A 70,469-nucleotide genomic window follows, 5' to 3' on the forward strand; every position below is an offset into this window, starting at 1 on the left:
CAAGAAGAAGGGTTTATTAGAGAATATGAGGCCAACTATGCCTATCTTCATTGAAACTAATTAAAAATTCGTGCATGGAAGATGCCTTTACCTTTACGGTTTCCAATATATCCAATGCTATTATTTGCCTTCATTTTATCTATCACCAAGATAATTCTATATTGTGTAGGAATATGTGATTATGGGTGACTTCAAATTTTGAATCCATAAAGGAAATAAAAGAACTAATAACATAGAAAGAAGGATGTAATAGAACGTGACTGCGCTTCATTTAATTCCATTCTGCAACTTTTAGGTGCAATTAATTATAAATCACTCGGACATTATTATGTATGAATGTGTGAATAAATTGTACAATTTTGAGTAATAGTTTTGTTGGATTATTGCATATGATATTTCTTTTATTTTTAAAGCGCGATCATGAATCAAAATATATTATTTTTCTTTATAATCACATATGGGGGGCGACTATATTTTGGAGTTTAGCATCATCTCCATTACTTTTATGATCACATGGAGAATAAATGACAATTACATATGCATGTCATTAATTATAAGAAAAATAAAGTTGTCGAGAGCATCATATGAAATAATAGAAGACGGCAAACAATTTCCAAACCATACATGTTAAATGTTCATAAATTTGGATATAAATATAAAGAATGCACAGTTTTAGAACTATTGGTAACCTTATATAATCGAGCTTTAACAAGTAGTGGCCAAATCAAGTATAAAAAAACTCGATTCCTTATTCGTATCATATGTGCTGTCATATCATAGGACTCGACTCTTTAACTTGTCTTGATAATGTTTCTGGCAAAAAAAAAAAAAAAAAAAACAAGAAAGAAAAAAAATTCATAATGTTGTGATTTAATCGATAATACTTCTGTGATATTATTTATAAGACATTTTTAATATATTTCTCACAGGCCAAGAAAAATTTTAACTATATTAACTCTTTATTAAAATATAATAACTTTTCAATTTTATCCCGATTTAATATATATACTTTTCAAAGAGAAAATAAATATATCTACATTATAATCAATAAAGAATGAAATAATATATTCATGTCAAAATTTTAATGAAATGATTTATAAATAGGATGAAGAAAAACTTTTCTCTTCTTTTTAAATAGGATTAGAAGAGGACTTAGATAAATATATAAAACATAAAAAATTGTTCTTCCTACATTTAATTTTATGCAAAGAGGATGCATGTGTATTATCCCCTCCCTCAAAAAGTGCCTACCACCACAATATAAGGTCGCCATCAGTTACCACTTGCAGTTGTCTGTTTTCCTTTGTGTCATTATTGTTAGAAATTTCCCAATTCTTGTTGACCCAAGAAGCAAATTAGAATTGAACAAGTCAATGGTCAACTCGCAATTCGAAAACGTGTGGAAATTAAACCTCTATTACATGGAACAGTCAATTTCTTATTTATTTGTTTTCCACAAATTGCTATTGAATCCTTCCAAAAAAAAAAAAAAGGATTAACAGTTCCAGCCCACTGGTTTCCTAATATTCATAAAAATTTGACCCATTACCTCTCTTTGCTTCTTCATTCTCACTCTCTCGACAGAAGATGCTTCAAGGTCGTCCTCATCTCCTTCCTTCGTTCATCTTCATATTCTGTTCATGCTGCTCCATCCTCAACGGCGTCGTTTCGGACCCAAAGACCAATCTTCCTAAGAGCGAGTGTAATCTGTCCTTCGTCTACCTCGCGTCCAGCATCTCCATCTTCGACGGAAACCTAAACGCGACGTTGAGAGATATCAGAGGGCAGATCAGTGAACAGAATAAGCGCTTCGCCCCCGCACAGGAAGGTAATGGAGGAAACCCAGTTTCCACTCTTTTCCAATGCAGAAACTACCTCTCCATCGCCGACTGTCTTGCTTGCTTCGACGTCGCCGCCACTCGAATACTCAGCTGCACCGCCGGAGCCTCTGGTGCCCATGTGGTCTACGACGGCTGCTTCCTCAGGTACTTCTACCCAAAAAATTTCAAATTTAGTCTCTCTCTCTTTACTGCCTACGCACGTATATATGCATATTTATGTTGGATTTTGGATTCGTTGTTGAAGGGTCGACTTATTTAATGAGATTATTTAGTTTCACTAAATAATATTAAATTGATTAGTATTTAATTTAGTATGAGTTAAATTAGTGTTGAAGTTAGAGAGATTGGATGGAAAGAGTATGTATGCCCAATCATATGGGACGATCATGGCAGGGAGATTGTGGGGATGTTGGGCATTTGAGAAAAGCGTTTTTAAAAAGTATTTTTTATGAATCGAGACAAACTCTTTCATATATTTATTTCATATACTATAAAATTACTTTTGAAATTATAGTTTGGGTTTTATCCAAACATTCAATAATTTTATCCCTCAGGTGTACTTCAGCAAACTGCAAACCCAAAATTTTACAAAAATGCTAATTCATTTAATCTCGCTTAAAAGTAGAATTAAGAATTTGACTTTATTGTAATTATAAATATTATCCTCTCGTTCTATTCATAAGGAGAGAGAAAAGAAAATTTTTAGTCATATTTATAGGGCAAAGAAAAAAAAATTTGATCTTATTTATAGGATAAAGAAAGAAATTTTTTATATGAATGTATAATTTTGCTTTTTCATTTATTATTTTGTTAACTTTGTTCTTATAAGGTGTAATATATATTAAATAGGGATAAAGTTGGAATATTATTGAATGTTAAAAGGAAGTTAATAAAGTTTTAGATTTTCATTGATCTATATGAAATATATTAAAAGTAATTTATAAATAGGACTAGAGGAGTACTTCTTCTGGTGTTTTGTAGAAGTCACTTCCTGCACTCGCATCGGAATCAAAGAAAGGCTTCAAAATTATCAACGTGGTCTGAAAACTAACATAATTTTCAGTTAGGCCCTTAATTTTCATAATTATTAATTACTACGTCAACTCCTTAATATAAATTTTAGTTAGGGATTAAATTTGGGTTAAAATATAAGACCTCAAGTTATGTTATCTCTCATCTTTTCTTAAAATATCACTATTGATTGCAAGAAATTTTCACTAACAGATAATTTTAATCATCCAATACATATAGATGAAAATGATAGTTTAGGTAGATCAACACATATTTGTACAAATAACTAATTTAATTAATTTTTTTAAACATATCCTTTGAAAAGTCAAAAGGCTAAGTTCGAAAAACTGACTTTGAATAAGGAGGAGTTTGGCATCTCATATAAGCACTTAAAAAAAGGAAAAAAAAAAAGACATTAAGATACCCTCAAAAATGCTAAAAGATAAATTAGAGTTGGTAAATTTCAAAATCCTAAATCAGATCCCTTGTACTACTTTGAAATTTTAAAATATTGTTAAATGACAACATAGCCTTTACTTTCAGTTACTACTTTCATATAACTATTGACTACTCTAATTTCACTATTGATTATTTTTGTCTTCAAATTTTTTATGACTACTTTTGTATAACTATTGACTACACAAAGGCAGTAAATGACTGAATTAAAAGTAGTTACCAGATTTCCAACAACATTTAATATATTTTTGAATTTTTAAAATAAAAGTAGTCAATAGGTAAACAAAAGTAGTCACCAAATTTTATTAAAATGAAAATAGTTAATCACAGTAGTAGAGCAGTCAGTAGCGAAATAAAAGTGTCATCGGCGTTTTAAAAACAAATATAATCTATGGCTAAAAAAGTAATCAATACATAAGAAAAAGTAGGCACTGGAGCTCCGGCAGCTAGCCCCTAGGGGGTTGTTGGTGGTCAGAAACCGGCTAAAAGTGCTAAGGTGACAATATTAAAAAAAAGAAATAAATAGTGAAGGGCATTTGCATAATTTTGGCAGACTTGAAAATTCTAAAATAATACAAGGGGTTTGAATTGGAATTATGAAATTCAACCATACTAATTTGTCATTTAACAATTTTCAAGGTATTTTATTATCTTTTTTTTAAAAAAAAAATACTTTGACGTAAGTCGAGATAAGTTTTCTAACATATTTACCTTGAACTCCACAAAATTAAAAAAGTTAATCCAATATTGCAATGTTGTAAAGATGCAATAAATGTTCCATATATTGCCTTATAAAAAGACCAAAAAAAAAAAAAAACTTATCCGAATACTTTGTAAAATGGACAGGAGGGATTATATCATAATAATATGTGAATGTTAATGACATAAAGAAGAAAGACATTATTCTTCATAAGTATAAAGGTTAAAGACTATAAGTTTATGTCATGTACTAAACACTCCATCAGGTAAATGAGAAGCATTTCTCAATTTCCCTATAAAACTCTCCTTTTCACTAGCTTTCTGATCTGTACATATTATAAACTTGAAAAAAAAAAAAAAGATGATATGGTAGACTCTGGCGTGTTCAGGTTCGACATTAGCAGTGCTTTCCTTGATGAGACAACACAAACTTTCAACACAGCAGATTGTGGTAATCAGACTGAAGATGACGATGGAGCCACAACATTCACATCAGTTGCACAACAATTGCTGATGAATCTTCAAACAGTAACACCAAATATCAGAGGATCTTTTGCAGCCATGAAGATGAGAGTGTCTAACGTCGGTCCAACTATTTATGCCTTTGCCCAATGTATTGAAACCATAACACAAAATGAGTGCCTCAGTTGCTTGAATGCTGGATACAACAATATAAAGACTTGTCTTTCCTACTCAGATGGTAGGGCTTTTGCCGATGGGTGTTTCATGAGATACTCCACAACTTCCTTTTTTCCTGATAACCAGACTACTGATATCATACCTGCCTTCAAACAAGGTAAGGCTTCATTTATATTCTTTGTCACCAGTTTATAAGTCCGATAAATTAGTTTGGAAAAAATTAAGCATGATAAATATGATATGTAAAATGGATTAAAGCATTATATTTATGATCAAAATCCACTCTCCAACTAATTCCTACATTTAGGATATGCAGGAGGAGTAAATTTTCAATTTGAAAATTTATATGAATCCTTAGTTTGAATGTTTATTTAGGTTATATAGAATGATTTGATTAAGTATTATTATTGACATTTTAATTTTATACTTTAGAGCATGATACGTTTCAAAATAACTTCGTATTATTTGAAATTACATGTATCACTCATTTATGTGTATATTTATTTGTACAAATCTTTGTTCGTAGGTTCAAGTAACAAGGGGGCCATTCCTGCTGGAGTTGTTTCAGGTGCTGCTCTTGCTTTGGTCCTCGTTGCATTATTTGCTTGGATGAGACGAACTAAAAGCCCAAAGAGGGTTCCTAGAGGTAAACAAATTAAAAATTGTGAGGCTACTATTTTATCAATTTGGAAAATGAACAAAATCTTCAACTGCTAGTTATTTTAATTTATGAACAAAAGGTTTGATTTTTGTTTTCCATGGCAGGAGAGATGCCTGGAGCGAGTAAGTTGAAAGGCTCAATAACTTTTAGTTATAAGGATTTAAAGTCTGCAACTAAGAATTTTAGTGACGAAAATAAAATGGGAGAAGGTGGATTTGGTGTTGTATACAAGGTACAACTTTATTATGAGTTTCAATGTAAGGATATCTTTAAGCGTGGTTTATATATTATTTTTGAAAGATAGTCTGATAACAATCTCATGTTTAAAATTCTCAATTATGATTAGGGCATTTTGGGGAATGGGAAAGTAGTTGCAGTAAAGAAATTAGCTTTACGAGCCTCCAATAGGATCGATGAAGATTTTGAGAGTGAAGTGATGCTGATAAGTAATGTTCATCATCGGAATCTTGTAGCAAAGGTCACAATAGAATCCTTGTTTACGAATACATGGAAAACAACAGTCTTGACAGATTCTTATTTGGTATGTTATTTCAATTAACAAAGCTTATGCACAATCTCTTAAGCATTATGAGATGTGGACATATTTTCAACATGACAACATTTCATTCACTCGTTACGAAAAATGTGCTCATATGTCATAGTTTTATTAGATAATTTGATTGGCACATAGATATTGAAAGGACATTGTTATGTTTCGCCCTTCGTTCTTTTTCCTCACCTTTCAAATTTTGCAAACCTGGGAAATAGGTGAAAGGAAAGGTTCTCTCAATTAGAAGCAATCATATGAAGTAATTTTAGGAATAGCAAGAGGCTTGACTTATCTTCATGAAGAATTTCATATTCGCATTATTCATAGAGATATAAAGACAAATAACATTCTGTTAGATGATGATCTACAACCAAGAATTGCTGATTTTGGGTTGGCAAGGCTTATACCTGAGGATAGAACTCATCTTAGTACAAAATTTGCAGGAACATTGTAAGTTGATTGAAATAACTTCTTAGCTCAAGTTAATTTTCAATTCTATTAATTTTTATCATACTAAATGGATTGTTGAAGGTGTTAATGAAATCTATACATTAGTCTAGCAAACAATCCTATTACATGGACTATACATGATTATGCAAGAAGGAATTCATACTTATGTCGAAGATGATGAGACAATACTTTTATTGCATGTCTAATTTTGGATTTTGTAGCATCTTGATACGTATGTGTTTTAGTTTGAGCTATTATTCTAATTAATTGCATCATAAATAATATATGATTGATAGAGGATACACAGCACCAGAATATGCAATTCATGGACAACTATCAGAAAAGGCTGATATTTATAGTTATGGTGTTGTTGTCTTAGAAATCATTAGAGGTCAAAAAAGCAATGAAGTGAAAGTTGATGGTGATGCTGAAGGCGAATTCCTCCTCCAAAAAGTGAGAAAATTCACATAACTATTTGAAAAAGCTTTTCTTTATTTTGGGGGGAAAAAAGACTTAGATGTTGAATTTTTTAACAGGACATATAAAATTCTTTCGAAAAAGCTCTTACTTTATGAGAGAAAATAATCTTATGATAAATACTTATATTTCGTTTCACTTTCATCCTACTTGATAGGCTTGGAAACTATATGAGAGGCATGCATCTAGAGTTGGTGGACAATGCCTTAGACACTCATGATTAGGATGCAGAAGAAGTGAAGAAAATTACAAAAATCGGTTTGCTATGCACTCAAGCATCTGCAGAAACAAGACCGGCAATATCTGAAATAGTGGTTTTGCTTCAGAAGAAGGGTTTATTAGAGAATATGAGGCCGACTATGCCTATCTTGATTGAACCTAATTAGAGCTTCATGGAAGACACCTCCATCCCTACTGCTTCCATCCAATGATGTTGCTTTTACTTTTTAATACCATCAACAAGATAATTGTATTTTACAAGAATGTTTTTTCTAAATGGCTGATGAGAGTAGTCTTAGTCGCATCGGCTACCAATTACTTCTAGATCCAACTATAAATACAATATAGTGGCAACCTAAATCATTCTCCTAGGGAGCAATTTTGGAATTCTAATTGCAAAATGGACCTAGTTATTTATATGCAAATACAGTACCGCTACTCTAGAATGATGCAAGCATACTCTAAATGCAAATTTGTTATGATTATGCACCTAAGTAAACTAATGCAGACTACAGCTATATGTTTAATGCAGATAGGGATGTGATCCCAAATATAGGACCTGGCTTAGGTTCCCGGCAATGGATGGGCATAAAAAATAATTGGGACCAAGTTATGGAAGGTACTGAGAGGGTGGTTCTTTCTGGGGGGCAGGTACTGTTAAGTGGAAGATGGAAAAGTATGACATGCTGTCTCTTAAGTTTGCCTACAGTATGTGAAGAAAGCTTATGAAGCCTTGTTTAGCAGATAATTTTTTTCTCCACAAATCTCTGGGAATGGTGAACAATGGGAAGGCTGGCTGTGGAGGCACACTGAGATTACATGGGATAGTATTTAGATGCTTTTATGCTGATCAGTTTGTTTAATGAGACTGAGGCCTGCATGGGATGGACTCGATAAATGATTCTGCATATTCCAATTTTGTTGATCCAACAAAAGGGGACAATAGAGACATACTCAAAAGAGATATAATTCAAATGATTAATTAAATTACTATCTCCAGTCCTAAATATAAGAACTAATTTGTAATGTAAATTAGCTTTTATATTTAGAACCAGAGATAATATTTAAAGCTTAAATTATATGATATTATGTTAGTTCTTAATAGCAGTAAAATTGAAATTTTTATTTTAAAAGTAACATCAAGAATTAAATTTTTATGTTTAAATTTCTTAAACAAATTTTTGCTGCTTTAAGAGGCTGTGGTTACCCAAGATGAGACGTACTCTCATGAAAAAGAATGTTAAAAAAATGGCTTGGGCAAGCGACATAAATTTGATCCATGTAGCTCTTAACCTCCTGCAGTTATATTAATTAACCTGAAACGATCTCTCAATCAGCTACTGCTAGTTCAACTAAGTGAGTGCATGGTCCCTTTATAGCAATAGTAGAATATAAGTAAAACTTAGTGCCATTTGAAAAACCCAAATGATCAATTAAGTTGGTATACCATCTCTGCCTGAAGATCTTTGCAGAAACTACTTTCCCGTAATCAAGCACCTATAATAGGGTTATTCTTTTGAATGTTTTCTATAACTCTGAAATTATCTTCCTCATTTATTCTGTGTTTCCATATTTCAGGGGAACCCTTTTTTGGGTGGGTTTGATCACCATCTCTTGTGTGCAGTTCTGTGTATGAAATTCTTCCATCGATGTCTCAGACAAGATATGACATTTTCCTTCTCTGCTTTTATGCTATGTTCTGGTGATAATGTATATTTGTTTGACCTGATTATGGGTAACCATTTTAATTCACATTTATACAGCAAAAGATGAAGACACCCAACTAGACTTGCTGAACAAGGATAGCTATGTTACAACAACATAGTCGTGGCAATGACAAACTACCCAAATTATATTGCACAATTCATGTTTCAATGTTTCATTGTACTCAAATCTTCAGTAATGTAATCAAGGCGAATGCTTACTCCAGTTTTTTCCTTCTTCAATATTATTATTATTATTATTATTATTTTCTGGGGGTTCAAACTCGTATCGCCTTCCTGATGGAATAGAAGTGGAGACAGTAGCATTTGATCGAGATGAACTATTACTAACCATCTCTTCTAATCCCCACATTAGAATCAACATAAACAGGCATAGTGGGTCGCTTGTGATCTATTAAGCCACCTTTGCTTTCGATCATATCAACAACTTCAAACATTGTTGGCCTTGCTGCAGGAGATGCTTGCGTGCAAAGCAATCCAATCTCTATGATTTTCTTTACTTCTTCTGCATCATACTCATTTGGATCTAAGGTTTCATCCACAAACTCCATGTGCATTCCTCTCTCGTACAGTTTCCAAGCCTGCCGAGGGGCATCAAAGTCATACAAGATAGAGGAAAAAAGATTGTGTGGTGTTGAGCAGTCAAAAATCATCGTTTGTCACGCTATATTGAAAATAATTTGATTAGTTAAATCTGCATTTGTAACTTCTCCAAATAAAACCCTCTCCTTTGGTATATCAGTTTTGAGAATTCGCTTACTCTTTGAAGAAGGAATTCGCCTTGATCATCATTCTTTAATTCACCACTCTTTTGCCCACTTATAATTTCTAACACTACAACACCATAGCAATAGGTGTCAACCTTCTCAGATAATTGTCCATGCATTACATACTCAGGTGCGGTGTATCCCCTATATAACAAAAGCAAAAGATCAAAAACTCACCATATGTAAGACACGAGACGCAACAAGACACGGAAACTTACACGGCCAATGATAAAAACAAATTTCAAATATTCATGTGCAACTTAAAAGTGTTGTATCATATTTCTAGTGAGTCATAAACATACACAAGTCTTCATGCTTTGTAGAAACAACTAAACATTTGAGAAAAGATCTAGTTGCTAAAGTATGTTGCGTTTCAACAAATGAGTTGTTACAATCATTTGTGTCAATATGATATACAGAGTGCAGAAAATATGAATAATTACAAATGTTATTACTTACATTGTTCCTGCAAATTTTGTATTGAGATGAGATTGGTCCCTTGGCAAAAGCCTTGCCAATCCAAAATCTGCAATTTTAGGCTGGAAATCATCATCCAAGAGGATGTTGCTGGGCTTTATATCCCTATGTACGATGCAAATGTGGAATCCCTCATGAAGATATGCCAAACCCCTTGCAGTGCCTAAAATTATACCATAACGTTGCTTCCAATTGAGAGAACCTCTATCTCCACCTATTTCCAGCACTTTAGATAGTAAGGGAAAGGGGACAAAAAAACATAAAAATAGAGAAAGCAGATGATTTTCAACTACAAAGGAAATTTCTTCAAGTACTAAATTGAATATACCAAATAAGAACTGGCCAACATTGTTGTTCTTCATGTACTCATAGACAAGGAATCTCTCTTGGCCTTTACTGCAACATCCAAGAAGTCGAACAAGATTTCGATGATGAACATTACTTATTAGCTTCACTTCACTTTCAAAATCTTCATCCATCTTTTTGGATTGCTCTAGAGCCAATTTCTTTATGGCAATTACTTCTCCATTTTTCAGAGTACCCTGTTCAATGAAGAGATCATATTTCCAGACTATAGACTGTGCTTGAGGGAAGTGCCATCCTTTTATTAAGAATTAGACACATTTTCCTGTGTATTTCATGGAATCTAAGAAATACATTGTACTTTCTATATATCTGGCAGACAAATATTACATTAACAAGTGTACCTAAATTGAATTTATAAAAAAAAGCCTCTATACAAAAGTGTCTCTTGAAAAAAGATATGGACTGTAATAATACAAATGACTGTTTGTTTGAGTTTTTTTTTGGGGGGGGGGGGGGTTTACCTTGTATACATCACCAAAACCTCCTTCTCCTAATTTATTCTCTTCACTGAAATTTTTTGTTGCAGACTTCAGATCTTTATACCTGTAGTTAACCGGGCCTTTCAACTCAGTTGCTCCCAAAATGTCAACTGCAAGAAAAACCACAATTAGAAGTAGTTAGGGGTTCATCCCTATCAAATTAAAACCCTCACATTCCTTTGGCAGGAAAAAGTTAAAACTAGAGCATCACAATGAATCATTTCAAATTGAATAATAAAGATTTTTCTAGTTATCTTACCTCTATGAACTCTCTTGAACAATGATCGTCTATACAAAGCAAATAATGCAAGAAGAATCAAAATAAAAGATGCACCTCCAACGACCCCACCAATAATGGTCTTCTTGCTTGAATCTCCTACGAGTCACAATTGTTTGAAGTTTAATTGTTTGCTCATGTCAATTGTTTCTTGGCATGCAGTGCACATAGTCATTCAGGAGTTTAAAGTTTAGAACTTTACCTTGTTTCAAGATGCGTTTGATATCAGTGGTCTGATTAGCAGTAAAAAATGCAGAGGTGGAGTATCTCATGAAGCAACCAGCATAAAAAATCTTAGCATTTGAGTTGGGAATACAAATCTGAAAATTTCTTAAGCCAGACTCCAAGCAATCCTGGCAGCCACTTTGAGTGACAGTCTCGAGACATTGAGCAAAGGCATAAATATTTGAACCCTTACTGTCGGGTACTGGCGTTATAGTGGCTGCAAAGAAACCAGGTATTCTTGGTGTTGCTTCTACCAGATTCTTTAGCACTTGTTGCACAGTTGAAGCAAGTTCTGTGGAGTTTTTAGCCACAGGATTCCCACACACAATGTGGTTCCCACCATCTGTGGACTGGTCGAAGAAAATACTGCTCTCATACCTTGAAAAACACACAAAAATGTGCCATCTTTATGATTCTAAAAAATGTCACTTTTATGACCACATTAAGGGACATCGGTTACCTGAGATGTTAGTGATGTGATTGTTTTATCATTTTATGGTGTTGCAAACTGTGCAGTTGTCTCTACTGTGGAACACTTTTCAATCAGTTGAAGGGTTTTATGTGTTTAGAATTAATATACCCGCTTGGAGGGGTTCGAAGAAAATCGACAGAGGTGTCACTGAGGACAGTTGAAAAGATTGTCTTTAGCCCATAAAGAAAAGCAGAGCAACCAAGGATTTTAAGCAAAATGACGACAAAGCACGGCAACAAGAAAGTTGTTAACTCCATGATTCATCAACCCAGAATCATCGGAGCTTAAGGTCTTCTCCCATGGCCATGGGTGAGCAACGGCCAAAAAAGTCCGAACTCTGAAGCTTCTTCGTCATGCTCTTCTTGGTAGCAAATTTCTCTGTCACAAACCCGAACAACAAGAAATGCAGAACCAAAGATCGCATGGAACAATAAAAATACAGCAAGACTTCGTCGTCATCGCTCAGCATGATTTGAGGTAAATTTCAGAAAATTTCTGCAGAGTTTCAGAGCAAAAGCAAGTGCGGAAATTTCAGAGCATAAACACGAACAAAATTCATCAACGAAGAAGCAAAATTCATCGCCGTCGTTGTGCATGCTCTGGGTTATCACTCTGTCATCCTCTTTCAGAGCAAGAACGAGATAGCCGAAAAGGCAGGAGGATAAGCGGCGGTCGCAGAAACGGCGTTGGGCAAGCGACTGTGACGAGTGTGACGGTAAAGTGGAGACATGCGACGGTGACTGGGAAGAGAGATTGAGAGCAGTGGAGAGAACTCCCTGCAATCGGGGCCCATTCGTCTTTGGAAAAGAAAATGATTAATAAAAGGAGTTAACATAATTAAGATTTAATATAGTTTTTATTCTCTTAGATGTACTATTGATTCTAGTTTCTCAAGTTTTAAATAATAAATTTTATTTCTTAAGTTTTATTTTATTTAAAATATTGATATTTATAATCTAATAAAAATTTGGATCATTTTGTTTCTTAAATAGCCAAAATCTATAGTTTAAAATTTAAATGACCAAAATAAAAATAAAAACAAACTTGAGGGATTAAAGATTATGTTAACCCTATAATTTTTATACATCAAGTTTATTTATGTTTTGATTTTAAACCTTTAAGTTTTAAAATTATGAGTTTTGATCTCTCAAAAAATAAATTAATCTAAATTTTTATTAAAATATAGAGATTAATATTAGAAGGATTAAAATTAAAATGAAATGGACATGTCAAATATTGTGTTAAACCCAGTTAAACAAAATTATTTTCACACATCTTTTTGGAGTGAATCTCGCTTTGAATTTTAGTTGCGTTTCCGGTTTGTCTTTCAAGTTTCAAGTTTCAACAATTTTTTGTGCAAACAAAGGCTAAAGCCTCAGAAATTTAATGACTTGTATATCTTAATGGCCAAAAATGTATGTTCATGTTGTAATTTCGTATACTCCTTCTCCCGTAACTTTTTATAAAATCTTTTTGGATTAATACAAACTTTGATCTCTTAAGTTTAATCTCATTTAGGTTTTAATCCTTTAAATTTTAAATCATAGATTTTGGTTCTTCAAGTTTATTCTCATTTAAAACATTGATCTCTATAATCTAATAAAAATTTAGACCATTTTACCCCCAAGGAATCAAAACCTATGGTTTGAAATTTGAAGGACTAAAACTAAAATGAGAGTAAAGTTAAAGGACCAAAGATTATATTAACCCTAATTCTTTTAACTAAATTAATTATTTTAAAAAAGTTAAAATAAATTAGGGCAATAATACATTTTTTTAAGTAAGTTATTATTTAATAAGGAGGAAAATAAATGAGAGAAATACCGGTAATAAAATAAAACACTAAAAAAATAGCATGAGAAAAAGATGATAAGAATTAATTAAAAAAAATTAAAGAGTGAAATTGGTAAAAATACATTTAATGTTTAAATACCTTTTAGTTACATCTTATGAAAAAACCAAGCCAATTCAAATTTGATAATCTTATTAAAAGGAGCGGGAGAGAGTAACATTTTGGCATAAACTCCTGATTTTAATAGTATTTTTTAAAAAAATCATGATTTAAAAATCATTAACTTCAAATCATGATTTTTTTTACCAATTATTGTTATTGAAAAAGGAAAATCATCTTGTAGGTGCCTAAAATTTGCTTTAATTTCTAATTTTGGTGTCTTTGTATTTTATTCTGTTGGTATAATTAGCTTTTGGATAAGGATTAACGGTACTAACAGGAAAAAAAAACATAGATAACAAATTAAAAGTTAAGAGAAACTATAATTATCTTCAAAATAGTTTTTCCTACTTAGAATACTTTGTTAAAATTTAAAATTTCCATGTGAGCATGTTTTTTTAAAGTCGGCATATTTTGTTGACAACGGTTAAAAAACCATTTTATAAAATTAAAAAGGCCCAAACAAAACCTTATCCAACAAAGAAAAGAAGTGCAATTTTGCCTCTCTTGTACATTATACAATTATGGGTCTTATTCTTTAAATTCAGCGAAACTCTTGATTTAATAACGAGAGCTTATAATTAGAACCGGCTAGTACAAAAGAATATTAAAAACAACATGTTTATCTTTTTTAAAAAAAAAAAAAAAGGTCAAAGTTGGTCGGATACCTGAGGAAGCAACCTTCGTATATGACCCGGGCACCAGTGGCGGAGACGGAGCAGTTGTCGTATATATGAACGGCGGCGAAGTCGAAGCAAGCGAGGCAGTCTTTGATGGAAAGGTAGTTTCTGCACTGAAAAACGCCGTACGCCGGATTGTTACCCTTCACTGCCTGCGCCACCGCGGAGTGTTTGCTCTGGTTGCTGACCTGCGCTCTCAGGCTTCGCATCGACGCGTTTAGGTTCTTGTTGAAGATGGCCACGTCACTGACATTATAGCTGCTGCAGCCTGATTTCACATAACTGAGCTGTGGCTCTGAAACGACGCCGTCAAGAGTCCACCATGTCCAGATTGTGAAGCTCAACAAGAAGATGAAGGACAAGGGATTTTGTTGCAGGTTTAGCAGGAGCATGGTGTTTTAGTCTTATTCCTTGCAGAGTGTAGAGAGAGAGAGAGACAGAGAGAATGAAGAATGAAGGCGGAGATCTCTTTGAAAAGTGTAAGCCAGCGTGGTGCTTCAAGGTCACTTCAAATTTCTGATATAGAAGTTCAATTGTCATTGATTTTTACTCCCCTGGCCTCTATTAAATATAACCCTTACTTGGTGATTTTATTTTGATCCTAAAAATCTCGTTTCTCTAATAAAAGCTTTTATCTTCTATGTTTATTCTAGTTGCTGGCATAAGAGTGGGTTCAAAAAGCACAATTAATGATAAAGGGAGTTTTTTTAGCATACTTATCAACTTAGAATTCATCTAGAATCACTTATAATTAATTTTTCAATCGTGATTCACATGATATGAAGTAAATATATGAGAGAAATTTTATTCTGATTTATATAAAACGTGCTTATAAATCATTTTTATCATCATACCAAACAGGACTTTACTTTATATGCTTTTGAACTTACCTACTGGACATCATATAATACTCTTGCTTACTTTAAGTATTATATAAATATTTTTTTTTGCATACGTGGATTAAATACACATTAAATGAAAGAAACAAATGAAATTATACAGACAAATCTACCATATAATGCTCATTTGCAGAGTTTTTAAGCTGCGCTGAACAAATAGCAATTTAATTTCATCGGGGATAAAAAAAAAACAAATAGCAATTTAAACGAGTTTGTATGATGTTAAAACAAATAATAAAAGTACTTTTCAATAAATTAATATTAAAAAGCTGCATGAACCATGCGGAATCTAATCTAAATCCTATATATATCTAGGCTTATTAGGGATGCATAAATTTCTTCGATCTCCCACCCTTTTAATTTGCATCCCCTAACTTTTTTTTGGGTCTTCTTTTTTCTTTTAAAAATTAATCCAAATAATGAGAATTGGGCATATTTTGTGGTCCACATAAATAGCCCTGATTTTTGTATCAAGAAATAAAAGCATAGTTAATAAGCCAGTCTATCCCACAAAAATCTTCGTCACTTTACTCGGTAAGTTTTGTCCCCTTGCCTTTTGAAAAACGGGAAAACTTAGGCAATAGCCAAAGGACCATCATGTGAATTCTCCATTTTTCCTTTTTAAGAGAACAATAATTAGTGTGTGAATTATATAACATATTAAACCTAGTTCTTTTAATAATAAAATACAAATAATCAATTTATAAATATAAAAAAATTAGTTGAAATTAATTAAAAGTAATGAATATGCTTTCTAAAAAGAAGCCCTATTACGGATAGACTAATAAGATGCGATCTGAGAAGTAGAGACTAATCAATAATTAGTGAGGCAAAAATTCAAAAAACAATACTTAAATAGGTTATTATAGTATCTTATAAACAAGAACATGTTCATTCTCAAAAAAAAAAAAAATTAATATAGGATAGAGGGAGGATTGTTCTAAGGGGGTGTTTTGGCATCCTTCAATATCAATTGAAAAAAGTACAAGCCAATAAATTTTTTTTTATATAATTATCTTGTATATCGTAAAATTATTTTTAAAAAACTAATCCAAACCTAATTAACATCTGAAGAGAGTAAAGAGATATGCAATTAGCATGTAAAGCCAGTATCTTTGTAGGCATGTGAGATTCGATGGATGACTGTAGGAAGCGATTAAGTCATAATTAGGAGTCCTTTTCATGTGTGCGAATTCTCATAATTGGTGTCATTTTTCAATCTCTGGCGGGTCATACCATTCATGGAAATTTCTAAGATGCCTTCATCACGCGTCGCCCCAGCAAGAAATGTCCTTATTATCTGTGGCCATGCTAGAGAAAAATGACAAAACATGCGTCATTATCATTGTTCCAAGATGCCTCAATTATTCGTCTCCCCTTGTTTTTCAATCTCATCTTCTTAGCTATCTTTGGAACCAAGATGAGATTTTGAAAGGAAAAAAATTTTAGGTCCATCCCATTTTCAGTCCGGTCGTCTTCAGAATTATCTTTGGAAGACTAGTTGGAAGTAGACTTGGACATTTCTTACAACAAGTCCGCAAGAATAATTATTAGGCGTGCGGTCTTTCGTGTCATAGTTCAAATATGAAGTGCTAATAAATAGTCTTCCATGTCACTAATTGGAAAAATGATGGCATTATTTGATATTGGGCTACAAAAAAAAATTGACTTTCAATAGTAACAAAAGTCACTGCTAAAAATTAAAAAACCGTCACTGAAAATTTTTAGCAGCGAATTTTTGTCACTGTCAAGTTGTTGCCGTAGGCAGTTAGGTAGTTGTATCTCATTCCTGCAAGCTACAACCTATTAGTTATATGCTTCTGGACATTTCATATTTTTCTCCCTTAACTATGCGAACTTGTCTCTTATTATTATAACTAGTATCGTGAGGAGCTAATTTATCATGACATAGCGAATCAAGACTTGAATCTCTACTGAGAAAGATACCTACATTTATGTTCTATTTAGTATGAAGCATTGAAAACGAGAGATAATAATTACGATTAAGATTGAAAAAATATACTAAAAAATTGTTTAGTATAAGGAATTACTTATTACTTGGAATTAGGCAAACATGTATAAGGATTGTGAATATGTAGAGTTTTATTCTACATTATGTAGAAATATATATTGTATAAATTTTTAATAAAAATCATATATCTCAAAACCTTTACTATTATTAGTATTATTTATATATGTATCTGTAGCATTATTTTCCCCAGATAATATCATTAATATATATATAGGAAATTCTATAGAAAGTCATACTGTTCATAAACGCGGTACAAAATTGTTAGCCTACAATCCAATACTTCCCAAGCATTTAAAAACTAAAAACTTTCCTGTATTCTTTCTAATATTTTGTTAAAAAATTTTATGTGGTTAGTATATAAGTATATATTCTCATTGATATATATTGACCAACTTACTCTCCTATATATTACAAAATTGCCTTAAAAAATTATTGGTGATAAATACCATACCTAAAAATTCAAAATTATAATTATAATTATATATATAAGATTATATTTTCATTGTTTTACAAAATATTTTGGGCCCCTCATCTTCTGATCTCATCCTAGTTCCGCCAATGCATTCATCTTTCATTCTTCATCGCTTCCGCAAGGTGAGAAAAAACAGCATGCAGCCTCAACTACTGCAACAAAAGCCTCTGTTCTTCTTCTTATTGAGCTTCATAATCTGGTCATGGGGGGCTCTTGACGGCGTCGTTTCGGACCCTCAGACGAATCTAGTGCGACTATGGGTGTGTTTGGTTGGAGGGGAGGGAAGGGGAAATGAGCTCCTCCCCTCATTTGGTTAAAAATTTTGGAGGGGAGGGGAGCTAAAATGTCCCCTCCCCCCCCTCCCTCCCCCCATTTTGGCTCCCCTCCAAATTGGGGGTTTTTGGAAGGGAGCCAAAATTTTGGACCATTATGCCCTTATAGTTTTTTTAATATTCCACTTCTACCCATAAAATATAGTATTATAATATTTATTTCAAATAAAAAATATATTATCCAAAGTAAAAAAATAAAAAAAATATACATTATTATAATTAAAAATATATTATAAAATAAAAATTATTTAAATAAAAATTATAATATTATAAAATTAATAGTTTTTTATAAATATATTATTTATTAAATATATTTTAAAGCTGGAAAAAAAGATAGCCTAAAGAAAATAAAATTTCATTTTTCTTGGAGCATATAAAATTTGTTAATTTGATTATTTTAAATATATTATTATATTAATTAGAATAAAAAATTACTGTACTAATTTTTTAATACACATATTAACATGATAAGACTGAATTTTTATTAAATTATATGATTTAAATTAAGATGTAAATTAATTTATATAATATATCAATAAAAAACATAAACTAATATGTAAGGGTAAAATGGTAAATTGATTATTACTATCCCTCTCCTTCCCTCCTTGAACCAAACAAGGGATCATTAAATACCCTCCCCTCCTTTTTAATCAAACCAAATAAGATAAGGATGAAACTTCCCCTCTCCTTCCCTACCCCTCCCTCCCCTACCCTCCCCTCAAACCAAACAGGTCCTATGGTGTGACCCCCAAGACGGCGACAACGATGGGTCCATCATGAAGGAGATCCTTAACAAAAAGTTTGGAGATCTGAGAGCTCAGATCCAAAACCAAAACAAACACTTCGCTAGAGCTCAATCAGTGGAGGCTAACATCCCCCTTTTTCAGTGCAGAAACTACCTCTCCGTCGCCGATTGCCTCGCTTGCTTTGACGTCGCCGCCGTAAACATCCACAACTGCTCCGCCAGGGCATACGCTGCCCGTCTTGTCTACGACGGCTGCTTCCTCGGGTACAACTAGCTAGTTCCCCAACCTCGAGTTGTACTTTTTTTCTCTCTCTCTGTTTTTTTTTTTGGGGGGGGGGGGGTTGGGAATAAATATTGTGAGTTGTGACATTACTATGGTGCCGCTGCTTGCGTTAAAAGTTAGAGCAGCAGAGGGTAGAGAGTAGAGACAAAGGGGAAAACAAGAAACTAAGTAATTTCTTTGTGATGCATATATGATGCTGTAATTGCAATATATACAATGATATAAAATGAAAATAATAATAATTTCAAATACTACCTCCAGTCCCAAAAGCTAAATAAATAAAGGTTGAATTTGATTATAAATATAAAATTTAATCTAATTTATTTTTTATATTTATTATTTTTTGCTAAACTAATTTACAGAACTTATAGATTGATATATAATTTAATGCTGTAAAAATATTTTAGGGAAGATTACCTCACATTTGTTATAATCAACTAATTCATTAGACCTTTTTAACCAACTCAAATTAATTAAGTATTTTTTATATTAAAGAGACCGAAGGGAGTGTTATAATTTTAATGATGAAGTAACATTTCTTTTGTGACTAAACTTACGTTGTATGATCATTAAACGTAGAAATCTAAGTCAAATATTTTTTTGTTATAAAATTTCTCTACAATACATGAATATTTTTTAAAAAATTATTTATATTGTTCTTCTCAAAGAAACAAATCCATTTCAATTTATAATAAACTTCAGGAGGCATGAAGCCTTGGCACTTCTCAGAATATAACATGAACTTTCAGATTATTTTTGTCCGTACTTATAGGGAAGGCAATTTTGTAGCTTATGTTTTCAGCTAATCGTAGTCTAACCTGTGATAATGAATTGTACAGGTTTGAGGCGCCACTAGTGAGACTTAGTGGGTGTTTTTTGCCCACGTTTTGTTTTGTTAATGAACATAGGTTTACAGGGTGTTTTGCCCTGTTTCTTGCCCAAAAAAAAAAAAAGTTCTTTAAAAGCCGTAGGGTGCAAGTAAATTTCAAGAAACCACTTTTTACATTTACTTTTAATGAAAAACTGGTAATAATTATTTGACACTTAAAAAGAAAAAGAAAATTGGCGAGGGAATTTTACTCCGTTGCTTATTTACTGTTTTTTTAAGTGTCTAATTTAAAAAATGAATTATATTTTAGACAAACGTATAAATTATAAAAAGCACCCACCCTATCCCAAAACCACAAGTTAAATAGGATCTGAGGGAGTAGAAATGAGATGGTCAAACTAATTTACATCTTTTAGAGACTTACTTATTTGTTACTTTGATGTGTGTTTAAAATGAAGGTATGAGAGCAGTCAAAGCTTCGATTCGGCTAGCGATAGTTGGAACAACGTAGTATGTGGGAATCAGACAATAAAAGATTCTCCGGCTCTTGCTTCAACTGTGCAACAAGTGCTAAGGAATCTAGGCATAGCAACCCCAAGAATCCCTGGTTCATATGTGGCCACCAAGACGCCTGTCCCTAACAGTAATGATCTGAATATTTATGGCTTGGCTCAATGTGTTGACATTGTCCCTCGAAACGGGTGCCAGACTTGTATTAACATTGCTTTAAGCCACTTTCAGAATTCCCTTACCAACACAGATGCCAAGAGTTACGATATTGGCTGTTTCGTGAGATACTCCACCACTGCCTTCTTTGCTCTTAATCAAACCGTTGATATCAACCCCTTCTTGAAACAAGAACAAGGTAAAGTTATAATCTTCAAATGCATAATTGTTGTATATATACATATTTGCTTTTACAGATGAAATTTTAATTAAGTCCCAGGCCAGCATATGAATATATATGTATATATTTATATATATGATTATAGGGAGTTATTTGCATAAACTTCAAATGCATCGTTGTACGTTGGAGCTTGATTAGAAAAGTTTCCTGCCCTGCAGGTTCAAACAATAAGGGGGCCATCATTGGCATTGTTATTGGATGTTTAGTGCTTTTTTTTATCTTCCTTGTTGCATTATTTGCGTGGATTAGATCACGAAAAAGCCAAAAAAGAGTTCCCAGAGGTAAACAAGGTCTCCAATTTGATTTTTCTCAGCATAAAAAGTCATGGGATTTCATCTTTATGAAAGGGGAAATCTCTGGCTTTTTTTTTTAATCAAAAAATAATGATGAGAAGTTGAATTGACTAATGTCGTGTTTAATAGGAGATATCACTGGAATTAGCATGTTGAAAGCCGCGGTTAATTACAATTAGGGGGATTTGAGGTCTGCAACAAAAAATTTCAGCATTGAAAATAAACTTGGAGAAGGAGGATTTGGTGCAGTATATAAGGTAACTATACAGTTTGATTTTCATCAATATTTTGATATAGATCATGTTCCGAAAGCGTACAAGCATGTCTCTTCTAATTGAGTTTTACATAGTGTTGTAAAAGATTACCTTTTTTTAAAATAAAGGACAAAGGTATAGAACCTCTAATTTGACACCTCTTAATCATCATGAATAGGGTACCTTGAAGAATGGAAAAATAGTTGCGCTGAAGAAATTAACTTTACGACAATCCAAGAGGGTAGAAGAAGAATTTGAGAGCGAAGTTAGAACCTCTAATTTGACACCTCTTAATCATCATGAATAGGGTACCTTGAAGAATGGAAAAATAGTTGCGCTGAAGAAATTAACTTTACGACAATCCAAGAGGGTAGAAGAAGAATTTGAGAGCGAAGTGAAACTTATACGTAACGTTCATCATCGGAATCTTGTCCGGCTTCTTGGATGTTGCAGTCAAGGCAATCAGAGAATTCTGGTTTATGAATACATGGAAAAGACCAGTCTTGACAGATTCTTATTTGGTATCTTCTATTAACCAACAAAGCTTGTATGGTTGCTCATGCAATTGCTATTATATTTCTTAATAATATTATGGCATATAGGATATTTTCAAATTAACAACGCAACAAATCAACATTGGCTTCTCTATTAACAAAAATGGATTCCTGTGTCATAACTTTATTCAAGAACTTAATCAATACATTGTGTGTGTAAATTTCCTATTAAAACATTTTGTGAATAGATTGTTTTGATGTTTCACCTTTTCTTTCTTTCTCTGCCAGGAAAAAATAAAGGTTCTCTTGATTGGAAGCAACGATATAATATAATTTTAGGAACAGCAAGAGGTTTGGTTTATTTACACGAGGAATTTCATGTTCGTATTATACATAGAGACATAAAGACTAACAACATCCTCTTGGATAATGATTTACAACCTAAAATTGCTGATTTTGGCTTAGCAAGACTTTTACCTGAGGACAAGACTCATCTTAACACAAGATTTGCAGGAACACTGTAAGTTGAAATAACTTCATTTATGTGATTTTCTTAAGTTTTGTTGAAGTTCTGGACTCTTCAAGGAAATGATAATACATATTATTATATTAATTGCTTATTGAATTATAAAATCAAGGGAAAGGAACCAAATTTTTGAACCCATTTCTAATATCCTAAGTTCTTTTATACATGATTCCCCAACCGCAATGATACATTTACCCACAACCTCAGAAATGTAATATGGTAGAGGAAAACTTACAATTACCCACGATGTTGAAGAAGATTAGTAAACCAGAGGGAGATAGGTGTAGTAGTTATTGCTTCTTCTTTCTTTCTTTTTTTTTTAATTTGTAGTAATGTGCACTGTGTCTGCATTCATGTCTATTTTAGATTTTGCTGGTTCTTTTTTCATACACATTTTCTTTGTTCCAAATAGTTGCGTTTGTATTTTTTGATGAGTCATTGTTATGATCTTTTAGCTGAAAAATATTATGTAATTTTCAGAGGATATACAGCCCCTGAATATGCAATTCATGGACAGCTATCAGAAAAAGTTGATGTATATAGTTATGGTGTTATAATCCTAGAAATTGTTAGTGGTAAAAGAAACAATGAATTAATGCCGATGGTGCTGATGAAGGCGGATTCCTCCTTCAAAAAGTAAGTTCTCATGATTGTTCAAAGCAGCATTTTTTTTTGGAGAAAATTATAAGTAGGACTCTTTTTACAACTCATGTTAACTCTTTTAAGAAAAGCCTTTCCTTTTTTATTAGTTCATTATATTTTGGTAATACATGTTCAAAAGAAATTAATTAGCCTGAGGTTTCTTTTTTCTCAATCTTTTCTCTATTTCTTGATCCTTTTCACTTTTATCTCATTTGGCAGGCTTGGAACTTGTATAAGAGAGGCATACATTTAGAATTGGTGGATGAGACCTTAGACCCTAATGATTATGATGCAGAAGAAGTGAAGAAAATAATAGAGATTGGTTTACTTTGCACACAAGCATCTGTAGAAATAAGGCCAAAGATGTCTGAAGTAGTTGCATTGCTCCAACAAAAGGATTTATCAGAGGATATGAGACCCACTATGCCTATTTTGATTGAAATTGGTTAAAGGTACATGGAAGACACTTGGATTTTAACCTCTGGTACCTTCTCTACATATGAAGGTGTGGCTTCAAGTTTTGAACTCAAAAAAGACAAAAGAAAACAAAAAACTCACAAGCATCTGTAGAAATAAGGCCAAAGATGTCTCGAAATGATTGTCCTTAATTCATTCCATTCTTGTGCGTAACTATATATCAAACTTGTATAAGTGTATGTGGATTGATAATTACATATACAATTTGATAGGCATGCATGTATACTTATAAAACCAATTATATTATATGTCTTGCGTATATGATTTCACTTGACATAAATTAATTGTTGAACAATTGGTTAGCCAACCAGAAATTTTCTCTAATCTTCCCGTGGTAAGATATGAACTCTGATATTTGAGGCTCCTGCTGTGAAGCTCAACATTAACATATAAGAATTCCAACCCAAAAAAAATATATATATATAAGAATGCTTCTATCTTGAAAAGTTGTTGGAGAATTTTGAGATTTTAATGAACTACGATATAACGAAAAGATAATGATAGTAATGTTATTCTAAGACCCAGTATCTGGGCAACATATAAAATACAACATGGTAAAATATATGTGGGATATAATGCTTTTAAGCTATGATATGCTACATCCGTTCCTTAATATATAAAGAAGATAAGTAATTTGCAAATATTAAAAAAAATTAGTTAAGTTATTTATTGACAATAAATTGATGTTATTTTTTCTAAAATATCCTTATTAATCATCAATATTAGAACTAACCTTAGTAGAAATTTCCTAACATGTTGTAATCGTCATAAGAATTACTTGGAGACAGAATGGATAAATATTGGAGACAAAATAAATTAAAGTCTTATACTTAGGACTAAATTGAATATTTAACTAGCTCTTATATTATAAGTCGAAGGTAGGTAGTATATTCATATAAACCTGTTCATATTGACTAGTGAGTGTTAGGTAGAATAATCTTCAGGAATGGCCGGTAGTTAATGAAGATATTATCTGCCTAGCTGCATCATATCAAGAAGTGTTGAAGCAAAAGCTAACATGTAGATATTCAATGTAGATAAGATTACCAATTTGAGTACACATAATTCAAAGGCACTGATTTATCTTACACCATAGGCCAAGTGGCCATCATTGCATACAAACATTGCTAACTGCAAAGTTGACGTTTCATTGTAATCAAATCTTGAGTAATGGAATGAAGAAGAAGAAGAACACTTTATTTACTTTTCCGTTGCTAATTGTATGATCATGCGTGTGAAGCAAATCACCTTCCTGATAAAATGGAAGTAGAGAGAACAGCATTTGATGAAGACGAACTGTGAGTGACAGAAGTGTCTCTTTTGGGCCAAGAAGTAGGATCAACATAGACAGGCATAGTTGGCTGGTTGTGCTCCATTAAGCTCTTTCTTTTCAGCATTCTAACAACTTCAGACATTCTTGGCCTTGCTGCAGGAGATGCTTGCGTGCAAAGTAGCCCAATTTCTATTATTTTCTTTACTTCTTCCGCATCATACTCGTTTGGGTCTAAGGTTTTGTCCACAAATGCTATATGCATTCCTCTCTCATAAAGTTTCCAAGCCTGGGATCAAAGTGATCATATATATAATGAAAAAAGGGTTAATTGTCTGACCACTAAATCCAGCACTTGAAATTTGTTCAATGAAATGCAATCCATTGTCATGTTTTTACTACTAGGAATTTACTTACTCTTTGGAGGAGGTATTCACTTTCATCATCAACCTTCAATGCACTACTTTTTTGTCCACTTATGATTTCTAGGATTACAACACCATAGCTATAAGTATCAACCTTTTCTGATAATTGTCCATGCATTGCATACTCAGGTGCCACATATCCCCTAAAAAAAACATATCACTGATTGCATAATGAAAAGTGTCTAAAGGTGTGATAGCAATGTTCCATTCTATCATCAACGCATGATTTCTTCTAATAATAATAAAAGTAAATAAATAGGATAAATTGTATGTGCATTCACTTACATTGTTCCAACAAAATTTGTATTAAGATGAGATTGGTCTCTTGGAAGAAGCCTTGCTAGTCCAAAATCAGCAATTTTAGGTTGAAAATCATCATCCAATAGGATGTTGCTCGCTTTTATATCTCTATGTATAACACAAACATGGAATTCCTCATGTAAATATGCCAAACCTCTTGCAGTGCCAAAAATTATCGCATAACGTTGCATCCAACTCAGAGAGCCTTTATTCTCACCTATTTTCATCACTTTACAGTGTAAGAAATAAGGATAAAAGAAGAATAGAAGAATTAAAGCTGATTCTCAAAACAATATAAGATATTCATTTAACAGATTGATTTTGTCTGTACCAAATAAGAATTGGCCAACATTGTTGTTTTTCATGTACTCGTAAACAAGAAGCCTCTCTTGGCCTTTATTGCAACATCCCAAAAGTCGAACAATATTTCGATGATGAATATTACTTATCAACTTCACTTCACTCTCAAAATCTTTCTCCATCTGTTCGGATTGGCTTAAATCCAATTTCTTGATAGCAACTACCTTTCCATTTTTCAAAGTACCCTGTTCAACAAAGACATTATACTTAAGACTAAAGAACATGCTTATAGTTCACCAAAAAGAAAAAGGGAACATGCTTATAGAAAGTTTTATTTATCTTCATTCAGAATGTGCAGATGTTTAACAATAAATTAATTTTGAAATGAACTATAACCTTTTAGTGAAAGATCAACCTTCGCTTTTTTTTTTTTTTTTATGAGCCCGATTCACATATGAGAGGACAAAAATATTAAAGAACTAATGAAATCTTGGCAGAGTGTGACAAACAATAGCACGCCTATGTGTGTTCACCCGGGAAAAAAAGAAAAAAAAGAACAACCTCAATGCAACAAGCCCAACAAGTGTCTCCCGATATAATGACATCAACTGTAATAATTAAAAAAGAAAAGTTTTATGAGGTCTACCTTGTACAAATCACCAAAGGCTTGTTCTCCTAGTTTATATTTTTCACTGAAATTTTTTGTCGCTGACTTTAGATCTTTATACCTATAGTTAACAGGGCCTTTTAACTCAGTTGCTCCCAAAATATCACCTGCAAGGAAAATAAAATTAAAGTAAAAAAATCTCGCGCAGCCAATAACAAATCATATGCAAAGCAATTAATGCAAGGATAAATGATCCGCTTGCCCTGAAATGACCTGGCCCAATAGGGAAATCCCAATTTATTGGCCCTTTCGATACAATCAAATAGAAGGGGGTTCTGTTTCTGACGGCAACATGGTATGGGGTGGTGGTCCCGCTTATGGGGTCAAATCAATAATTTCAAATTAAATAATAAAGACCATTTTCGGTTATCTTACCTTTAGGAACCATCTTCGATGACTTTGATCGCATATACAAAGCAAATAATGCTAGTATAATCAAAATAAAACATGTTCCTCCAACGACTCCACCAATAATAACGGCCTTCTTCTTGCTTGAATCTCCTACAAATCACAAGAAAAATGTTGACCCACTAAGTTTTCACCGAAAGCCAATGCAAAATATATATGGAGGCCATTTCAAGTTTACTGTAATAATCCACCTTGTTTCAAGAAGTGATTGATGTTAGTGGTTTGATTGTCAGCAAAGAAGGAAGTGGTGGAATATCTCATGAAGCAGCCGAAATCAAAAGTCTTAGCATTTGAGTTTGGGAGACAAATCTGAAAATTTCTCAAGGCAATGTTCAAGCAATTGTCGCAACCGCTTTGTGTGAGAGTCTCAACACATTGAGCAAAGGCATAAATGTTTGAGCCGTTGCTGTTAGGTACTGTCGTTTTGGTGGCTGCAAAGTAACCTGGGATTCTTGGTGTGGCTATTTCCAGATTCCTCAGAACTTGTTGCACAGTTGAAGCAAGTTCAGTTGAGTTTCTTGTTTCATTCCCGCAATTAATGTTGTTGCCCGCGTCTGTTGACTGGTCAAAGAAGCTACTGCTCTCGTACCTGCGTAAGATGCATGAAAAATCAGGTTTCTAATTAATTTTAGGCAAGGTACTGGAAACTTATTAGCTCAAGAGAGTCGATGGTGTAACCGTAATTAAATTGGAATCAACCCAATTATTAAAATAACATGTACAATTAAAATATAGATAATATGTATAACTCTGTAAATGAGTAATATTTAAATAGACAAGGCATTAACTCTGAAGAGTGGGGTTTCAAGCTTAGCAAAGAAAAAATATGTATAAAAATCAACCCGTCAACCTATTCAAAACTCTTGACCAGATCAGACTAATTCACTGGTCCAACCGGCCAACCCAAGTTGAGTTTTAATACCGTAATTTTAGGTAATTTGGATTCTGAAAAAGGTACAATCCTGCTTGCAATCATTAAAGACTTCATCATAACTAGTCATCCAAAATACGCGTGTTGTGCGTGTCACCCATGTATGTGCTCAACTGATATCCTGAATAACTAATTATGCAATTCAAATTCCAGGTACTATTTGACTCGAGCTGCTCTTCTGCATTTCTTTCCCTACTCGTAAAACCCAAACATAAAAATTACTTAAAGGGATATCAGTCTCTTCTCAACCCAATCACTGTTGAGAGCATTCAAAGTGGGTCATATTTGTCATTTCTCTGATTGGATAGACTTTTTGTGGAGACGAAGGAAGCAAAATAATGTAGTAACTCAACCTCTTAATATAATAGCTAGATATTCCCTTCGGTATAAAATATAAGTTAAAATTTTAAAAAAAAATTTTTTTTATAAAATAAAATTCACTTTTGTCCAAATATTGAATGAGTTTTTTTTTTTAATTTTACCCTCATATATTTTCTTTCTTCTTTAATTCATTTATTATATCTTTTACCTATTTTCTTCATTGATAAGGGTATATTAGAAAAGTCAAATATATACCTTACACATTTATCATTTTAAATTGATTTTAATTAGTTTTTTAATAAACATAATGGATAAAGTTTAGCCTATATTTTGAATCAAAGACAGTATTAATTTAAGGAAATTAAGAGAATTTTTTAAGTTAATTATTTATAATAATGAGGCGTTATTAGTTAGGACTATTGCTTTTTACCCTACCTTGAACAAATAGTGGCAAACTATACTGTCAGATTCAGCGATTCAAGAAAAGTCAAAGTGGCGCCGTACCTGATGAAGCAACCGTCGTATGTGATGTGGGCACCGTTGGAGGCGGCGGAGCAGTTGTGTCGGATCTTATCGGCGGCGAAGTCAAAGCAAGAGAGACAGTCGGCGATGGAGAGGTAGTTTCTGCACTGAAAAAGGCCATAAGTGGGGTTGTTACCCTCCACTGCTTGCTCCGTGGCGAAGCGTTTGCTCTGGTTGCTGATCTGCGTTCTCATGCTTCGAAACGTTGCGTTTAGGTTGTCTTGGAAGATGGACACGTCGCTGACGTTGATTTGGCTGCACCCTATCGTCACCAGAGTCGTCTGAGGGTCTGAAACGACGCCGTCCAGAGTCCACCATGACCAGACTGTGAAGCTCAACAAGAAGAAGAAGGGTTTTTGTCGCAGGTGAGGCAGCATGATGTGTTTCTCACTTTCAGGGAGCGAGAGAGATGAAGGAAGGAATCTAGTTGTCTTCGGTAAGCATGGTGTTTGAAGAACACTGCAACTGAATGTTTTACATATAGCTTCGAATATATCTTGCGTTGGTGAGGGGTGACTGATAACTCATTATTTTAAATATCTTTAAAAAATATTTTGAATAATTTTTAGAGAGTTATTAATACATTTTAAAAGCTTTCTAAAAATTAATTAAAAGATTTGATTTTGAGCATGATTTGGATATCATTTTATAAGTATCCTAGTTTTTTAAAATAAAATAAAAGCAGTTAAAATTTTATTATTTTATTTTTGTCTTCTTCTACTTCAATTTCTGTTAGTTTATTTATTTCTTTTTATTTTATTTGCTTTGCTTTTAAAGTTGTCTTTTGTTGTTTTTATTTTTTCCTCCTCTACAGGGGACGCACCGCTCAGGTGATGGAAAACAGAAAGGAGGACATTTGAAAAGAGTGGAACGTAGCGTTTGGATGAAGGGACTTGGGGGCTTTGCGAGGAGAAGGGAATCAGGAATTGACAGAGGGATTCATCATTGTCTAAGGGATATTCGGCTGGGTCTTGAAGAAAAAAGGCGGCCGAACTGGTTCGAAAGGAGGGGAAGATTTCATCATCGTCTTAGCCAGAGGGATCTTGGTCTCTGCTTTTAGGGAGCTGCGGAGCTGGTTCTGGCTCGACAAAGAGAGGGAGGCGCCGAACTGGTTGTGGCGAAGGAGGAAGGAAGGCCGCCGAACTGATTGGCGCCTTCTTTGCTGCACCCAGACAATAAATTTTAGGCCAAAAAATTGAACTCATCGGCAAGCCAAATGCAGGTTCCAGGATACTTCGTCTAGATTTGAAGTTGGAATATCAATATTGTATATTTTATGCTAATGAAATTAACAATTAGGGTTAAAAAATTGAAAAACAAAACACTTTATAAAATTAAAGAATTAATTGAAATCTTATATAAAATTATAAGGCCAATTAAATATGCAATTTTATCTTTGTTTTATTCTTGTTTTCTTTTAAGTTTTTGCATCTCTTTGATTCAACATTTAGTGGGTGTTTGTGAATGCTTAAAAGTATTTTTTAGAAGCATTTTTTTTTTATAAAATAAGATAAATTTTTTCATATATTTATTTTGTAAACCATAAAAATATTTTTAAAATTATGATTTTATTTGTATCCAAACACCTCCTTCTTGTGAAAACATTTATTAAGTTATGGTGAGATGATGGAGGAAAGATGGAAAAGTAAAGTCAGAAAATGTTCGATTTAATAAAATCTCTTCCGTGATTTAGTGTTGGATCTAAAACATTTCGTTTTATTCTCTTTCTCTATACAATCACACTTCACCTCTTTTTTGAGATATGATTAATTAATTAATCATCTAAATACATACAGGTAGTTTTTTACTTAAGACCTGTTTAAAATGATTTATAAATAGCTTTTTAACAGTGATTTATAAAACACAAGATAAATATATTATAAGAGTTTTGTTTTTATTTACATGAATCATGTTTGTAAATCATTTTGAATGCCATACCAAACACAACCTTAATATACGTTAGAGGCCTATATATCTAAGTGATGATTATTAGTACTTCGAAAGTCATGGGTTGAGCTGATTGAAATCTACATCGTCATGATCACCATGTAGGGGCATGAAAGCGACTGCACAATATGTAACACCCCGAATTTTATGATTTAGGATGAGTAGAAAAGAGAAAAATTTATTAAAATTATTTATTTGCCAAATAAAGGGGGAAAATTATGGAATAATGATTTTTAGGGTTTAGAGACATTTTGGAAAAGGTATTTCCCCAAAAATGGCTTAAATAATTTTAATAGATAATTTTAAGAGAAGAATGGTTTATTTTCTCTGGAAATTATGGAAAAATACTTAGAGATTTATATTTAATCTGAGAATTTTAGGATAACTAGTTGTGATGGATAAGAAAAATCCATTCAGGATATTTTGGTTTAATTTCTGGATATATCTTATATTTCAGAAAAATAGGAGAAGGGATAGGATTGGAAGAATAAATATTTAGAAGGGCAAAATGGTCCAGCAATTATATAATATATGTGCTGCCTCCTCCTCAATACGGCTGAATCGTTTCTCCGTTGCACAGCTGGTCTTCCACGCGTCTAAATTCACTCCTCCATGTAACAGCTGGTTACCATGCGTCTAACTCACTTCATTCGGTGTCCAAAAGAAAAGAGAAGGAGAACGAGAGAGAGAGCACGAGAGAGAGACAGACAGAGCTGAGAGACCGAGAGTAACTTGAGGAAGTTGAAGCCGACAAAGAGGTGATCGGAGGAAGAGATTTTCACAGGCAACCGTGATTCTTGGTCAAGGTAAGTCTCTGAAATCGTTTTCCCACTTTAAGTTCTTCACTGGTCGATGTTTCTGGGGGGATTTAAGTGAGTGAGAGACGGGTAGTGAGAGAAAGTGAGTAAAAGGATACAAGCTTCGGTGAGCTAGTGTTTTATGGCCGATTGAAGTGTATGATACCGGTTTTTGGGCTTGCATGTAAGGTTGATGCTCTGTTTTGAGATTACCGAACAGGGGCTTAATTTTTGGAGCTATGGATGTCGGTTTCTAAGATCTTGGGAAGAAAGAAAACCGAGTTACGTGTTGATTTTCTTATCTGCATGTGATATCTGAAAGGCTGTGTCGATGCTCTGGTTCTTGGTGGCCGAAACTGATAGATATAAGTGTATACATATATATGTTTTGCGTATGTGTATTCGGTCTAAAGGTCCTTCTTTTCGTCTCTGTTTCTTGATTTCCCTGACAGAGCATGTTATTGCTGTGATGGCGTTAGATACTGCTGAAACAGGGAGATATATATGTATATGTGTATATATATATATATAACTCGGGAAAGTTGAAGTCAGATTCATGTATGTATAGTAAAAGCTGATTGCAAGTGATTGGGTGTTTGTGTTGTTCTGGCCGAATTGAGACTGTGTTTTCCTAACCATAAGTGTCGGGTCTTAATGGAAAATTAAAGGGGAGAACCGAAGCTTATGTGAGTATATATATATAGAATGTGTGTGCTTTGTTGCTGTCATGGCACTCGAATTCATGGAGCTAGGGGTAATAGTCGCAGATTTGTCTTAACAAATTTATTATATATGTATATATGTATGTGTGAAGATGCCGTGAGGAGTGAGTTTGGAAGCTAAAATCAGATCGGAAGTGAAAAGTGATACACACACATGGTGCGAGGAAAGAAGGAAACTAGATTAATATATGCATGTGCTGTTTGGTTGCTGTTGTCCGTGAGGTTGATAATTGGGAAAGTTGGAATTTTCGAATTATTGAAGTTAAATAAGGATCTTAAAGGTATATGAGTTGCTAATAATAACTAGAAAGGTTTGTAGATTTATTTTGGAGTGTCAGATTAAATTATTTGGTGGAATAAGGAAAAGTAAAGTAACACTATGGGTCGAGATAAGGAAGGAAGTGTTCCAAAGAGAATAGTTTGAATAAGAAAAATTATCCAAGATGATCAACTATTATGTAAGGGTAGAGATTAAAGAAGATTTGGGACTTAAAGAGAGTTATTTAATTTATGAATTACAGTTGGATCAAATATTGATCTACCCTTACAAACATGATAGGTTTTGATATATGCTCAAGCTCACCAAGAAGCAGAAAGAAAGGAGAACGGTAAGGTTTTATTTGGAGGGAAGCAGACCAGGTAGTAGTTCTTTCCTCCCTTACACTTGTGTATGATTGCTGCATGTCTGTTTGTGCCATATTGCTGTTTAAAGCATGAGAACATGTAATCCTTAATTCCTTGCATGGATTATTTAGCTGTGATCATGTGCAGCTGATAGACATGGGGCAGTGATTGCCAATTATTTGCGCTTTATTTATTCAGCTTGTCTAATAGACATGGGGCAGTGATTGCCAATTATTTGCGCGGCAGTGATTGCCAATTATTTGCGCGGCAGTGATTGCCAATTATTTGCGCATTATTTATTCAGCTTGTCTATCTGTCATTGCGTATAAATGCTTAATTGCATTAGCTTGCAAGGTTATGTTCCACTTTGGCTTGTTTTGCATGCTTTATGTGATCTGCACATTTGTTTGATGGAAATTACTACTACGGGGATTCTTCGGAATCTCACCCCCCAATTTATGATGAACAGTGAAGGCTAGTAGCTAGAAGGACAAGGAGGTTATTTAAGAAGAAGGTGGGCTGGTTGAAGAGCAGAGATACCTGTTATAATTCTGTAAATTTTATAGCAAAATATTTGGGCAAGTAACTTTACTTGCTTTATGGAAATATTATTTTGTATCCTCTAGAAGAAAGAGGTGAGCATTGCCAGGTGCACGTATATGCTGTCAACCAAAAGCGTTGCTTTATTTTTAATATAATATTATAAGATTGTATAGTATGAAATTATTTTAGATGATAATAGATTAAGTTGAAAGCAGGGTTGATATTTGATCACTCATCAGTTATCTGAAGCTTTGAAATATTTGATCAACGGATTCTAATGTTAAAGGAAAAAAAAATCCTTGTCTTTTCCCAGGACGGAAACCTGGCGTTAGTGATTCACAGACGTTAAAATGATCCTATTAGTATATAAAAGTGAAGTGTTGCACAATATATCACGAAATGACTAATTATTAATTTGCTGACTGTTGACTCGACCCTCACAAGTCGCTCCAAGAACCCCAACTTACGTCTTCATCACGTTACCATCATCTTGCATCCTAGCTAGCGGCCTAAAAGGACACAATGGCGATTTCGCTTTGTCATCCAAAAAAAAAAAGTAATTCTTTGCAATAACTACTGGAATCCATTGATTCAAGACAAGTCAAAAGTTAGTTGACCTCTTATGGTCAAGGACTCGCTCTTTATAATAAGACTAATTAATAAAAGGGTAAAACTAGTATGGGAAAACAGTCAATTGCTATAAGTAAATAATCGAGTACTCTTTCAGTTCTAAATATAACACTTTTTTTATTATTATTTTTATAATATAAATTATACTATAAAAAGGGTCTTATATTTAGAACGAGAAAATTATCTAAAAGTGGCAATTATTATGGAGGAAGTAACAGGAGTGCTGATTTCCTAGCCACTCATATATATATATATATATATATATATTATCGCTACCTCTTGTTTGCCCATTTATTATCCAACTTATTTCCCGAAGACTCTGTCCTATTTTGCATGTTGATGTTTTGAGTGTGACTCTATCCCCTCAAGTGGGACTCTCGTTTTGCTTCTTTTCTATTATTGGGTCTCTGAATCATTAATTGATTCTTTAATAGAAATAAAATAATAATATTCACATTTCACCCAAAAAATAATAACGTTCACCATTGCCGTTTACTTTGAAGGCACCATTTGCCCCTATTGTGAAATTGGCACGAGGATGCTACCTATAGATGTTTAATTATTGACCCTTGCTAATTGCTCCCGGCCTCAGAGATATCCACCTTGCGTCTACTCCCGGGTTTTTATCGAGTTTTTCCTGTTTGTACCGGGTTGTTTGGAGAACAATTCATCTGCTAAACCAAAGGCCCGTTTACTAGTTTTCAATTTGAATCAGTCGATCCGGTGTGATTTTTCGAATCTTAAAAATATGTCTAGTTAACTCATTTTTCATAGTTGTTAGCTGCCTTGTATTAGTTCTCTGCCTTAATTTTGCAAGCTATATTAATTAATCTGATTTCCTCTTCTATTTTTTAAAATCTGTTTCAAGTGCATACTAAATTAAACCCACCCAACCCCCAAAAACATACATATAATGAGAGGAAAAGAAGGAGAAAGGACAATTATGTTGAAACAACTACTAAGAGAGTTGTTTTAGTTTAATTAGAGGTAAAGCTTCTGCTCGAAAAGGTTACTTGGCTCAATAAAACCCAAAAAACTGTTTTTGGCAGTGGGGATGCATGCTTAGTGCTTGTTGGAATGATGATTAGGATTCCCAAATATATTTATTGGACAAAATTTCTCTAGTACATTTAGTTTTATACTCACAGAAAAATATTTTTTTTTATAAATTGAGATAAACTTCTCAACATATTTACTTTATATATTGTAAAAAATACTTTCAAAGCTATAATCTTGTTCCTACCCAAACGATCCCAAAATAGATTTTTAATAAAATTAAATAAGGAGATATCTATTTCAGATTCACTTTGAAAAGGTGGTGATCATCAGGGAGAAGTGGAAGAAGACAAAAGACTTGTACAATCCTCAAAAACAACTTTTTAATTATAATTTTTGAAATACAAAATAAATAGGAAAGAGAAATTTTATCTCAACTTAAATTTATAAGTGCTTATACTAAATAGCGCTGAGTACGTTCCACTGTAAGCGAAAGCTGAGATAGAATGGATGAAAAATTTTAATGATTTCAATGTAAAAAAATTCATAAAAATAAATTTAAATTAATACCTTTTATATTATAATATGTACTATAAAATTTCACTATTAATACCTTTTAAATTTAAAATATTATAATATTTAGGAAGAGTATTTTTTTCTTACATATTTTCACTATTAACATTTTACAATTCTATTTTTAAAAATTGTCGTGCTGTGAGGTTTTGTGACTCTTTGAATTATTGCTTCTGTCAATGAATTCATCTCCCAATCGAGGAGGATCGATACATGTTTCGATGCCATATTGAACTAATCGTTCGACTGACTAAGTTTGGAATATCCATTAGGCCAAAGGAATTTCCTACCCTGTGCCAGAACGTGTGATGTTTTGATTCTTCTATAATTCGTTACAATCTTCTTTTTCTCCTTTGCGGATTGGTTCTTTTCAGTACTCGGTGTCCGCGATTTCAACTGTGATTTCTTTGATTAAGTTCAGGTAACAATGATGTAGCACAATGTTGCATACATGCTGTAGTTGTTAATGTTACCTGATCAATAGTAGATCCTGATATTAAATTATTTGCAGCTCAAGACCAGACTTTGATAGTTTTTGGCGTCACTAAATGATATGAAGCTGTGAGACTTTGCTCAAGAATTTATGAACTTTTACTTCATTAGTGGTTTTCCTAGCTAGTTCCACCAATACCAATGCCAGCATATATTTTCTGAACCGTTATGTTGTGCAGCCGGACAAGATCGCTGCTGTAGAGACGCTGGACAGGAATTGTATTCATCTACTCACTTCACTTGAGGTCAGAGACGGAGTTGCGCACTTTCATTCCCGCATTGGCTGGGATTGAGGTTGGAGTTGGCTAGGCTTTGCAAAGGTTTAAGACCAGTAGGCTGCGATATGGCGTGGATGCCGCGAATCTTTGGGACAAATTTGACATCAACACTAGGTCCTTCTGCACCTTATTCCTCTAGATTCTTCTCCAAATCAGCTCCGTACATCAGTAATGCCTCCTTCCTTTCTCTACCATTTCTCCATGCTTCATTTTCATTCACTATTTGATATGCCCAAAGCAAAAATATCGGACAATTTTGGTAATTGTAAAAGCGGCCCTGTCAATGTGTAGATTTTAGCTTCGTAATAGCTGGTCTATTCAAAATCTGATCCCCCCCCCCTCTTTGAATCTCTTGCACCTCTTAGTGCTGCCATTCGTTGGGATAAATGGGAATGAGGGTTTCATTGTTTTCTCGTTGTTGAGTTTGTATAACTTGGAGAAATAACCTGCTTTAAGCCTTACCCAGGATTAGCTATTCTAGAATTAAACAAGTGACCATGCTTCTTCAGTCTTAAAGTGTCCTCACATGAGGATAAGTCTTCTTGTTATTAAGTGGCAGACCTATGGATACGATAAAGTCTTGTTTTGACGCTTGCTACTGCCGCAAAGGTTGGAATCCCCGAGTTTGTAAATGGAATAGGGAATGGAGTTGAATCCCATGTTGCTAAGCTTGAAACAGAAATTGGTGACTTCCAGAAGCTTCTCGTCTGTCGTACCCTCAAGCTCAAGAAGCTGGGCTTTCCTTGCAAACATGTAATCCCAATCACATCTCTGCTTGCTTTCTCTCCATGCAGATACAAGAACATATTATCATTTGTAAAAGCACCTATGCATATGCCTTAATATTCATGCATATATGTCATGTCAATGACCAATATCTTGTGTCTTCAAGATATTTCTTAAATTTTTAAATTCTTGGTAATTTCTCTTAACACCTTTGTTGCTGAACTTTCATTGTTGTCTCTATTTTTTTGTACAAATTTATGGATTTATCATACACTTTGTTTCTGTTCGTTAAATCCTTCTTTTCTTTGGCTGGTGTCATTATTCAAATTTTAATATTTTTGTTTTCCCACCAAATGCCACTTTATGAACCAGATCTGTTATGCTCAGGTCCTTTTTATTTGGAATTTGTCTTAGAATCTGTTAGCTTCGTGTTTTTTACCTTTTTATTTTTTGGCTCAGAATGGATGCTTACCCAGTTTTCGCCAGAAAGTATGCCAATAGTGCAGCATTATTTCCTGGCATCTTGCTGGTATAATTTGACAGTACGATTATGTCCTATGGCTATGCTTCATGTACAGAACTTTATTGGATTCTAGAAGAATAAGCAGCTGGAATCTGAATTCACCTTTATTGAAGTGGATGATAGATGTCAACCGTCTTATTTTGTTCCGCTGCTAAAAATAATTGTAAATCTCACTAGTGCGTGTGTTATATTGCGTTCTGATGTTGCACGTCATCTTCTTACAGCTGATTGAAATATGCACACAAGTACAGGCTGGGATTATGGAGGCCTCGAGCTGAACTAATCAAATCGTGATCGGTTTCTTAATAACTTTTCTTTATCACACCTGAAGTTCTAGATGCGCCAATATGTGAATGCTGGATTTGGTATTTGCACCGTTGAAACACGAGACTTGTGCTAATTGACCGTCGGTGTGGCTGGTGCATTTACTGCATTTGTCTAATCGTATGACTTGTTTTTGGCAAGTATGACACTGATGAATTGAATGATTCAGCAATGCTTCATTTATTCCATGATAGCTATTGTAAAACTCAACGATGCTCTTTATTTACTCTTTTTTTTTTCTCCCCCCTGGTGTCAAGCGCATGTATCTTCTTATTCTACCAAGTCTATTTGAAACACTATCAATCCTTAAAATGTGAGCACTTTTAAACTTTGGTTTGTTACGTCATGAGGAATAAATCCTTTCTCTTAGGTATAATCTGATCAACGAATGCTCTTTAGTTTTGCAGTCATGTGCGTCCCTTCCTAATTGTTCAATAATTGATCAGATCTGATATTAACTTGTGGTTGAATTATGAAAGTATGATGTGAATATGATTATGACAATAGTAAAAATGAAATTAATGCAAACATGGAAGAAAAAAATGAAAAAAAGATAAATTTAATTTTCAGATAGGTACGAAATGCAACTTATAGAAAGATCTAATCCTATTTCAAAAGTTATAACTTATATATAGGATTAACGACCACCGAAAGTAACAATTAATGGAACTTACCATCCTCCCACTTTCTTTTTCGTTTTTTTTTTTTTTCCTTGGGTGCTTAAGGTCGTAGACCTGCTGAGTATGGGGGCCATAATCAATGCAATGCTTTCAAAAGTGAAAACACCATTCCACTCAAAAGAAAAAGGTAGGCTTCAACTTAATTTAAGGCCAAACGCTTTGTAGTATAATAGCATTGATGCTTTTCTATAGATTGTAACTGAGAGGTCATCGGTTCAATTCTGCTTATAATCTCAAGCTGTTAGTGCCTGTCCTTTTAATTAAAAAAAGAAAAAAGAAAAAAAGCATAGATGGTTACAGAATGGTTTGTCCTTGGGCTTCAAATGTCAGTACGTGCCTGGGGTTTCCCTTTCTTCAAGGATTCATGTCTTGGTTCCTTGTACAATACTTATTTAACTCTGTGGTGGAGCTCCCATTGTGCTGTGGCTATCCATTCCCATTCCATGGCAGTTATTTAGCAGGGATTCCATGGGCTTGATTTCCTTAGAAATTGATGTGGCAAGGACCAGAGTGGTATAGCTTCAGTATCAGTTACTGTTCATATGAGAGATAGCACGCAAACCAAAGAGTATATGATACTCTTGATAAGCCATAATTCATTAGAGATTTATAAGATGCATAAAGTATTTTGATATTAACATGCTTTACTCTCATTCTATTCTCATAAAACAGATTTCTTTAAAAACAAAATTAAAGAGGTAGGTACTAATAGCTTGAGACTGCAAGCAGGATCAAACCCTTGATCTACCATTTATAGAGGAGCTTTTATGTCACTAGGTGACAAGACTGTTTGCCATAAAAGAGAAATTTAGAATGCATATCAAGATTATTACTTAGAACACTTGCTTGGGCTGTAGGCATTATGAATATGTAGCAGCCTACAATACAGATAGTACAAAAAAACATAATAAATGCTAAATTTAGTATATATCGTGTTTATTTAACAGTTAGTCAGAAGATTTGACTTCCATTTATTGTGAAAGATAAAGCAATCCCAGTACATTGTTCTAACTCTCAAAATAACTGGAGTCAAATCTCCTCTAGCTGTCATAAATCTGATATTTTTCAAAATAAAGAATTCATGTAAAGAGATTACCTCAACCTGTTTCCATGATGAGAACCTCGTCCTCAATTCATTGTTCAAACATTGGCAAGCGAAAAAAGGACACTTGATGCCAAGATTGAAGATAAAATTTCTTAAAGGAGTTCATGCTTATAAATCATGTGGCTTAAAGGCTAACTATGATGTTATCAAGCCAGTGGCCACAGGATAAAACAAGCAGAATAGTGGAAGTAAGAACCAAAAGACGTATCATATATTCATAGTAGCCCAAGAGTAGAGCTGAAACAGATTAACTTGAGACAGAAGATTATCGATCCTCAGGTGCCAAATCCAAGATCCAGATGGAGCAGCACATTTCTTGCATGGGGAAGAATTTATGAACACAGTAGATCAGTAAAACTCCAAAGAATCAAGACAATGAACATGCTAAGAAACTATAGTTAACTCCAATTGATTGATTTTGGCCTCTTGGTGCATGCCCAGATTCCAAATAAGTAAGAAGATTGACAGGATAAATTTTTAAATCTGGTCATAAGAGGAGTAAGCACAGGACAACACCAATTAACAAGACACAAATACCAAAAGAATTTCAAAAGGGGAGAAACTCTTAAAGCTTCAATGCCACCCTCCCATGCATGAATGTGCATGTCTTGTGTAGACAGATATACACAAAATAATTTCACTAGAGGAGTAGGTACAGGACTGTACCAATACGTGACAATTTAATTTGAAGTTTGAGCAAATTCTCTGAGTTCAGTAGGTTCCTCTCTGCACCATCAAAATGAAATGGAATGTGTAATCCTGGTTCAATAGTTATGACCTGCAAAATAAATAAATGAAAAAGAACAAATTGTTAACTAATATGTGAATGAACGATGTCAATCAGCACGGCTATAGCATGCAAACAATAAAACTCTTGCATGATCGCCATGTTCCTATATAAGGAAAGGGCAAAAATTGTCATTCTCGGCCAGAAAAATATCCCTGGGTGTAATTTTTTAAGACTTCCTTCAGTTAAATGTAGCATGCTTTAGAAGACCTTGACTATCAAATACTTTTAAACATATTAGCTGGAAATATCTGTTGCTCTTAGCGCATCCAATGAAACTCTATAGGACTAAGGCAGGAATGAATATGGACACGTTATATAAAGTTCCAGTGGTTGAGTTCATCTCAAGTTTAGAGAAACTTAAGGCAAGAAAACTTACAACACCTGCCTTGAGAGGATAGTCATAGCTGATCCTTGAACAATCATGTATATCCACTACCAAGTAGTGAGCTAGACCAATAAAAGATGAACATACAGGTCCAGTCTGTATTTATCTTTTCAAACTAGCCTAAAAATTTGTAGAGCCAACAAATAATTCTACTAATCTTTGTACACAGAGATTAACCAAGCTGTATTTTTCAAGTATGCATAAAGAAACCGATAGAAGTGGGGTTCAGTGTATGGTAGGCACTGCTTGGAACACCTCTCAAAATTCCAATCCCCTTGAGTCCTTTCTGGAGCATTTCAACCTAAGCAACCAGACCATTTCAAATAATGTAATTAAGGTAAAGAAGCTTCAAGTCTGAAGTAGTTAGTTGAATAAACAGAAAGATCAAGTGAAGCAAAAGTAAAGTGCCAGTAAAAAACATACCGTTCTAGCAAAAGAGATACTAAAAAGTTGTCAGAACACACATATGACTGTTGCTGATTATGCAAAATAGTATGATGGGTTAAACACTTATAAGATATCGGTCATCATGCATAGGGTTGATTGCCTCAACCAATATGGCATAAAAATTAAAAATCTTTTCTTTTGGCACATTAATTCAAAATACAAGGAAAAAAAATATATCGGAAACTGTTATTAACCTTTACTCTGTTTTTTTTTTTTTGGGTCCTTAAGTGTAAACATTTAGAGAGAGAAAAGCTTGATGACTGAGAATTGTTACAACTCTCCTTTCAGTTAGTCGCTGTGCCATTCTATAATGATAGAATTCCTAAATACTTAAATGCCCTAAATTTGAAATATGAAATATGAAAAAAAATTAAATAACCCTTAATTTGAAATATGAAATATGAAAAAAATTAAATAACCATAATAGTTAAATAAACAACAACTTTAATTTATCAAATAAGAACAATTAAGATAGCAACAACTAATTTCACAAAATAAATTGTTAAAATTGCTACGCTTTAAAATTTTTGAGATGAATTTGCACGCAAAAATCTTTTAGGCGCCCAACTGAGTGAAAATTTTTGAACGAATTTGTATCTTAACCTTTCAAAATACCTCTTACTTTATATAGGAATTAAGACATTTTAAATAACCATATGAGATTCTCATATTTTGTTAATTGATGTCTTTCTCTAAAACTTAAATTTAAGACCTTATTTAAAAAAGTCCTGATTTTATAGTAGGTCAGCCCAGCTGTTGTTTCTTATTATATCACACTATCGCTTGTAAGGTGACTTCCACGATACCTCATGATGCTAGTCTTCTCTTTTTTCCCTTTCAGTCATTGCTGAAAATTTGAAAGTCTTCCAACCCCATCATGCAAATTAGAAGTCCTGCTTGACTCTAGAAGCAAGCGAACAAGTCAAATGGACCACACTCACAATTTCAAAGCGCGTGGGGACGAGGCTTTTCTTAAATTGCTTTGCCATCCTTTGCATATATTAATGTTGCTATGCACCCTTCAAGAATTTGGAAATGAAATGACGATATTGAAATGTGGAGAAATGGCTCCATTATCCCTCTGACTCACCTGCCTTATTAATTCTTTTCTGATAAAAAAAAATTATAGATACTTAATCCTCAGCAATTTATTTATCCACAAAAAATATTTTAAATCAAAATATATCCCCATCTGCTGTGGCCAAATTATATATGTTTATACATATATAACTGAAGATTTCCTTTTGTTAAAAAACACAAAAATATACAGTTTCAAACATCATTTTCCTATTCATCTGAGTTACTTTCAAATGCGTAATATTGTCAGAAATGTTTACTAAACTTAATCATAGTAATTAGCGAATTATACACATCTCGAAGGACATGATCATTTTCATTTCATTAATTATTAATAATAGTGGGAGATGAGAGGGATATTCACTCAGAAAAAAAAAAAGAAAATCCAAGTCATATTCCGTTCTTTAGAAAACACAAATAATATTTTATTATGTCTTTTTTTTTAACCAGCATATTTTATTATTTCTAGTTCTTTGAGGGGAAAAATAAAATGAGATGACATGTGTGTATATGAATATGTGTTTGTGTTAAATGGTGCTGCTTGTTTTAGGTTTGGTGTCTCGTGAGAATTTCTACTCCATTATTTAATTTTCTTAAAAAACATTAAGAATTTAATTTTATGGTGAAGTAAATGTCCCAAAAATTTATAAAGAATAATTGAATTAAACATTTTTATAACTTGATCAAACTCCTTTTACATATATATACAACTATATATACTGTTGGCAAAAAAGGAAAAAAAAAAAAACTGTATGTACTATCCGGCACTACATATTTGTGTCTTCGGTCCAAGTAGGAGTTATTTTTTTTATAGAATACAGTTTATAATGAAACGAATTCAATAATTTGATTGGATATAAAAAAGATATGAGAAGTCAATTTCCGCACATCTTAATAAGACGAAAATAAATCGCATTATTCATAATATATAAGTAATGTGGTTTTCCATTGATTTTATATGTTATATTAACAATTAATATTTATAGTATATAAATGAGGATATACAATAGATTTATCAGAAAAATTGAAAATAAAAATGAAAAATTTAGTTCAGTCAAGTCAACCAAGGCAGCTCAAATTATATATAGCTAACCATAAATTTATCCCGGTCCCTTTTGGCCGAGCACTTTAGAAAAGTTCAAGCACAGTGCCAACTTTTTTGTTGCTCTCTCTCACACATCCCTTCTTCCTCCCCCTTCCCCTCCCCTTCTCACAGAGCCAACAATCAGATTTTTTTTTTGGTCAAAAAGGGCCAACAATCAGATTGATCGATGGTTCAACCTCCTGATCTCTTTCCTCTCTCATGGACCTTCATATTCTTCACATTTGGGATCCTAGGCGGGGTCGTTTCGGATCCACAGACCCATCTTCTGAACAGCGAATGTAATCCGTACTTCATTTCCAACGTATCTCTGGCCTCCAATGTCTCCGTCTTCAACCAAAACCTAAACGGAACTCTGCGAGACATCAGAGAGCAGATCTGTGTCCAGAACAAGCACTTCGTCACGGCACAGCAAAGCAATGGAGGAAATCCCGTTGCTACGCTTTTTCAATGCAGAAACTATCTCTCCGTCGCCGACTGGGTAGCCTGCTTCAATGCGGCTAGCGATCAAATCCGCTACCAATTAGTTCTAGATCCAACTATAAATAAAATATAGTGGCAACCTAAATCATTCTCCTAGGGAGCAATTTTGGAATTCTAATTGCAAAATGGACCTAGTTATTTATATGCAAATACAGTACCGCTACTCTAGAATGATGCAAGCATACTCTAAATGCAAATTTGTTATGATTATGCACCTAAGCAAACAAATGCAGACTACAGCTATATGTTTAATGCAGATAGGGATGTGATCCCAAATATAGGACCTGGCTTAGGTTCCCGGCAATGGATAGGCGTAAAAAATAATTGGGACCAAGTTATGGAAGGTACTGAGAGGGTGGTTCTTTCTGGGGGGAGGGTACTGTTAAGTGGAAGATAGAAAAGTATGACATGTTCTCTCTTAAGTTTGCCTACATTATGTGAAGAAAGCTTATGAAGCCTTGTTTAGTAGATAATTTTTTTCTCCACAAATCTCTGGGAATGGTGAACAATGGGAAGCCTGGCTGTGGAGGCACACTGAGATTACATGCGAAAGTATTTAGATGCTTTTATGCTGATCAGTTTGCTTAATGAGTCTGAGGCGTGCATGGGATGGACTCGATAAATGATTCTGCATATTCCAATTTTGTTGATCCAACAAAGTGGGACAATAGAGGCATACTCAAAAGAGATATAATTTAAATGATTAATTAAATTACTACCTCCAGTCCTAAATATAAAAACCAATTTGTAATGTAAATTAGCTTTTATATTTAGAACCAGAGATAATATTTAAAGCTTAAATTATATGACATTATGTTAGTTCTTAATAGCAGTAAAATTGAAATTTTTATTTTAAAAGTAACATCAAGAATTAAATTTTTATGTTTAAATTTCCTAAACAAATTTTTGCCGCTTTAAGAGGGTTACCCAAGATGAGGCGTACTCTCATGAAAATGAATGTTAAAAAAATGGCTTGGGCAAGCGACATAAATTTGATCCATGTAGCTCTTAACCTCCTGCAGTTATATTAATTAACCTGAGTGAGTGCATGGTCCCTTTATAGGCATAGCAATAGTAGAATATAAGTAAAACCTAGTGCCGTTTGAAAAACCGAAATGATCAATTAAGTTGGTATACCATCTCTGCCTGAAGATCTTTGCAGAAACTACTTTGCCGTAATCAAGTACCTATAATAGGGTGATTCTTTTGAATGTTTTCTATAACTGAAATTATCTTCCTCGTTTATTCTGTGTTTCCATATTTCAGGGGAACCCTTTTTTGGGTGGGTTTGATCACCATCCCTTGTGTGCAGTTCTGTGTATGAAATTCTTCCATCAATATTTCAGACAAGATATGACATTTTCCTTCTCTGCTTTTATGCTATGTTCTGGTGATAATGTATATTTGTTTGACCTGATTATGGGTAACCATTTTAATTCACATTTATACAGCAAAAGATGAAGACACCCAACTAGACTTGCTGAACGAGGATACAACAACATAGTCGTGGCAATGACAAACTACCCAGATTATATTGCACAATTCATGTTTCAATGTTTCATTGTACTCAAATCTTCAGTAATGTAATGAAGGCGAATGCTTACTCCAGTTTTTTCCTTCTTCAATATTATTATTATTATTATTTTCTGGGGGTTCAAACTCGCATCGCCTTCCTGATGGAATAGAAGTGGAGACAGTAGCATTTGATCGAGATGAACTATTACTAAGCATCTCTTCTATTCCCCACATTAGAATCAACATAAACAGGCATAGTGGGTCGCTTGTGATCTATTAAGCCACCTTTGCTTTCGATCATATCAACAACTTCAAACATTGTTGGCCTTGCTGCAGGAGATGCTTGCGTGCAAAGCAATCCAATCTCTATGATTTTCTTTACTTCTTCTGCATCATACTCATTTGGATCTAAGGTTTCATCCACAAACTCCATGTGCATACCTCTCTCGTACAGTTTCCAAGCCTGCCAAGGGGCATCAAAGTCATACAAGATAGAGGGAAAAAGATTGTGTGGTGTTGAGCAGTCAAAAATAATCGTTTGTCACGCTATATTGAAAATAATTTGATTAGTTAAATCTGCATTTGTAATTTCTCCAAATAAAACCCTTTCCTTTGGTATATCAGTTTTGAGAATTCGCCTACTCTTTGAAGAAGGAATTCGCCTTGATCATCATTCTTTAATTCACCACTCTTTTGCCCACTTATAATTTCTAAGACTACAACACCATAGCAATAGGTGTCAACCTTCTCAGATAATTGTCCATGCATTACATACTCAGGTGCAGTGTATCCCCTAGATAACAAAAGCAAAAGGATCAAAAACTTACCATATGTAAGACACAAGACGCAACAAGACACAGAAACTTACACGACCAACGACAAAAACAAATTTCAACTATTCATGTGCAACTTAAAAGTGTTGTATCACATTTCTAGCGAGTCATGAACATACACAAGTCTTCATGCTTTGTGGAAACAACTAAACATTTGAGAAAAGATATAGTTGCTAGAGTTTGTCGCGTTTGATCAGCAAATGAGTTGTTACAATCATTTGTGCCAATATGATATATAGAGTGCAGAAAATATGAATAATCACATATGTTATTACTTACATTGTTCCCACAAATTTTGTATTGAGATGAGATTGGTCCCTTGGCAAAAGCCTTGCCAATCCAAAATCTGCAATTTTAGGCTGGAAATCATCATCCAAGAGGATGTTGCTGGGCTTTATATCCCTATGTATGATGCAAACGTGAAATCCCTCATGAAGATGTGCCAAACCCCTTGCAGTGCCTAAAATTATACCATAACGTTGCTTCCAATTGAGAGAACCTCTATCTTCACCTATTTCCAGCACTTTAGATAGTAAGGGAAAGGGAACAAAAAAACATAAAAATAGAGAAAGCAGATGATTGTCAACTACAAAGGAAATTTCTTCGAGTACTAAATTGAATATACCAAATAAGAACTGGCCAACATTGTTGTTCTTCATGTACTCGTAGACAAGGAATCTCTCTTGGCCTTTGCTGCAACATCCAAGAAGTCGAACAAGATTTCGATGATGAACATTACTTATTAGCTTCACTTCACTTTCAAAATCTTCATCCATCTTTTTGGATTGCTCTAGAGCCAATTTCTTTATGGCAATTACTTCTCCATTTTTCAGAGTACCCTGTTCAATGAAGAGATCATATTTCTAGACTATAGACTGTGCTTGAGGGAAATGCCATCCTTTAATTGAGAATTAGACACATTTTCCTGTGTATTTCATGGAATCTAAGAAATACATTGTACTTTCTATATATCTTTATACAAAAAAGCCTCTATACGAAAGTGTCTCTTGAAAAAAGATATGGACTGTAATAATACAAATGACTGTTTGCGTGTGAGTGTTTTTTTTTTTTTTGGGGGGGGGGGGTTTTACCTTGTATACATCACCAAAACCTCCTTCTCCTAATTTATTCTCTTCACTGAAATTTTTTGTTGCAGACTTCAGATCTTTATACCTGTAGTTAACTGGGCCTTTCAACTCAGTTGCTCCCAAAATGTCAACTGCAAGAAAAACCACAATTAGAAGTAGTTAGGGGTTCATCCCTTTCAAATTAAAACCCTCATATTCCTTTGGCAGGAAAAAGTTAAAACTAGAGCATCACAATGAATCTTGAATAATAAAGATTTTTCTAGTTATCTTACCTCTATGAACTCTCTTGAACAATGATCGTCTATACAAAGCAAATAATGCAAGAAGAATCAAAATAAAAGATGCACTTCCAACGACTCCACCAATAATGGTCTTCTTGCTTGAATCTCCTACGAGTCACAACTGTTTGAAGTTAAATTGTATTATATTTGCTCATGTCAATTGTTTCTTGGCATGCACTGCACATAGTCATTCAGGAGTTTAAAGTTTAGAACTCTACCTTGTTTCAAGATGCGTTTGATATCGGTGGTCTGATTAGCAGTAAAAAATGCAGAGGTGGAGTATCTCATGAAGCAACCAGCATAAAAAATCTTAGCATTTGAGTTGGGAATACAAATCTGAAAATTTCTTAAGCCAGACTCCAAGCAATCCTGGCAGCCACTTTGAGTGACAGTCTGGAGACATTGAGCAAAGGCATAAATATTTGAACCATTACTGTTGGGTACTGGCGTTATAGTGGCTGCAAAGAAACCAGGTATTCTTGGTGTTGCTTCTACCAGATTCTTTAGCCCTTGTTGCACAGTTGAAGCAAGTTCTGTGGAGTTTTTAGCCACAGGATTCCCACACACAATGTGGTTCCCACCATCTGTGGACTGGTCGAAGAAAATACTGCTCTCATACCTTGAAAAAACACACAAAAATATGCCATCTTTATGATTCTAAAAAATGTCACTTTTATGACCACATTAAGGGACATCGGTTACCTGAGATGTTAGTGGTGTGATTGTTTTATCATTTTATGGTGTTGCAAACTGTGCAGTTGTCTCTACTGTGGAACACTTTTCAATCAGTTGAAGGATTTTATGTGTTTAGAATTAATATACCCGCTTGGAGGGGTTCGAAGAAAATCGATAGAGGTGTCACTGAGGACAGTTGAAAAGATTGTCTTTAGCCTATAAAGAAAAGCAGAGCAACCAAGGATTTTAAGCATAATGACGACAAAGCACGGCAACAACAAAGTTGTTAACTCCATGATTCATCAACCCAAAATCATCGGGGCTTAAGGTCTTCTCCCATGGCCATGGGTGAGCAACGGCCAAAAAAGTCCGAACTCTCAAGCTTCTCGTCATGCGCTTCTTGGTAGCAAATTTCTGTGTCACAAACCCGAACAACAAGAAATGCAGAACCAAAGATCTCATGGAACAATAAAAATACAGCAAGATTTCGTCGTCGTCGCTCAGCATGATTTGAGGTAAATTTCAGAAAATTTCTGCAAAGTTTCAGAGCTAAAGCAAGGGCGGAAATTTCAGAGCATAACCACGAACAAATTCATCGACGAAGAAGAAAAATTCATCGACGAAGTTGTGCATGCCCTGGGTTATCACTCCGTCATCCTCTATCAGAGCAAGAAGGAGATAGCCGAAAAGGCAGGAGGATGAGCGGCGGTCGCAGAAACGGCGTTGGGCAAGGGACTGTGACGAGTGTGACGGTAAAATGGAGACATGCGACGGTGACTGGGAAGAGGGATTGAGAGCAGTGGAGAGAACTCCCTGTAATCGGGGCCCATTCGTCTTTGGAAAAGAAAATGATTAATAAATGGAGTTAACATAATTAAGATTTAATATAATTTTTGTTCCCTTAGATTTACCCTGGATTCTAGTCTCTCGAGTTCTAAATAATAAATTTTAGTTTTTTAAATTTCATTTCATTTAAAATATTGATCTTTATAATCTAATAAAAATTTAAATTATTTTATTCTTTAAAGAGCCAAAATCTATAGTTTGAAAATTAAAGGACCAAAATTAAAATAAAAATAAACTTGAGAGATTATAGATTATATTAACCCTATAATTTTTATACATTAAGTTTATTCATGTTTTGATTTTAATCCTTTAAATTTTAAAATTGTGAGTTTTGATCTCTCAAGAAATAAATTGATCTAAATTTTTATTAAAGTATAAAGACTAATATTTAAAGGACTAAAATTAAAATGAAATAGACATGTCAAATATTCTGTTAAACCCAATTAAACAAAATTATTCTCACACATCTTTTTGGGGTGAATCTCGCTTTGAATTTTAGTGGCGTTTCCGGTTTGTCTTTCAAGTTTCAACAATTCTTTTGTGCAAACAAAGCCTAAAGCCTTAGAAATTTAATGACTTGTATATCTTAATGGCCGAAAATATATCTTCATGTTGTAATTTCGTATAATCCTTCTCCCGTAACTTTTTTTAAAATCTTTTTGGATTAATACAAACTTTGATCTCTTAAGTTTAATCTCATTTAGGTTTTAATTCTTTAAATTTTAAATCACAGATCTTGGTTCTTCAAATTTCTTTTCATTTAAAATATTAATTTCTATAATCTAATAAAAATTTAGATCATTTTATAGAACCAAAACCTATAATTTGAAATTTGAGGGACCAAAACCAAAATGAAGGTAAAGTTAAAGGACCAAAGATTATATTAACCCTAATCTTTTTAACTAAATTAAGTATTTTAAAACAAGTTAAAATAAATTAGGGCAATAAATACATAAAAATTAAACTTTTTTTAAGTAAGTTATTATTTAATAAGGAAGCAAATAAATGAGAGAAATACCGGTAATAAAATAAAACACCAAAAAAATATAGAGTGAGAAAAAGATGATAAGAATGAATTAAAAAAAAATTAAGGAGTGAAATTGGTAAAAATATATTTAATGTTTAAATACCTTTTAGTTACATCTTATGAAAAAACCAAGCCAATTCAAATTTGATAATCTTATTAAAAGGAGGGGGAGGGAGTAACATTTTGGCTTAAACTCTTAATTTTATTAGTATTTTTAAAAAAAATCATTAACTTCAGATCATGATTTTTTTTTACCAATTATTGTTATTGAAAAAGGAAAATCATCTTGTAGGTGCCTAAAATTTGCCTTAATTTCTAATTTGGTGTCTTTGTATTTTATTCTGTTAGTATAATTAACTTTTGAATAAGGATTAACGGTACTAATAGAAAAAAAATACATAGATACCAAATTAAAAGTTAAGAGAAACTATAATTATCTCCAAAATAGTTTTTTCCTACAGAGAATACTTTGTTAAGATTTAAAATTTCAATGTGAACATGTTTTTTTAAAGTCGGCATATTTTGTTAACAAAGGTTAAAAAACCATTTTATAAAATTAAAAAGGCCAAAACAAAACCTTATCCAACAAAGAAAAGAAGTGCAATTTTGCCTCTCTTAGACATTATACAATTATGGGTCTCATTCTTTAACTCCAGCGAAACTCTTGTTTTAAAAACAATGTCTTATAATTAGGACCAGTTAATATAAAAGAATATTAAAAACAACATGTTTATCTTTTTTTTTTTAAAAAAAAAAGGTCAAAGTTGGTCGGATACCTGAGGAAGCAACCTTCGTATATGACCCGGGCACCAGTGGCGGAGACCGAGCAGTTGTCGTATATATGAACGGCGGCGAAGTCGAAGCAAGTGAGGCAGTCTTTGATGGAAAGGTAGTTTCTGCACTGAAAAACGCCGTACGCCGGATTGCTACCCTTCACTGCCTGCGCCACCGCGGAGTGTTTGCTCTGGTTGCTGACCTGCGCTCTCAGGCATCGCATCGACGCGTTTAGGTTCTTGTTGAAGATGGCCACGTCACTGACATTATAGCTGCTGCACCCTGATTTCACATAACTGAGCTGCGGCTCTGAAACGACGCCGTCAAGAGTCCACCATGTCCAGATTGTGAAGCTCAACAAGAAGATGAAGGACAAGGGATTTTGTTGCAGGTTTAGCAGCAGCATGGTGTTTTAGTCTTATTCCTTGCAGAGTGTAGAGAGAGAGAGAGACAGAAAGAATGAAGAATGAACAGTGAAGGCGGATATCTCTTTGAAAAGTATAAGCCAGCTTGATGCTTCAAAGTCACTTCAAATTTCTGATATAGATGTTCAATTATCATTGATTTTTTCTCCCCTGGCCTCTAATAAATATAACCCTTAATTGGTGATTTTATTTTGATCCTAAAAACCTCATTTCTCTAATAAAAGCTTTTAACTTCTATGTTTATTCTAGTTGCTGGCATAAGAGTGCGTTCAAAAAGCACAATTAATGATGAAGGGAGTTTTTCAGCATACTTGTCAACTTAGAATCCATCTAGAATCACTTATAAGTAATTTTTCATCGTGCTTCACAGAATATGAAGTAAATGTATGAAAGAAATTTTATTCCGATCTACATAAAACATGCTATCCATTGAGATAGATCTTTCAATTAACAATCTATCCAAAGATTTGGTTTTGGATAGGGTTCAATGACGTTGTACGATCCATGTAGCCGATCCTACCTAATGGAATAAGGCTCTATTGTTGGTTACATAAAACATGCTTATAAATCATTTTTACCATCATACCAAACAGGACCTTACTTTATGTGCTTATGAACTTACCCACTGGACATCATATAATATTCTTGCTTACTTTAAGTATTATATAATTTTTTTTTTTTTGCATACGGGGATTAAATACACATTAAATGAAAGAAACAAATGAAATTATACGGACAAAACTATCATATAATGCTCATTTGCAGAGTTTTTAAGCTGCGCTGAACACATAGCAAGTTAATTTCATCGGGGAAAAAAAAACAAATAGCAATTTAAACGAGTTTGTACGTTTAATTAGAAAAATGATGTTAAAACAAATAATAAAAGTACTTTTCAATAAATTAATATTAAAAAGTTGCATGAACCATGCGGAATCTAATCTAAATCCTATATATATCTAGGCTTATTAGGGATGCATAAATTTCTTCGATCTCCCACCCTTTTAATTTGCATCCCCTAACTTTTTTTTGGGTCTTCCTTTTCTTTTAAAAATTAATCCAAATAATGAGAATTGGGCATATTTTATGGTCCACATAAATAGCCCTGATTTTGTATCAAGAGATAAAAGCATAGTTAATAAGCCAGTCTATCCCACAAAAGTCTTCGTCACTTTTCTCGGTAAGTTTTGTCCCCTTGCCTTTTGAAAAACGGGAAAATTTAGGCAATAACCAAAGGATCATCATGTGAATTCTCCTTTTTTCCTTTTTAAGAGAACAATAATTAGTGTATGAATTATATAACATATTAAATCTAGTTCTTTTTATAATAAAATACAAATAATCAATTTATAAATATAAAAAATTAGTTGAAATTAATTAAAAGTAATGAATATGTTTTTTAAAAAGAACCCTTATTACGGAGAGACTAATAAGATGCGATCTAAGCAGTAGAGAGACTAAGTGCCTATTTGGTTAAGTAGTAGGATCTCAAATAAGCTCGTTTAAATCCAAATAAGTGATTATGAAGCACGCTTGAGTTGTTTGGGTAATTTTTATAAAATCCCAACAAATCGTGATTTTAACCTCCTACCGCACTTTTAGGATAAGCAACAAAAATAGCTTATGGGTTTGAAAAATTCCAATCAATCTTCAGCAATTAAATTTTCTCCAATATACCCTTTGCTCATTCAGTGCGCCTCTCTATTCCATCCACTCCTGACACACATCCTTTCCGAAAACAGCCATACTAATAATCATTCTAATAGTAATTATTTTAATTTTTTGTTTTTTTAAAAAGCATATGATATGAAACTATTTTTCTTTTAATTTTATCTAAAAGACATTTTTTAAAAAAATCAGATAAAACTTGAACGGATGAATACATATGATTGAAACAATGCGATACAAATATTTAGATAATATTCTAATCTGATTCTGATTCTGGTTCGAGGAGCATCGTTAAATTAAGAAAATAAAAATAATATTTAAATATTCATGTCATTTATTAACTTATATTTAATAAAATTTATCATTAAATATAATAATTATGAAAATGCAAACAACTTTATGAACTTCATGTCCTCTTTAGCAATTATACATCTATAAGTAATTTTAATAAATAAAAAGCAAACACAATCACAATTCTTAAAATCACTTATAAAAAAAATCCAAACAGAAATCACGATTAGCCAGTGTTACCTATAAAATTCACGATTATCTAAAATCATAGTTATTCACCGCTAATCCAAATAGGCCCTAATCAATAATTAGTGAGGCAAAAAAAAAACAATACTTAAATAGGTTAAGAACATGTTCATTCTCAAAAAAAATATATATATATAGGGTAGAGGGAGGATTGTTCTAAGGGGGTGTTTTGGCATCCTTCAATAGCAATTAAAAAAAGTACAAGCCAATAAAATTTTTTTTATATAATTATCTTGTATATCGTAAAATTATTTTTAAAAAACTAATCCAAACCTAATTAACATCTGAAGAGAGTAAAGAGATATGCGATTAGCATGTAAAGCCAATATCTTTGTAGCCATGTGAGATTCGATGGATAACTGTAGGAAGCGAATAAGTCATACTTAGGAGTCCTTAATTTTCATGTGTGTGAATTTTCATAATTGGTGTCATTTTTCAATCTCTGGCAGGTCATACCATTCATGGAAATTTCTAAGATGCCTTCATCATGCGTCGCCCCAGCAAGAAATGTCCTTATTATCTGTGGCCATGCTAGAGAAAAATGACAAAACATGCGTCATTATCATTGTTCCAAGATGCCTCAATTATGCGTCTCCCCTTGTTTTTCAATCTCATTTTCTTAGTTATCTTTGGAACCAAGATGAGATTTTGAAAGGAAAAAAATTTTAGGTCCATCCCATTTTCAGTCCGGTCGTCTTCAGAATTATCTTTGGAAGACTAGTTGGAAGTAGACTTGGACATTTCTTACAACAAGTCCGCAAGAATAATTATTAGGCGTGCGGTCTTTCGTGTCATAGTTCAAATATGAAGTGCTAATAAATAGTCTTCCATGTCAGTAATTGGAAAAATGATGGCATTATTTGATATTGGGCTACAAAAAAAATTTTGACTTTCAATAGTAACAAAAGTCACTGCTAAAAATTAAAAAACCGTTACTGAAAATTTTTAACAGCGACTTTTTGTCGCCGTCAAGCTGTTGCCGTAGGCAGTTACGTAGTTGTATCTCATTCCTGCAAGCTACAACCTTTTAGTTATATGCTTCTGGACACTTCATATTTTTCTCCCTTACCTATGCGAACTTGTCTCTTATTATTATACTACCTCCGGTCCTAATTATAAGAGCCAGTTGACTAATTTGAGAAGATTAAAAAAGTAAATTGAGTTAGTTATTTGTTCTAAATAAGTGTTGTCTTTCCTAAAATATCCTTGCTAATCAAATGTATTGACTAGAACTATCATTGTTAGAAGGGCTATTTTGAAAAAAAATGTATAAATATGATAGACAAAGTGGATTGGGGTTTTATATTTAGGACCAAAATAAAATTCAAATAGAGTCTTATATTAAGAACCGGAGGTAGTAACTAGTATTGTGAGAAGCTAATTTATCATGACATAACGAATCAAGACTTGAATCTCTACTGAGAGAGATACCTACATTTATGTTCTATTTAGCATGAAGCATTGAAAATGAGGGATACTAATTAGGATTAGGATTGAAAAAATATACTAAAAAATTGTTTAGTATAAGGAATTACTTATTACTTGGAATTAGGCAAACATATATAAGGATTGTGAATATGTAGAGTTTTATTCTATATTATGTAGAAATATATATTTTATAAATTTTTATTAAAAATCATGTATCTCAAAACCTTTACTATTATTAGTATTATTTATATATGTATCTATAGCATTATTTTCCCCACATAATATTATTAATATATATATATAGGAAATTCTATAGAAAGTCATACTGTTCATAAACGCGGTACAAAATTGTTAGCCGACAATCTAATACTTCCCAAGCATTTGAAAACTAAAAACTTTCCTGTATTCTTTCTAATATTTTGTTAAAAAATTTTATATGGTTAGTATATAAGTATATATTCTCATTGATCTATATTGACCAACTTACTCTCCTATATATTACAAAATTGCCTTAAAAAATTATTGGTGATAAATACCATACCTAAAAATTCAAAATTATAATTATAATTATATATACAAGATTATATTTTCATTGTTTTACAAAATATTTTGGGCCCCTCCTCTTCTGATCTCATCCTAGTTCCGCCAATGCATTCATCTTTCATTCTTCATCGCTTCCGCAAGGTGAGAAAAAACAGCATGCAGCCTCAACTACTGCAACAAAAGCCTCTGTTCTTCTTCTTATTGAGCTTCATAATCTGGTCATGGTGGACTCTTGACGGCGTCGTTTCGGACCCTCAGACGAATCTAGTGCGACTATGGTGTGACCCCCAAGACGGCGACAACGATGGGTCCATCATGAAGGAGATCCTTGACGAAACGTTTGGAGATCTGAGAGCTCAGATCCAAAACCAAAACAAACACTTCGCCAGAGCTCAATCAGTGAAGGCTAACATCCCCGTTTATGGCCTTTTTCAGTGCAGAAACTACCTCTCCCTCGCCGATTGCCTCGCTTGCTTTGACGTCGCCGCCGTAAACATCCACAACTGCTCCGCCAGGGCATACGCTGCCCGTCTTGTCTACGACGGCTGCTTCCTCAGGTACAACTAGCTAGTTCCCCAACCTCAAGTTGGACTTTTTCTTTCTCTCTCTGTTTTTTTTGGGGGGGGGGGTTGTTTGGGAATAAATACTGTGAGTTGTGACATTACTATGGTTGCGCTGCCTGCGTTAAAAGTTAGAGCTGCAGAGAGTAGAGAGTAGAGACAAAGGGGAAAACAAGAAACTAGGTAATTTCTTTGTGATGCATATATGATGCTATAATTGCAATAGATACAATGATATAAAATGAAAATAATAATAATTTCAAGTACTACCTCCAGTTCCAAAAGCTAAATAAATAAAGGTTGAATTTGATTATAAATATAAAATTTAATCTAATTTATTTTTATATTTATTATTTTTTGCTAAACTAATTTACAGAACTTATAGATTGATATATAATTTAATGCCGTAAAAATATTTTAGGGAAGATTACCTCACATTTGTTATAATTAACTAATCCATTAGACTTTTCTTAACCAACTCAAATTAATTAAGTATTTTTTATATTAAAGAGACCGAAGGGAGTATTATAATTTTAATGATGAAGTAACATTTCTTTTGTGACTAAACTTACGTTGTATGATCATTAAACGTAGAAATCTAAGTCAAATATTTTTTTTGCTATAAAATTTCTCTAAAATACATAAATATTTTGAAAAAAATTATTTATATTGTTCTTCTCAAAGAAACAAATCCATTTCAATTTATAATAAACTTCAGGAGGGATGAAGCCTTGGCACTTTTCAGAATATAACATGAACTTTCAGATTATTTTTGTCCGTACTTATAGGGAAGGCAATTTTGTAGCTTATGTTTTTAGCTAATCGTAGTCTAACCTGTGATAATGAATTGTACAGGTTTGAGGCACCACTAGTGAGACTTAGTGGCTGTTTTTTGCCCACGTTTTGTTTTGTTAGTGAACATATGTTTACAGGGTGTTTTGCCTTGTTTCTTGCCCAAACAAAAAAAGTTCTTTAAAGCCGTAGGGCGCAAGTAAATTTCAAGAAACCACTTTTTACATTTACTTTTAATGAAAAACTGGTAATAATTATATGACACTTAAAGAGAAAAAGAAAATTGGCGAGGGAATTTTACTCCGTTGCTTATTTACTGTTTTTTTAAGTGTCTAATTTAAAAAATGAATTATATTTTAGACAAACGTATAAATTATAAAAAGCACCCACCCTATCCCAAAACCACAAGTTAAATAGGATCTGAGGGTGTAGAAATGAGATGGTCAAACTAATTTACATCTTTTAGAGACTTACTCATTTGTTACTTTGATGTGTGTTTAAAATGAAGGTATGAGAACAGTCAAAGCTTCGACTGGGCCACCGATAGTTGGAGCAACGTAGTATGTGGGAATCAGACAATAAAAGATTCTCCGGCTCTTTCTTCAACTGTGCAACAAGTGCTAAGGAATCTAGGCAAAGCAACCCCAAGAATCCCTGGTTCCTATGTGGCCACTAAGACGCCTGTCCCTAACAGTAATGATCTGAATATTTATGGCTTGGCTCAATGTGTTGACACTGTCCCACAAAAGGGGTGCCAGACTTGTATTAACATTGCTTTAAGACACTTTCAGAATTGCCTCACCAACACAGATGCTAAGACTTACGATATTGGCTGTTTCGTGAGATACTCCACCACTGCCTTCTTTGCTCTTAATCAAACCGTTGATATCAACCCCTTCTTGAAACAAGAACAAGGTAAAGTTACAATCTTCAAATGCATAGTTATTGTATATATACACATTTGCTTTTACAGATGAAATTTTAATTAAGTCCCAGGCCAGCATATGAATATATATGTATATATTTACATATATGATTATAGGGAGTTATTTGCATAAACTTCAAATGCATCGTTGTACGTTGGAGCTTGATTAGAAAAGTTTCCCGCCCTGCAGGTTCAAGCAATAAGGGGGCCATCATTGGCATTGTTATTGGATGTTTAGTGCTTTTCTTTATCTTCCTTATTGCATTATTTGCGTGGATTAGATCACGAAAAACCCAAAAGAGAGTTCCCAGAGGTAAACAAGGTCTCCAATTTGATTTTTCTCAGCATAAAAAGTCAAGGGATTTCACCTTTATGAAAGGGGAAATCTCTGGCTTTTTTTTAATCAAAAAATAATGATGAGAAGTTGAATTGATTAATGTCGTGTTTAATAGGAGATATCACTGGAATTAGCATGTTGAAAGCCGCGGTTAATTACAATTATGGGGATTTGAGGTCTGCAACAAAAAATTTCAGCATTGAAAATAAACTTGGAGAAGGCGGATTTGGTGCAGTATATAAGGTAACTATACATTTTGATTTTCATCAATATTTTGATATAGATCATGTTCCAAAAGCGTACAAGCATGTCTCTTCTAATTGAGTTTTACCTAGTGTTGTAAAAGATTACCTTTTTTTAAAATAAAGGAGAAAGGTATATAACCTCTAATTTGACGCCTCTTAATCATCATGAATAGGGTACCTTGAAGAATGGAAAAATAGTTGCGGTGAAGAAATTAACTTCACGACAATCCAAGAGGGTAGAAGAAGAATTTGAGAGCGAAGTGAAACTTATACGTAACGTTCATCATCGGAATCTTGTCCGGCTTCTTGGATGTTGCAGTAAAGGCAATGAGAGAATTCTGGTTTATGAATACATGGAAAAGACCAGTCTTGACAGATTCTTATTTGGTATCTCCTATTAACCAACAAAGCTTGTATGGTTGCTCATGCAATTGCTATTATATTTCTTAATAATATTATGGCATATAGGATATTTTCAAATTAACAACGCAACAAATCATCATTGACTCGTCTATTAACAAAAATGGATTCATGTGCCGCGACTTTATTCAAGAACTTAATCAATACGTTGTGTGTGTAAATTTCCTATTGAAACATTTTGTGAATAGATCGTTCTGATGTTTCACCTTTTCCTTCTTTCTCTGCTAGGAAAAAATAAAGGTTCTCTTGATTGGAAGCAACGATATAATATAGTTTTAGGAACAGCAAGAGGTTTGGTTTATTTACACGAGGAGTTTCATGTTCGTATTATACATAGAGACATAAAGACTAACAATATCCTCTTGGATAATGATTTACAACCTAAAATCGCTGATTTTGGCTTAGCAAGACTCTTACCTGAGGACAAGACTCATCTTAACACAAGATTTGCAGGAACATTGTAAGTTGAAATAACTTCATTTATGTGATTTTCTTAAGTTCTGTTGAAGTTCTGGACTCTTCAAGGAAATGATAATATATATTATTATTATATTAATTCGTTATTGAATTATAAAATCAAGGGAAAGGAACCAAATTTTTGAACCCATTTCTTATATCCTAAGTTCTTTTATACATGATTCCCCAACCGCAATGATACATTTACCCGCAACCTCAGAAATGTAATATAGTAGAGGAAAACTTACAATTACCCACTATGTTGAAGAAGATTAGTAAACCAGAGGGAGATAAGTGTAGTAGTTATTGCTTCTTCTTTTTTTCTTTAATTTGTAGCAATGTGCACTGTGTCTGCATTCATGTCTATTTTAGATTTTGCTGGTTCTTTTTCATACACATTTTCTTTGTTCCAAATAGTTGGTTTGTATTTTTTGATGAGTCATTGTTATGATCTTTTAGCTGAAAAGTATTATGTAATTTTCAGAGGATATACAGCCCCTGAATATGCAATTCATGGACAGCTATCAGAAAAAGTTGATGTATATAGTTATGGTGTTATAATCCTAGAAATTGTTAGTGGTAAAAGAAACAATGAATTAAATGCCGATGGTGCTGATGAAGGCGGATTCCTCCTTCAAAAAGTAAGTTCTCATGATTGTTCAAAGCAGCTTTTTTTTTTTTTTTTTTGAGAAATTATAAGTAGGACTCTTTTTACAACTCATGTTAACTCTTCTAAGAAAAGTCTTTCCTTTTTTATTAGTTCATTATATCATGGTAATACATGTTCTCTATTTCTTGATCTTTTTCACTTTTATTATCTCATTTGGCAGGCTTGGAACTTGTATAAGAGAGGCATACATTTAGAATTGGTGGATGAGACCTTAGAACCTAATGATTATGATGCAGAAGAAGTGAAGAAAATAATAGAGATTGGTTTACTTTGCACACAAGCATCTGTAGGAATGAGGCCAAAGATGTCTGAAGTAGTTGCATTGCTCCAACAAAATGATTTATCAGAGGATATGAGACCTACTATGCCTATTTTGATTGAAATTGGTTAAAGGTTCATGGAAGACACTTGGATTTTAACCTCTGGTACCTTCTCTACATATGAAGGTGTGGCTTCAAGTTTTGAACTCAAAAAAGACAAAAGAAAAAAAAAAAACTCACAAGCATCTGTAGAAATAAGGCCAAAGATGTCTCGAAATGATTGTCCTTAATTCATTCCATTCTTGTGCGTAACTATATATCAAACTTGTATAAGTGTATGTGTATTGATAATTACATATACAATTTGATAGGCATGCATGTATACTTATAAAACCAATTATATTATATGTCTTGTGTATATGATTTCACTTGATATAAATTAATTGTTGAACAATTGGTTAGCCAACCAGAAATTTTCTCTAATCTTCCCGTGGTAAGATATGAACTCTGATATTTGAGGCTCCTGCTGTGAAGCTCAACATTAACATATAAGAATTCCAACCAAAAAAAAAAATTAACATATAAGAATGCTTCTATCTTGAAAAGTTGTTGGAGAATTTTGAGATTTTAATGAACTACGATATAACGAAAAGATAATGATAGTAATGTTATTCTAAGACCCAGTATCTGGGCAACATATAAAATACAACATGGTAAAATATATGTGGGATATAATGCTTTTAAGCTATGATATGCTACATCCGTTACTTAATATATAAAGAAGATAAGTAATTTGCAAATATTAAAAAAATTAGTTAAGTTATTTATTGGCAATAAATTGATGTTATTTTTTCTAAAATATCCTTATTAATCATCAGTATTAGAACTAACCTTAGTAGAAATTTCCTAACATGTTGTAATCGTCATAAGAATTACTTGGAGACAGAATGGATAAATATTGGAGACAAAATAAATTGAAGTCTTATACTTAAGACTAAATTGAATATTCAACTAGCTCTTATATTATAAGCCGAAGGTAGGTAGTATATTCATATAAACCTGTTCATATTGACTAGTGAGTGTTAGGTAGAATAATCTTCAGGAACGGCCGGTAGTTAATGAAGATATTATCTGCCTAGCTGCATCATATCAAGAAGTGTTGAAGCAAAAGCTAACATGTAGATATTCAATGTAGATAAGATTACCAATTTGAGTACACATAATTCAAAGGCACTGATTTATCTTACACCATAGGCCAAGTGGCCATCATTGCATACAAACATTGCTAACTGCAAAGTTGACGTTTCATTGTAATCAAATCTTGAGTAATGGAATGAAGAAGAAGAAGAACAATTTATTTACTTTTCCGTTGCTAATTGTATGATCATGCGTGTGAAGCAAATCACCTTCCTGATAAAATGGAAGTAGAGAGAACAGCATTTGATGAAGACGAACTGTGAGTGACAGAAGTGTCTCTTTTGGGCCAAGAAGTAGGATCAACATAGACAGGCATAGTTGGCTGGTTGTGCTCCATTAAGCTCTTTCTTTTGAGCATTCTAACAACTTCAGACATTCTTGGCCTTGCTGCAGGAGATGCTTGCGTGCAAAGTAGCCCAATTTCTATTATTTTCTTTACTTCTTCCGCATCATACTCGTTTGGGTCTAACGTTTTGTCCACAAATGCTATATGCATTCCTCTCTCATAAAGTTTCCAAGCCTGGGATCAAAGTGATCATATGTATAATGAAAAAACGGGTTAATTGTCTGAACACTAAATCCAGCACTTGAAATTTGTTCAATGAAATGCAATCCATTGTCATGTTTTTACTACTAGGAATTTACTTACTCTTTGGAGGAGGTATTCACTTTCATCATCAACCTTCAATGCACTACTTTTTTGTCCACTTATGATTTCTAGGATTACAACACCATAGCTATAAGTATCAACCTTTTCTGATAATTGTCCATGCATTGCATACTCAGGTGCCACATATCCCCTGAAAAAAACATATCACTGATTGCATAATGAAAAGTATGTAAAGGTGTGATAGCAATGTTCCATTCTATCATCAACGCATGATTTCTTCTAATAATAATAAAAGTAAATAAATAGGATAATTTGTATGTGCATTCAGTTACATTGTTCCAACAAAATTTGTATTAAGATGAGATTGGTCTCTTGGAAGAAGCCTTGCTAGTCCAAAATCAGCAATTTTAGGTTGAAAATCATCATCCAATAGGATGTTGCTAGCTTTTATATCTCTATGTATAACACAAACATGGAATTCCTCATGTAAATATGCCAAACCTCTTGCAGTGCCAAAAATTATCGCATAACGTTGCATCCAACTCAGAGAGCCTTTATTCTCACCTATTTTCATCACTTCACAGTGTAAGAAATAAGGATAAAGGAAGAATAGAAGAATTAAAGCTGATTCTCAAAACAATATAAGATATTCATTTAACAGATTGATTTTGTCTGTACCAAATAAGAATTGGCCAACATTGTTGTTTTTCATGTACTCGTAAACAAGAAGTCTCTCTTGGCCTTTATTGCAACATCCCAAAAGTCGAACAATATTTCGATGATGAATATTACTTATCAACTTCACTTCACTCTCAAAATCTTTCTCCATCTGTTCGGATTGGCTTAAATCCAATTTCTTGATAGCAACTACCTTTCCATTTTTCAAAGTACCCTGTTCAACAAAGACATTATACTTAAGACTAAAGAACATGCTTATAGTTCACCACAAAGAAAAAGGAAACATGCTTATAGAAAGTTTTATTTATCTTCATTCAGAATGTGCAGATGTTTAACAATAAATTAATTTTGAAATGAACTATAACCTTTTAGTGAAAGATCAACCTTTGCTTCTTCTTTTTTTTAATGAGCCCGATTCATATATAAGAGGACAAAAATATTAAAGAACTAATGAAATCTTGGCAGAGTGTGTGACAAACAATAGCACGCCTATGTGTGTTCACCAGGGGAAAAAAAAAAAAAAGAACAACCTCAATGCAACAAGCCCAACAAGTGTCTCCCGATAAATGACATCAACTGTAATAATTAAAAAAAAAAGTTTTATGAGGTCTACCTTGTACAAATCACCAAAGGCTTGTTCTCCTAGTTTATATTTTTCACTGAAATTTTTTGTCGCTGACTTTAGATCTTTATACCTATAGTTAACAGGGCCTTTTAACTCAGTTGCTCCCAAAATATCACCTGCAAGGAAAATAAAATTAAAGTAAAAAAATCTCGCGCAGCCAATAACAAATCATATGCAAAGCAATTAATGCAAGGATAATCACATTAAATAATTTCAAATTAAATAATAAAGACCATTTTCGGTTATCTTACCTTTAGGAACCATCTTCGATGACTTTGATCGCATATACAAAGCAAATAATGCTAGTATAATCAAAATAAAACATGTTCCTCCAACGACTCCACCAATAATAACGGCCTTCTTCTTGCTTGAATCTCCTACAAATCACAAGAAAAATGTTGACCCACTAAGTTTTCACCGAAAGCCAATGCAAAATATATATCGAGGCCATTTCAAGTTTACTGTAATAATCCACCTTGTTTCAAGAAGTGATTGATGTTAGTGGTTTGATTGTCAGCAAAGAAGGAAGTGGTGGAATATCTCATGAAGCAGCCGAAATCAAAAGTCTTAGCATTTGAGTTTGGGAGACAAATCTGAAAATTTCTCAAGGCAATGTTCAAGCAATTGTCGCAACCGCTTTGTGTGAGAGTCTCAACACATTGAGCAAAGGCATAAATGTTTGAGCCGTTGCTGTTAGGTACTGTCGTTTTGGTGGCTGCAAAGTAACCTGGGATTCTTGGGGTGGCTATTTCCAGATTCCTCAGAACTTGTTGCACAGTTGAAGCAAGTTCAGTTGAGTTTCTTGTTTCATTCCCGCAATTAATGTTGTTGCCCGCGTCTGTTGACTGGTCAAAGAAGCTACTGCTCTCGTACCTGCGTAAGATGCATGAAAAATCAGGTTTCTAATTAATTTTAGGCAAGGTACTGGAAACTTATTAGTTCAAGAGAGTCGATGGTGTAACCGTAATTAAATTGGAATCAACCCAATTATTAAAATAACATGTACAATTAAAATATAGATAATATGTATAACTCTGTAAATGAGTAATATTTAAATAGACAAGGCATTAACTCTGAAGAGTGGGGTTTCAAGCTTAGCAAAGAAAAAATATGTATAAAAATCAATCCGTCCACCTATTCAAAACTCTTGACCAGATCAGACTAATTCACTGGTCCAACCGGCCAACCCAAGTTATGTTTTAATACCATAATTTTAGGTAATTTGGATTCTGAAAAAGGTACAATCCTGCTTGCAATCATTAAAGACTTCATCATAACTAGTCATCCAAAATACGCGTGTTGTGCGTGTCACCCATGTATGTGCTCAACTGATATCCTGAATAACTAATTATGCAATTCAAATTCCAGGTACTATTTGACTCGAGCTGCTCTTCTGCATTTCTTTACCTACTCGTAAAACCCAAACATAAAAAATTTCTTAAAGGGATATCAGTCTCTTCTCAACCCAATCACTGTTGAGAGCATTCAAAGTGGGTCATATTTGTCATTTCTCTGATTGGATAGACTTTTTGTGGAGACGAAGGAAGCAAAATAATGTAGTAACTCAACTTCTTGATATAATAGCTAGATACTCCTTCTCTGGTTTAAAATATAAGCTAAACTTTTTTAAAAAGATTTTTTTTATAAAATAAATTCATTTTTATTCAAACATTTAATGAGTTTTTTTTCCAATTTTACCCTCATATATTATTTTTCCTCTTTAATTCATTTATTACATCTTTCACTTATTCTCTTCATTGATAAGGGCATACCACTCTGTTCCTTATTATAAATCACTTGTACCCCAAAAGTTTGTTTTAAAAATATAAGTCACTTATAGTATAATTAATGATTTTTTTCAATTTTATCCCTATTAATTTAATAAAAAATTAATTATTTCTCTTTCCATTTCTCTCTTAACTTTTCATTTCCTATGCAATCCATCCCCTTCTCTCTCAACTTTTAATATTCTTATTAAAAAAAACTGGTTAATTTAATATATTTATTGGTTTGTAGTTTTAGAATACAAGTGACTTATAAAAAGGAACAGAGTGGTATTAGGAAAAACAAATATATCTTACCCATTATTTTAAATTGATTTTAATTAGTTTCTTGATAAACATAATAGATAAAGTTTAACTTATATTTTGAATTGGAAGAAGTATTAATTTAAGTAAATTAAGAGAATTTTTTAAGTTAATTATTTATAATAATAAGGTATTGTATAATAATATGTATTAGTTATAACTATTATTTTTATCCTGTCTTGAACAAATAGTGGCAAACTATACAGTCAGATTCAGCGATTTAAGAAAAGTCAAAGTTGGCGCCGTACCTGATGAAGCAGCCGTCGTATGTGATGTGGGCACCATTGGAGGCGGCGGAGCAGTTGTGTCGAATCTTATCGGCGGCGAAGTCAAAGCAAGAGAGACAGTCGGCGATGGAGAGGTAGTTTCTGCACTGGAAAAGGCCATAAGTGGGGTTGTTACCCTCCACTACTTGCTCCGTGGCGAAGTGTTTGCTCTGGTTGCTGATCTGCCTTCTCATGCTTCGAAAGGTTGCGTTTAGGTTGTCTTGGAAGATGGACACGTCGCTGACGTTGATTTGGCTGCACCCTATCGTCACCAGAGTCGTCTGAGGGTCTGAAACGACGCCGTCCAGAGTCCACCATGACCAGACTGTGAAGCTCAACAAGAAGAAGAAGAAGAAGAAGGGTTTTTGTCGCAGGTGAGGCAGCATGATGTGTTTCTTACTTTCAGAGAGCGAGAGAGATGAAGGAAGGAATCTAGCTGTCTTCGGTAAGCATGGTGTTTGAAGAACACTGCAACTGAATGTTTTACATGAGGTTTTGAATATATCTCGCGTTGGTGAGGGGTGACTGATAACTCATTATTTTAAATATCTTTAAAAAATATTTTGAATGATTTCTAGAGAGTTATTAATACATTTTAAAAGATTTTTGAGAATTAATTAAACGATTTGATTTTGAGCATGATTTGGATATCATCTTATAAGTTTCTTAGTTTTTTAAAATAAAATAAAAGTAGTTAAGATAATTTTAAGAGTTAAAATTTTATTATTTTATTTTTGTTTCCTTCTCTTCAATTTCTGTTAGTTTATTTATTTCTTTTTATCTTATTTGCTTTGCTTTAAAGTTGTCTTTTATTTTTTTATTTTTTTGCTCCTCTACAGGGCGGGACGCGCCGTTCGGGTGATGGCAAACAGAAAGGAGGACATTTGAAAAGAGGGGAACGCAGCGTTTGGATGAAGGGAGCTGAGGGCTTTGCGAGGAGAAGGGAATCAGGAATTGACAGAGGGATTCATCATTGTCTAAGCGATATTCGGCTAGGTCTTGAAGAAAAAAGGCGGGCGAACTGGTTCGAAAGGAGGGGAAGATTTCATCATCGTCTTGGACAGAGGGATCTTGGTCTCTGCTTTTAGGGAGCTGCGGAGCTGGTTCTGGTTCGACAAAGAGAGGGAGGCGCCGAACTGGTTGTGGTGAAGGAGGAAGGAAGGCCGCCGAACTGATTGGCGTCTTCTTTGCTGCACCCAGACAATAAATTTTAGGCGAAAAAATTGAACTCATCGGCAAGCCAAATGCAGGTTCCAGGATACTTTGTCTAGATTTGAAGTTGGAATATCAATAGTGTATATTTTATGCTAATGAAATTAACAATTAGGGTTAAAAATTGAAAAACAAAACACTTTATAAAATTAAAGAATTAATTGAAATCTTATATAAAATTATAAGGCCAAATATGCAATTTTATCTTTGTTTTGTTCTTGTTTTCTTTTAAGTTTTTGCATCTCTATGATGCAACATTTATTATAAAAACATTTATTAAGTTACGGTGAGATGATGGACGAAAGATGGAAAAGTAAAGTCAGAAAATGTTCAATTTAATAAAATCTCTTCCGTGATTTAGAGTTGGATCTAAAACATTTCGTTTTATTCTCTCTTTCTATACAATCACACTTCACCTCCTTTTTGAGATATGATTAATTAATTAATCATCTAAATACATACAGGGAGCTTTTTACTCAGGATTTAATTAAAATAGTTTATAAGTAATTTTTTAAATATGATTTATAAAATATGAGATAAATATATTATAAGAGTTTTTTTTTATTTACACGAAATATGTTTGTAAATCATTTTCAATGTCATAACAAACAGACCCTTAATATACCTTATAGGCCTATATGTCAGAGTGATGATTATTAACGATTCAAAAGTCATGTGCTGAGCTGATTAAAATCTGCATCGTCATGATCACCATGTACTGGCATGAAAGCGACTCCCCAATGTATCACGAAAGGACTAATTATTAATTGGCTGACTGTTAACTCGAACCTCACAAGACGCTCCAAGAACCCCCACTTACGTCTTCATCACGTCACCATCATCTTACATCCTAGCTGGCCACCTAAAAGGACACAATGGCGATTTCGCTTTGTCATCCCAAGAAAAAAAAAAAAGTAATTCTTTGCAATCACCACTGAAATCCATTGATTCAAGACAAGTCAAAAGTTCGTTGACCTCTTATGATCAAGGACTCGCTCTTTATAATAAGACTAATTAATAAAAGTGAGATTTTCTCTAAAACTAGTATGGGAAAACAGTCAGTTGCTATAAGCAAATAATCTAGTATCTTTCGGTCTAAAATATAAAACCATTTTTACAATATAATTACATTATAAAAAGAGTTTTATATTTATGAGAGGAGGATTATCTAAAAGCAGCAATTATTATAGTGAAAGTAATACAAGTGCTGATTTCCAGCACGGAACCTTTCCATTGCGTAAGCGTAATCTCTCCATTTAGCCTCCATTTAGATAAAACAGTGTCGTTTCTCCATTTAATAAAACGCTACGTTCAACAACTAGGCACTTAAGCGGCAAGGAAACACCAATGATTTTAGCACATGTTCTGCGCAGGGAAAAGCACAAATAATATTTATACAGAACATAATAAATAGCAAGGCGAAAATTGTCTTCATGTTCTGTGTAATAAATTCAAAGACACGACAAAATTTTAGCACATAATTATTCCCTTAGATGGTCAGGAGTAGTTCTGCTGCCCACTATTTAGCAGTTTTTGTATCAGCAATATAGTGAGCACTAAAAGATGCAGCCTCCCGTGGCAATAAGATTCCTCTTTGATCACCATTCACCAACCAAAGGTAAGAAACATCGAAGACAGTTCAATTTGTTAAACACCCAACCACTTTGAAAATAAAAATCTTATTTAGAATACCGTAGATAAAGCAACGGAGATAGAGGGGCGTAATTTGTGAAGGAAAGGGGGGCATTAAAGCATTTTAAGGGTAAGAAATAAAATAAGTGGGTGAGGAAGAATGGAATGTTACCTTTCTCTCTTCTCCCTATGACGAGCCAGATCTGGGCGATGGTGGTTGAAGGTGAATAGGACCATGGGTGGTGAAGACTTAGAAGAGCATTATGGATGAAGAGAATCACAGAAGAGCACAACGGATGAAGAGACGGTGGGCAATCAGGAATTATCACTAACAATAGTGAGATGTGTGAAAGAAGAGAGTCGGTCATGGAAGAACAAAAAACTCACGAGACCGAAACGATAAACACTCAGTTGAGTTGGAAAAGCTGTAATTTTTCAAAAGGATAATAAAACGACACCGTTTTATTTAAATGGAGGCTAAATGGAGAGGCTGCCCAATGGAGAGATTCCGTGCCGGCTGATTTCCTGGCCACTCATGCATATATATAGATATTATCGCTACCTCTTGGTTGCCCATTTATTATCCAACTTATTTCCCGAAGACTCTTTGTCCTATTTTGCATGTTGATGTTTTGAGTGTGACTCTATCCCCTCAAGTGGGACTCTTGTTTTGCTTCTTTTCTATTATTTGGTCTGTGAATCATTAATTGATTCTTTTAATAGAAATAAAATAATAATATTCACATTTCACCCAAAAAATAATAACTTTCACCATTGCCGTTTACTTTGAAGGCACCGTTTGCCCCTATTGTGAAATTGGCACGAGGATGCTACCTATAGATGTTTAATTATTGACCCTTGCTAATTGCTCCCGCCTCAGAGAGATATCCACCTTGCGTCTACTCCCGGGTTTTTATCGAGTTTTTCCTGTTTGTACCGGGTTGTTTGGAGAACAATTCATCTGCTAAACCAAAGGCCCGTTTACTAGTTTTCAATTTGAATCAGTCGATCCGGTCTGATTTTTTGAATCTTAAAATTATGTCTAGTTAACTCATTTTTCATAGTTGTTAGCTGCCTTGTATTAGTTCTCTGCCTTAATTTTGCAAGCTATATTAATTAATCTGATTTCCTCTTCTATTTTTTAAAATCTGTTTCAAGTGCATACTAAATTAAACCCACCCAACCCCCAAAAACATACATATAATGAGAGGAAAAGAAGGAGAAAGGAGCGTCAGTTATGTTGAAACAACTAGTAAGAGAGTTGTTTTACTTTAATTAGAGGTAAAGCTTCTGCTCGAAAAGGTTACTTGGCTCAATAAAACCCAAAAAGCTGTTTTTGGCAGTGGGGATGCATGCTTAGTGCTTGTTGGAATGATGATTAGGATTCCCAATTATATTTATTGGACAAAATTTCTCTAGTATATTTAGTTTTATACTCACGGAAAAATATTTTTTTTATAAGTTGAGACAAACTTCTCAACATATTTACTTTATATATTGTAAAAAATACTTTCAAAACTATAATTTTGTTCCTACCCAAACGATCCCAAAATAGATTTTTAATAAAATTAAATAAGGAGATATCTATTTCAGATTCACTTTGAAAAGGTGGTGATCATCAGGGAGAAGTGGAAGAAGACAAAAGACTTATACAATCCTCAAAAACAACTTTTTAATTATAATTTTTGAAATACAAAATAAATAGGAAAGAGAAATTTTATCTCAACTTAAATTTATAAGTGCTTATACTAAATAGCGCTGAGTAAGTTCCACTGTAAGCGAAAGCTGAGATAGAATGGATGAAAAATTTTAATGATTTCAATGTAAAAAAATTCATAAAAATAAATTTAAATTAATACCTTTTAT

General features: G+C 33.4%; 7 protein-coding genes across 10 annotated transcripts; 3 read left to right on the forward strand and 4 right to left on the reverse strand.

Annotated features, from left to right (window-relative positions):
- Positions 1-1,587: 1,587 nt before the first annotated feature.
- LOC114731870 (cysteine-rich receptor-like protein kinase 2) lies at positions 1,588-5,433 on the forward strand. Its single transcript, XM_028919115.1, has 4 exons — positions 1,588-1,985; positions 4,397-4,803; positions 5,173-5,292; positions 5,387-5,433. Exons 1-4 carry the CDS (start codon positions 1,588-1,590, stop codon positions 5,431-5,433), a joined length of 972 nt encoding a protein of 323 aa, XP_028774948.1.
- A 3,392-nt stretch (positions 5,434-8,825) lies between these two features.
- Positions 8,826-14,903, reverse strand: LOC114731866 (cold-responsive protein kinase 1-like). Of its 2 annotated transcripts, XM_028919109.1 has the most exons (8): positions 14,410-14,894; positions 11,296-11,696; positions 11,076-11,192; positions 10,799-10,926; positions 10,300-10,513; positions 9,954-10,185; positions 9,488-9,638; positions 8,826-9,308 (listed from the first exon to the last, which is right to left on the reverse strand). In XM_028919109.1, exons 1-8 carry the CDS (start codon positions 14,811-14,813, stop codon positions 9,054-9,056), a joined length of 1,902 nt encoding a protein of 633 aa, XP_028774942.1. In that variant the 5' UTR covers positions 14,814-14,894; the 3' UTR covers positions 8,826-9,053. The 2 variants fall into 2 exon arrangements, with proteins under 2 accessions (XP_028774942.1, XP_028774943.1); XM_028919110.1 differs by lacking the exon at positions 9,488-9,638 and having other exon boundaries at positions 9,136-9,308; positions 14,410-14,903.
- Positions 14,904-21,925: 7,022 nt separating this feature from the next.
- LOC114731869 (cysteine-rich receptor-like protein kinase 2) lies at positions 21,926-23,746 on the forward strand. The gene is made up of 4 exons (XM_028919114.1): positions 21,926-21,988; positions 22,250-22,481; positions 22,968-23,123; positions 23,349-23,746. Exons 1-4 carry the CDS (start codon positions 21,955-21,957, stop codon positions 23,380-23,382), a joined length of 456 nt encoding a protein of 151 aa, XP_028774947.1. The 5' UTR covers positions 21,926-21,954; the 3' UTR covers positions 23,383-23,746.
- Positions 23,747-24,607: 861 nt separating this feature from the next.
- LOC114731865 (cysteine-rich receptor-like protein kinase 2) lies at positions 24,608-29,207 on the reverse strand. Its single transcript, XM_028919108.1, has 8 exons — positions 28,733-29,207; positions 27,168-27,565; positions 26,944-27,069; positions 26,548-26,675; positions 25,933-26,146; positions 25,587-25,818; positions 25,294-25,444; positions 24,608-25,165 (listed from the first exon to the last, which is right to left on the reverse strand). The coding sequence occupies exons 1-8, from the start codon at positions 29,125-29,127 to the stop codon at positions 24,851-24,853; spliced, it is 1,959 nt and encodes a 652-aa protein (XP_028774941.1). The 5' UTR covers positions 29,128-29,207; the 3' UTR covers positions 24,608-24,850.
- Positions 29,208-45,622: 16,415 nt separating this feature from the next.
- On the reverse strand, positions 45,623-51,558 carry LOC114731868 (cysteine-rich receptor-like protein kinase 2). 3 transcript variants are annotated; one of them, XM_028919111.1, is made up of 8 exons: positions 51,036-51,558; positions 47,930-48,330; positions 47,703-47,819; positions 47,434-47,561; positions 46,968-47,181; positions 46,622-46,853; positions 46,152-46,302; positions 45,623-45,972 (listed from the first exon to the last, which is right to left on the reverse strand). In XM_028919111.1, the coding sequence occupies exons 1-8, from the start codon at positions 51,437-51,439 to the stop codon at positions 45,718-45,720; spliced, it is 1,902 nt and encodes a 633-aa protein (XP_028774944.1). In that variant the 5' UTR covers positions 51,440-51,558; the 3' UTR covers positions 45,623-45,717. The 3 variants fall into 3 exon arrangements, with proteins under 3 accessions (XP_028774944.1, XP_028774945.1, XP_028774946.1); XM_028919112.1 differs by having other exon boundaries at positions 45,800-45,972; positions 46,172-46,302; XM_028919113.1 differs by lacking the exon at positions 46,152-46,302 and having other exon boundaries at positions 45,800-45,972.
- A 4,178-nt stretch (positions 51,559-55,736) lies between these two features.
- Positions 55,737-60,427, forward strand: LOC114731871 (cysteine-rich receptor-like protein kinase 2). The gene is made up of 8 exons (XM_028919116.1): positions 55,737-56,188; positions 57,492-57,898; positions 58,099-58,221; positions 58,361-58,488; positions 58,664-58,877; positions 59,139-59,370; positions 59,851-60,007; positions 60,197-60,427. Exons 1-8 carry the CDS (start codon positions 55,737-55,739, stop codon positions 60,425-60,427), a joined length of 1,944 nt encoding a protein of 647 aa, XP_028774949.1.
- A 1,230-nt stretch (positions 60,428-61,657) lies between these two features.
- On the reverse strand, positions 61,658-66,235 carry LOC114731864 (cysteine-rich receptor-like protein kinase 2). Its single transcript, XM_028919107.1, has 8 exons — positions 65,742-66,235; positions 63,882-64,279; positions 63,658-63,783; positions 63,395-63,522; positions 62,782-62,995; positions 62,436-62,667; positions 62,143-62,293; positions 61,658-62,013 (listed from the first exon to the last, which is right to left on the reverse strand). The coding sequence occupies exons 1-8, from the start codon at positions 66,143-66,145 to the stop codon at positions 61,699-61,701; spliced, it is 1,968 nt and encodes a 655-aa protein (XP_028774940.1). The 5' UTR covers positions 66,146-66,235; the 3' UTR covers positions 61,658-61,698.
- Between the last annotated feature and the right edge of the window lie 4,234 nt (positions 66,236-70,469).

This window comes from Neltuma alba, unplaced genomic scaffold (assembly GCF_004799145.2).
Source record: "Neltuma alba isolate B1F8T4 unplaced genomic scaffold, ASM479914v2 tig00012856_pilon, whole genome shotgun sequence".
In the NCBI taxonomy this organism is placed as follows: domain Eukaryota; kingdom Viridiplantae; phylum Streptophyta; class Magnoliopsida; order Fabales; family Fabaceae; genus Neltuma; species Neltuma alba.

Bases quoted from the DNA above. Each gene is read 5' to 3' on its own strand.
- LOC114731870 (XM_028919115.1), top strand. From the start codon at position 1,588: ATGCTTCAAGGTCGTCCTCATCTCCTTCCTTCGTTCATCTTCATATTC. The intron at 1,986-4,396 runs GTACTTCTACCC...TGGCGTGTTCAG, and splicing joins TACGACGGCTGCTTCCTCAG to GTTCGACATTAGCAGTGCTT. The intron at 5,293-5,386 runs GTAAACAAATTA...TATGAACAAAAG, and splicing joins CCCAAAGAGGGTTCCTAGAG to GTTTGATTTTTGTTTTCCAT.
- LOC114731865 (XM_028919108.1), bottom strand. From the start codon at position 29,127: ATGCTGCCTCACCTGCGACAAAAACCCTTCTTCTTCTTGTTGAGCTTC. The intron at 27,070-27,167 runs GTGGATTATTAC...TGTGATTTGTAG, and splicing joins CAATCACTTCTTGAAACAAG to GAGATTCAAGCAAGAAGAAG. The intron at 25,445-25,586 runs GTAAGTGAATGC...TGTTTTTTTTAG, and splicing joins ACAAATTTTGTTGGAACAAT to GGGATATGTGGCACCTGAGT.
- LOC114731871 (XM_028919116.1), top strand. From the start codon at position 55,737: ATGCATTCATCTTTCATTCTTCATCGCTTCCGCAAGGTGAGAAAAAAC. The intron at 57,899-58,098 runs GTAAAGTTACAA...CCCGCCCTGCAG, and splicing joins CTTCTTGAAACAAGAACAAG to GTTCAAGCAATAAGGGGGCC. The intron at 58,878-59,138 runs GTATCTCCTATT...TTTCTCTGCTAG, and splicing joins TCTTGACAGATTCTTATTTG to GAAAAAATAAAGGTTCTCTT.
- LOC114731869 (XM_028919114.1), top strand. From the start codon at position 21,955: ATGGAAAAGACCAGTCTTGACAGATTCTTATTTG. The intron at 21,989-22,249 runs GTATCTTCTATT...TTTCTCTGCCAG, and splicing joins TCTTGACAGATTCTTATTTG to GAAAAAATAAAGGTTCTCTT. The intron at 23,124-23,348 runs GTAAGTTCTCAT...CTCATTTGGCAG, and splicing joins GCGGATTCCTCCTTCAAAAA to GCTTGGAACTTGTATAAGAG.
- LOC114731864 (XM_028919107.1), bottom strand. From the start codon at position 66,145: ATGCTGCCTCACCTGCGACAAAAACCCTTCTTCTTCTTCTTCTTCTTG. The intron at 62,294-62,435 runs GTAACTGAATGC...TGTTTTTTTCAG, and splicing joins ACAAATTTTGTTGGAACAAT to GGGATATGTGGCACCTGAGT. The intron at 62,014-62,142 runs GTAAGTAAATTC...CTTTGATCCCAG, and splicing joins GTGAATACCTCCTCCAAAGA to GCTTGGAAACTTTATGAGAG.
- LOC114731868 (XM_028919111.1), bottom strand. From the start codon at position 51,439: ATGCTGCTGCTAAACCTGCAACAAAATCCCTTGTCCTTCATCTTCTTG. The intron at 47,820-47,929 runs GTAGAGTTCTAA...TGTGACTCGTAG, and splicing joins CAAACGCATCTTGAAACAAG to GAGATTCAAGCAAGAAGACC. The intron at 45,973-46,151 runs GTAGGCGAATTC...GCCCCTTGGCAG, and splicing joins GCGAATTCCTTCTTCAAAGA to GCTTGGAAACTGTACGAGAG.
- LOC114731866 (XM_028919109.1), bottom strand. From the start codon at position 14,813: ATGCTCCTGCTAAACCTGCAACAAAATCCCTTGTCCTTCATCTTCTTG. The intron at 10,514-10,798 runs GTAAACCCCCCC...TTCATTGAACAG, and splicing joins GTTTTGGTGATGTATACAAG to GGTACTCTGAAAAATGGAGA. The intron at 9,309-9,487 runs GTAAGCGAATTC...GCCCCTCGGCAG, and splicing joins GCGAATTCCTTCTTCAAAGA to GCTTGGAAACTGTACGAGAG.